The sequence below is a fragment of the Trachypithecus francoisi genome, unplaced genomic scaffold (genome assembly GCF_009764315.1).
Source record: "Trachypithecus francoisi isolate TF-2019V2 unplaced genomic scaffold, Tfra_2.0 Contig00392, whole genome shotgun sequence".
NCBI classification, from domain to species: domain Eukaryota; kingdom Metazoa; phylum Chordata; class Mammalia; order Primates; family Cercopithecidae; genus Trachypithecus; species Trachypithecus francoisi.
In genome coordinates this window covers 1-72,089 of record NW_022680613.1, presented here as the reverse complement: position 1 = coordinate 72,089, position 72,089 = coordinate 1, and the positions used below count along the sequence as shown (strand labels likewise).

Here is a 72,089-nt window from a genome sequence, read left to right as displayed (position 1 = left end):
CCAGTAGCTATTTCCCTCAGTCTTTTCTGGGATTTTTCTGTTGCTTGATTCAAAACCAACCTTATTTGAATCCTAGTCATTTCTAAAGCCCGAGATGTAATAAGAGCAAGAGAGAAGAAATGAAGCCAAGTTAGTCCAAGTCTATTATATTTGCTTTCACAAATGAACCAAAAACCACACAAGCTAAACAGTACATTTAAAATTCAACCTAAATTCAATGGTAGCAGTCAAAACCATATGCAAAAATAAACAAAGTTATGATTTAGAAACCCTTAGTCTGTTATTCTAGAAAAAATAATAAAATTCTTATTTTGGCATATTTTAGAAATTATAAATACATTAAATATGACAAAATATAATGCATTGATTATAATATCTTTGAAACATGAGTGGTTTTATTTTTATTCTTAAATAATTACTATACTTAGGAAAGACATTCAGTGAAAAATACTTATAGCCACCATGTATGAATTAAATCAGCCCTGGGGGAAAGAGTACTTTTATTAATAATAAATATTGAAGCTCTAAGGTTGTAAAATAATTTATTCTGGGGATACAGGCTAATGACACTAATCAAGCTCAAATATGTTTAAGAATTGTGATTTTCCCACTGCTGACAATATTGATGAAACAGTTTAATATTAGTCCAGAGTTGATCGTTGGAAATAAATAAAGACAAGTACTATTGAGGCAGGATAGGTGGTCAAGAAAGTCACCACGTTCTCAGGATGCAGCAACCATGGTGATTGCATAGTGACTGCATATCATCAACACAATAAACCAAAGTATTTGCATTGTATTCCAGCTGATTTAAGCAAAGCTACCTCCAGTAGGAAATGTTCCCTGTAGAGAGCATGCAAACTTTGATTTTACCTGTCAACATACTGACCATTTACTTATTATAGTAGTGTAAAACACACTCGTGGGTGGAGACTTAAGATGCTAATGAGGCATATGACATATGAACAAGCATGTACACTCACTGTGTATGTGCACCAAGAGGACAACCCAGAACATGCTTACTAGTAACACCTCTTCCCATCTCCTAATAATTACATAAGACTCCCATGGAGTCTCCCTACTTACAATTTTTACTGTCTCATTCTTTTTTTGTGTGTGAACATTAACGTAATTTATTTTTTTATTATACTTTAAGTTGTAGGGTACATGTACACAACATGCAGATTTGTTACATAGGTATACATGTTCCATGCTGGTGTGCTGCACCCATTAACGCATCATTTACATTAGGTATAACTCCTAATGCTATCCCTCCCCTGTCCCCACACCCCATGACAGGCCCCGATGTGTGATGTTCCCCACCCTGTGTCGAAGTGTTCTCATTGTTCAGTTCCCACCTGTGAGTCAGAACATGCAGTGTTCTGTTTTCTGTCCTTGCCATAGTTTGCTCAGAATGATGGCTTCCAGTTTCACCCATGTCCCTACAAAGGATAAGAACTCATCCATTTTTATGGCTGCATAGTATTCCATGGTGTATATGTGCCACATTTTCTTAATCCAGTCTGTCATTGATGGACATTTGGGTTGGTTCCAAGTCTTTGTTATTGTGAATAGTGCCGCAATAAACGTATGTGTGCATATGTCTTTATAGCAGCATGATTTATAATCCTATGGGTATATACCCAGTAATGGGATGACTAAGTCAAATGGTATTTCTAGTTCTAGATCCTTGAGGAATCACCACACTGTCTTCCACAATGGTTGAACTAGTTTACAGTCCCACCAACAGTGTAAAAGTGTTCCTATTTCTCCACATCCTCTCCAGTACCTATTGTTTCCTGACTTTTTAATGATCGCCATTCTAACTGGTGTGAGATGGTATCTCATTGTGGTTTTGATTTGCATTTCTCTGATGACCAGTGATGATGAGCATTTTTCCATGTGTCTGTTGGCTGCATAAATGTCTTTTGAGAAGTGTCTGTTCATATTCTTTGCCCACTTTTTGATGGGGTTGATTTTTTTCTTGTAAATTTGTTTAAGTTCTTTGTAGATTCTGGATATTAGCCCTTTGTCAGATGGGTCGATTGTAAAAATTTTCTCCCATTTTGTAGGTTGCCTGTTCACTCTGATGGTAGTTTCTTTTGCTGTGCAGAAGCTCTTTAGTTTAATTAGATCCCATTTGTCAATTTTGGCTTTTGTTGCCATTGCTTTTGGTGTTTTAGTCATAAAGTCTTTGCCCATGCCTATGTCCTGAATGGTATTGCCTAGGTTTTCTTCTAGGGTTTTTATGGTTTTAAGTCTAACATTTAAGTCTTTACTCCATCTTGAATTAATTTTTGTATAAGGTGTAAGGAAGGGCTCAAGTTTCAGCTTTCTACATATGGCTAGCCAGTTTTCCCAGCACCATTTATTAAATAGGGAATCCTTTCCCCATTGCTTGTTTTTATCAGGTTTGTCAAAGATCAGATGGTAGTAGCCCAAAATCTCCTTAAGCTGATAAGCAACTTCAGCAAAGTCTCAGGATACAAAATCAATGTGCAAAAATCACAAGAATTCCTATAGACTATAACAGACAGAGAGCCAAATCATGAGTGAACTCCCATTCACAACTGCTTCAAAGAGAATAAAATACCTAGGAATCCAACTTACAAGGGATGTGAAGGACCTCTTCAAGGAGAACTACAAACCACTGCTTAACGAAATAAAAGAGGACACAAACAAATGGAAAAACATTCTATGTTTTCACAATATGAAGAATCAATATCGTGAAAATGACTATACTGCCCAAAGTAATTTATAGATTCAGTGCCATCCCCATTCAGTCAAGCTACCAATGACTTTCTTCACAGAATTGGAAAAAACTACTTTAAAGTTCATATGGAACCAAAAAAGAGCCTGCATTGCCAAGACAATCCTAAGCCAAAAGAACAAAGCAGGAGGCATCATGCTACCTGAGTTCAAACTATACTATAAGGCTACAGTAACCAAAACAGCATGGTACTGGTACCAAAACAGAGATATAGACCAATGGAACATAACAGAGCCCTCAGAAATAATACCACCCATCTGCTGTCTCATTCTTGTAAACAGCCCGCCATTAATCCTTTTTCTCTCAGAATGTACTGGCTATTCTGCACCTAACTTTTAAAATAGTCTCCCTCCTTTGCAACAAATTACTCTATGCTGCATCTGCTTTGTTGTGTTTCTCTCGTTTAAATATTTTTAACTAAATAAATAAAAAAAAAAAACCTCCAAGGTCTTCAAAGACCATCATTATAATCACGCTTTGCTTTGTATTTCTTATTATTAACATTTTTTCTCTGATATGTTAGTATTCACATTTTAAACACAAACAACTTGTACTGAAGTCTACTACATAACACTGCAAAATTGAAACTTTAAATAATCAGAAAATGATTTGTCATAAAAGCATGTGTATTTCTCAAGTTTAAGCTTTATCACACTTTCTTTTCAAAATTTTAAAAACATTTCTGACACAAATTCATTTATCAAATGTAATATTTAATAATTTGGGTTCAATTCCAATATGATTTATATTCAAGTTTATTGTTTTATTACTCCTAACTAAATTTGGCTTTCCAAATGAAGGAAAAACTGAAGCATGTTTTCAAAGGTTCAAGGGACTTAAGCTTACAAGCATCAAATGCTCTGTAGCAAAATAAATAAAACCTCATCTTTTTATCAATAATATTTTCAATAGCTTTATGTCTGAGAACTTAAGCATCAAGGACAAGACTCTGGATGATGCGTAGTGCATATTTAAGTTGATAAAGTAGAAAATGATCATCAGAGTCTAATAAGTGATGAATACAGCAACATAATACTTCACAAAATCATTCTGGGTATGTTTGACAAACAAGAAGGTTGCATAGGATCTGCATTGCATTGCACTACTAATGTATTCTCTCTCTCTCTCTCTCTCACTTTAGTCTTTATTCTCAACTTTACAATCAACACACACACAGAATAAGAACAATTAACTCGTTTTCCTGAAAGGCAGTGTTTTCTCTTTTCTCACATGTGTTCCACATTGCTGTTGAAGAGCATCCTCTTTCATTAGAAGATTACCTGTGTGAATTTGAATAGATGGACACTAGAGAGGACCAGCTCAGCACACTCACCTAACTTTCCCTTTGCTTTTCATCCAATTGAAATGACTTTGAAGAGTGAAAATAAAGTGCTAATCAAGCAGATAGTTTTACATGGAAAAAAGTTTGTCAACTGTTTGAAAATGACATTCCATGGACTATAACTTTTAAAATGTAAAATTCATAACATAAATGCTGTACAACAAAATAGAATAGAAATGATGGAGTTGGCCACAGAAAACAAAGCTGCTTCATAGCAATATAGAAAAATAGATATCTACTGTCAGAGGAAGGTAACGAAGTATTTGAGAAACGTTTTCTAAGAATCTAAAATTATTTTTAGTTTTAGTTTCTATAAAAAACTGTTTTTAAGTAATTACAATTCCAAAAAATTTAAATGCATGCTTTGTCAGCTTAGTTTTTCTGAAGAATTTAAACAGAATAGAGTAAAACAATACATATTAGAAAATCGGCCAGGCGTGGTCGCTCCTGTAATCCCAGCACTTCGGGAGGCCAAAGTGGGTGGATCACCTGAGGTCAGGAGTTGGAGACCAGCCTGGCTAACATGGTGAAACCCTGTCTCTACTAAAAATACAAAAAAAAAAAAAAAAAATTTAGCTGGGCGTGGTGGCTCACACCTGTAATCACAGCTACCAGGGAGGCTGATGCAAGAGAATCACTTGAACCCAGGAAGCCAAGGTTGCAGAGAGCCAAGATCGTGCCATTGCACTCCAGCCTAGGTGACAGAGCGACACTCCATCTCAAATTAAAAAAAAAAAAAAAGAAAAGAAACTTTACTGGTAATAGATTAGTTTAATTTTCAGGTCAAAAGAGTAAATTTTACAAAATTCTATGCTGACCAATTTGATCAGAAGGCCCTTTCTCACGACTGGGAGAAATGACACAAAGAGGCAGCTTTCATGTTAGGTGGAAGAGAAAATAACTACCAGGGCTAATTATTATTTCACTAATCAATGTTGATTTTCCTTACCATTTTGTCTCAAATTATGTTACTAATGAAGTAATGGCCTTAATTCAAGTATTTTTTTAAACTTATTTTTCAATCCGTCATAATATTAACCAAAAAGAAGGCATCAAAATGAAGGTATTTAATAATTATAATTTATATTTTAAAATTAAACTATTCCTGGAAATAAAAAAGGGTAGGAAAAAAGATAAACACAAATGAAAGAGAAGGAAGTGGATTACTCACAATAGCTAAGATAAAAATCAAGTATCCATCAACAGGTGAATGGATAAAGAAAATGTGATATATTTATACAATGGAATGCTAGGAAGTTTTGTTATTTGCAACAACACTGATGAACCCGGGAAACATTGTGCTACATGAAATGAGTCAGCACAGAAAAAAAAATACCATATGATCTCATTTCTATGTAGAGTGTAAAAAAATTCATAAAGGCAGAAAGTAGAATGATGATTGCCTGGGGTTGGGGGTGGAGGAGATATTGGTCAAAAGTAATGGATCTTCTTTACAACTCTTACTTTAACAAATAAGTTATTCTCCTCTCAGTTTTGATTCACCAGGGAATTAAATCATATCCTGAAGAATCAAAACTGAAGAAATAGTATATTTGTTAAAGCAATGCAGGTTGTATACTAATATTTCAGAGGCTTAGCAAAATAATTTTTTCTGCTGCCATAACCACCCCCTACTTTTTTTTCTGGTTAAGGTGACTTCTTCATGATATTTTTGGGATATCTTCTTTCATTTTATATCTGCGTCCTCCTCTTTCCTCAGCCAATAAATGAAGGAGATACAGAAAAGACTCATTTGCTTCTTATCCACACAATCACTTTCACTCAGTATTAGTCAATGTGGGTAGAGCTGATAATTGCAGTTTCTTGGCAGAATGGACACTTCTCAGCAATAAACAACACACTGAAAAAAATTATTTTCACCAAAAGCTAATGCATGTTAAACAAAATATTAATATTTGTCAGTAATAAAACGCTTGTGGTGAAATAAATATTCATTATTGAGCTCAGGTAATATTTGACCCAAAACTAGCAAAGATACAGCAGAAAAAAGAATAGTATCTGAAATAAGAATATTGTGAATGAAGTTATTCTGTTACTAAAAGTAAAAATATAACTTCATACAAATAGTCTCATCTATAGTTCTATAACAAATGCTTATTAAAAATTGTATTTCATAGAAGAATTCAATTTATATTACCCTCCTTCACTATTTCAGTGCATTCACCACTTTACGTAAGTGAAAAACAGTCCAGCTGGTTCCAGAAAGCATGTGGTGCTATTGCTACTTTAACAATAATGATGATGAAGAGCATTTGTTTGGGTGGTACTCCTATGCCAAACACTGTTATTTGGCCCAAAGTATTGGTTTTTAATTTTTCTCTAAATTAACTAATAAAATTCTCACCAAAGACTTGATCTTATTCAAATATGCTTTATAAAATTTGGTTGACATTTAAGTGTCTCTGGCTTACCTGGAATATTAAATTTTCCATGAATCCAAATTGAGGACTAGAAATAAACAGTCTTTTACTAAAAGCCTTTTTGAGGATTCATGATTTTTTTTTAATATGGAAGAAATGCATTAACCATATTCCCAGCAATCACTCTGCAAACAGCATTCTCAGTTCCCAGTATTTACTCTGAGTTACTTAGGGATAATTGGTATCTCTGTAGACAGGCAGAAGAAAGTACTAACTGGAGGTGCAGCACATTGCACATAAATGCTTTTCACCTGCATATATTGGGGGTTGAATTTAATTGGGCTGTCAATTGCATGGCTAGATACTTACTGAATATAGTCATTCTTATTTTTTTTTTGGTCAGCTAAAGGTATCTGTTACCCATTAGTTTTACAGAATTATTGGCTTGACTGAAAAATAAATATTTTTACTCTATATTGAGATACTAAATTTTCAATCTTCCATCTTCAATGTTAAAGCAATCAGAGAAGAGAAATTTGTGTATGTAGAATGCATTTTTTTTTTTTTTGGCCTATCAAAATTCTTCTTGTATTGCATTGGAAACCCTAAGAAGCCACCTAAAAAATATTCCCTTCAAATCCTTTTGGCAGTATTTTAGATTTAGAAGGTCAAAAACTTAATGACTGAGCAAAACCAAAATATTTTCTTTGCTTTTTGTCAGTAATCTAGCCATTTAAAAAAACATGGCTATTATGCCAAGCCATTCAAAGATGTGAATTTGATTTTCATAACATCTTTTATTTGTTTACAATTATAAATTACAAACATGTTTTATGGTTTTTCTTATTTTTTAAAAAGAGTTATTTTTAGTCAACTTATTCCTTTTATTTACCATCAGTTTGCTCTGACAGAATAAATTACAAACTACTGCTTTGCTTAATCCTTTTAACCACCATGTCAGGCAAACAGGTTGGAGGGTATTAGCTCCCATTTTTAGACAAGAGTGGAAACACTGTACCCACATTTAGTGTAAGACAGCTGGGATATAAGCCTTGGGCTTCCATAGTCACAACTGCTTTTTCCATAAGTTTGTAATACATCATTTTAAAGTTATCTGATTTCACAATGTTTTACAGTATAAGAGTAACATCTATAGCATCTCTTCTTGGCAGGTTACCTCTGGAGAGAATCAAATTAATTACCTCATAAGTGGGCATATTTTAAGGCAGTTATACCTCTAACTTGATTTCCCAGCTATGCGTGAGGGTCCCAGGAGTCAAAATTGCAGCCAAACTGATCTGAAAGGAACAGGGAATAGAATGGTCAAGCATGTTTCCAAGTTTAACCTAGGCCTGGCACATCCTCACCAACTGCTCAGATGGCAAGTGGGGGGGTAACTAAGTGAAGACAGTAGCAGGAACTTCAGACCCACTTGGGGTGGACACTGATGAAAAACACAAGCACTATCAGACCCACTGTTTTCAGGGTTAAAATCCCCAGATGCCCAGTTGCTGGTCTGCTAGCTACTATGTCATTACCAGCAGGACAAGGGGTAATACTTCTGGAAACTAGAATATGCAAGGAACAAATTAAGTTGCCTGCCTGTCTGGGGCCTACAAAGCCAATAAGTGCTAACTTCATTTATGCCAAATGAAGAAAATTGTTAATTCCTTCCTGATTTGTGTTTTAAGGGAGAGTGCTGATCATCAGAAAAACGAGGTAATTCTATCCTGAAGCCCAGGGGGAGAAATGGTGGGCATTTCTGAGTTATAGATGGTGCAGGGGGCAACACTGTCTGCCAACATGAAGGGAAAAAGCTATCTTGGTAAACTTTGGTCTTCCACAGGACATGGAACAAGAGTAGCAAGATCAGGGTCTGCATGACATATATGGATTAAGACCAGGACTTCCTCACATAAGGTACACAAGGGCCAGATGCGGTTGCTCACGCCTGTAATCCCAGCACTTTGGGAGGCAGAGGTGGGTGGATCACTTGGGGTCAGGAGTTCGAGACTAGCCTGGCCAACATGGTGAAAACCCTGTCTCCATCTCTACTAAAAATACAAAAATTATCCAGTCATGATGGCACATGCCTGCAATCCCAGCTACTTGGGAGGCTAAGGCAGGAGAATCACTTGAACCAAGAAGGTGGAGGCTGCAGTGAGCTGAGATCATGCCACTGCACTTCTGGGAAATAACTTCCCCAGATGCTCCTCAATCACTGTGTTGTCTGTCAGAAGGATGGTCTTATTCTTGACCTTGGCTTGTCCACGTTTCAAAATGAGATCCTGGACAGACTTCAGATTTGGAAATCCCCAGGTCCCATTAAGGTCCCACTGTATAAGCTTCCACTATAAGCAGACTTTTAGTTTCTGGGTGGGGGTGACTTTTACAAACACACCTCTAAAAATTTTCTTTAGGCGAAGACTTGCAATGGTTCTCTGCACCAGTAAACTCACGCCATCAATCCTTTCGATGCATACAACAAAGGCCAAGGAATGTTTATCTGGTAATTCCAAGGCATGAGGTTTCACTTCTAGTCATCTGAGACACACCTGCTTTGATAAAAAATATCCCTAAATAAGAAACGATTGTTTCAAACCAATAGATGAATACATTAATATATCTAAATTAATTTTCTTAAATGTGGTATAGATACACAATGGAATACTATTTAGTCTTAAAAAGGGGTAAATCTTATTATTTAAAACAATATAGATAAATTTGGAGGACACTATGCTAGACGGAATAAACCTGACAAAGAAAGACAAATACTGCATGATCTCATTTATGTGTAGAATCTAACAAAGTTTAACTCAAAAAAGTAGAAAGTGGAATAGTGGTTATTAGAGGCTGGGAGTGGTGGGAAGAAAATAAGAAGTTGTTGACTAAAGGGTACAAGGTTTCAAATGGAGAAAATAAGTTTTGAGATTACACAGCAGCATGACTCTAGTAAACTGTACTGTATTATATATTTCAAAATAACCGGGAGTAAATTTCAAATGTCCCACCACAAAAAATGATTGCCAAGTGAGCTGACAAATGTTATTTAATATGGCTTATTTCATATTATATACCTATATTAAAACATCCCATTGTATCCCATAAATGTATACATCTTTAATTTGTCAATCTAAAATACTAGTAATTAAAAAAAGAGAAAAACTTTAAGAAATTAGACTAGAGAAAAAATGTTTTTTCCTCTTAAAATTCCAAGAAACATACACATATATATTTTTATTTCAACTGGCTTGCTCATTTCGTGATGTAGGTAAGTAAACTTTTAATATCATGAATAGTCTGAACCCAACACTCAGGAATCAAATGTTGATTTTTTATGTTCAAAACAATATAATACTTTAAAAGACCCTAAAGCGACTCTTTAAAATTCTCTAAATGTCTAAATAAATAATTTCCTTCACTTGTTAGAGAAGAAAAGTTATTTGAATTTATATTTTTAAACTACATTTAAATTTAACAAATGAACATAAGGAATTTATTAAATATATGAAAAAAGAGTTTGCCTCCTTCTCTAATTTTAAAATTGACAAACACCCAGCATTTAAACGCTTATTTATCTAGTGTTACTGGAGTGTGAATAGTACTCAATAAGAAATCTTTTCATATTTATATCCATGTCGTATACGAATATATGGGAATTTGCCAACTTTTATTTTACCACAGACTGAATAAGAATGAAAATGGGTTACAAACTACTAATGTGGCCACCTTGTTTTCAGGATTAGCATTTATCATGATCTAACAGAATCAACAAATAAGAGCTTATAAATTGTCCGTACACTTGCTATGTGCTGTGTCCTCTTCTGGCACCTTTATTTGCATTAATTGCTTCCATTTCACCAAAACCCTAGGATTTTGGCAGTATTATCCTCGGTGTACAGCTGAGGAGTCAAGCACAGAGAGGACATAAAACTATTCAGGTCATACAGCCCATAATTGGCTGACCTGGGATGCAATCAGGAACTACCTGATACTGAGTTTCAATCTTAACCACTATGCCAAACACACTCAATCCAATGCTTGTTTTCATTCCTGACTTCGCATTTCAGCTTTAAATTTTCTAATTTAGTAGAAATAAAGATAAATTTTAATATCATTTTTTAACCCTTAGCTAGTATGTAGAACTTGATTTTCAGTTTAAAGTAGTTATTATTAAGTCTAAAACAAATACTTTGGTAGATTAATTCTAACAATGACATCCCTCTTCTGACTTAAAAAGGCAATAATTTTATTTTTAAAATATATTGAATTTTTATATTAAAAGGTAAAATGAGCCTCATTATGCAGAATATTTGTGGTCTGCATACACATCATCATCCATTGAGTGATCTAGTTTCTGAAAGTTTCACAACCACTAATATAAAAATACCTTTGTTGAATAATTGTTTTCTCAGTGACTAAAATAAAATAGATTAGAATTACTAGTCAGTCACAATGTGGTTTCAAATGTTATTTACCGAACACGTGAAGTTTTTTTTTAAAAAACTCACTTTAACAAATTATTTTCATTGCTTTTTCACATCTATTAAAAAAACAAAATTTCTGTTACTTGAAATCTATAAATTTTATTCAGATATAATCATAGTGCTAATCTTAAAAGATCTCTATACTTAGGATTATGGAAAGCCTATTCTCTATTTATACTTAGAAAATAAACTACTGCTTCCAGATAAACCCAGTGAGGCAATTGTAACTCAAAATCATAAGCTATTAAAATATTAATACTATCATCCAGGCCGGGCGCAGTGGCTCAAGCCTGTAATCCTAGCACTTTGGGAGGCCGAGACGGGTGGATCACAAGGTCAGGGGATCGATACCATCCTGGCTAACATGGTGAAACCCCGTCTCCACTAAAAAATACAAAAAACTAGCTGGGCGAGGGTGGCGGGCACCTGTAGTCCCAGCTACTCGGGAGGCTGAGGCAGGAGAATGGCGTAAACCCGGGAGGCGGAGCTTGCAGTGAGCTGAGATCCGGCCACTGCACTCCAGCCTGGGCAACAGAGCGAGACTCCGTCTCAAAAATAATAATAAATAAATAAATAAATAATACTATCATCCAGATGAAATTTTATGTATCTGCATGTTCAAGTTGTTTAACTTAATAATTCAGAAACTACATTTTATAAACTATAAAAAATAAACTAAAAATAAAGAACTATTTTTTCTCAGTTTGTAAATACTATCATTATTTCTAGTTGACTTAACACTAGATTTCAGATGCTGTCACTGTAGAAACTAGAAATATCATGATTGACTCTGCTTTACTTTCTGCCATCCTATTTCACACAGAGCAGCACAAGAAAGGCCAGAAGTGCTACATTTTTGTTGTTGTTGTTGTTGAGATGGAGTCACTCTTGTCACCCAGGCTGGAGTGCAATGGTGCAATCTTGGCTCACTGCAACCTCTGCCTCCTGGGCTCAAGCGATTCTCCTGCCTTAAACTTTCGAGTAGGTAGGATTACAGGTGTGCACAACCATGCCAAGCTAATTTTGCATTTTTAGTAGAGATGGGGCTTCACCATGTTGGCCAGTCTGATCTCATTGACCTCAGGTGATCACCCACCTTAGCCTCCCAAAGTGCTAGGAATACACGCATGAGCCATTGTGCCTGGCCACAAATGCTACATTTCGATTCAAACACATTAGTACCCTTCTAGAGAGAATATATGTGTGAGCGTATTAACTTGAAATTCATGGCATCTTTTGTTGAAGTACATACTTCTATATAGCAAATAAAAACAGAAATCTATCATTGCAATTGAATCAGAAAAGTATTCTAAACCTTCTTAACCCATTGTTCCTTTTTTTACCAGAATGATTGTGATGGAATGAGCATTTGCAGCAATGTAGGTCTTGAATAACCTACACTGTCTGTTTCATCGTTACTGAGCTATGGCAGTAAGACCTTTATGCATTTTTTAAAAATATTTCCTTTTCCTAATTCAGCAATTTAGCAGGATTTTCACAGCCTCACATTTTCAAAAATGGTTCATTCTGAAAAAAAGGGATTAAACATACCATTTTACCCCGAGTAGAGTTACAAATTAACTCTATAGTCTACTGTACAGATAATAAATGATAAACATGTAGAGTCATTTGTTTTAGCTGCATACTTAGAAATAAAACACTTCTCAGGCTATAGGTCAAGAGTTTTCAGAGATAGCAGCTTATAGAATGCAAAGAGACCTGGTAAACAAACATTCATTCCTATGCCTTAAGGAGTAAATAATTCTTTCACCACTAATTACAACTGTTAACCCAGAATTGGAGAAATCTAACATGTCATTATACCACAAAGGATTTAATTATTTTTAAATTCAGAAGGTACATATGCAGATTTGTAACACTGGTATATTGCATGATGTTGAGGTTTGGGCACTTAATAATCCCATTTCCCAAGCAGCATACATCAGATCCGATAGTTTCTCAATACTTGTCTCCCTTCCTTTTTTCTTTTTAAAATTCCCAGGGTTTACTGTTTCCATGTGCACCCAATGTTTAGCTCCCAAATATAAGTGAGAACATGTGGTATTTGTTTTTCTGACTTGTGTTAATTAGCTTAGAATATGGCCTTCTGCTGTATACATGTTGCTGCACAAAAAAATTATTTATTATTTTCTGTGGCTGTATAGTATTGCATGGTGTATAAGTACCTCATTATTCTTATCCAATCTAAGATTCCTAAGTACCTCGTTTAATTATATGTCTTTGCTTTTGTAAATAGTGCTTCAATAAACAAATGATTGTTTAGTATCTTCTTGGCAAAATAAATTATTCTCCTTTGGCTATATACCCACTGATGAGGTTGATGGGTCAAAAGGTAATTTTATTTTTAGTTATTTGAGAAATCCCCAAACTGCTTTCCACAGGAGCTGAATTAATTTGCATTCTCACCAAGTGTATAAAAATTTCCTTTTCTTCAAAACTACAACATCTGTTTTTTCACTTTTTAATAACAGCAATTCTAACTGGTATAAAATGGTACCACACTGTCATTTTGATGTACGTCACTCTGATGATTATGAATACTGAGCAACTTTTTGCATGTTTATTGCCAGCTCTTAGGTCTTCCTTTGAGAAGTGCCTATTTCATCTGTCTCCTTTTTTGCTTATTAAATTTCTCATAAATTCTGTATATTAATCCTTTTTATATGCAGTTTACAAATATTTAATTCCATAATGCACGTTGTCTGTTTACTTGGCTAATGGTTTCTTTTGCTGTGTAGAAGCTCTTTAATTAGATGGAATTTTTTATTTTTGTGTTGCACACACTTTTAAAATGTTAGTCATAAATTTTCTTTAAGAGCCAGTACCCGGAATAATCTCTAGGTGTTCATCTAGGATTTCTATAGCTTGAAGTCTCACAGCTATTAATCTATCTTTAGTCATGTTTTTTATATGGTAAGAGGTGGGGGTCCAGTTTTCTTCTTCCGCACATGACTAACCAATTTTCTTGGTACCATTTATTGAACAGGGAGTTAATTCCCATTCATCTATTTCTGTTGACTTTGTCAAAAATAAGTTGGTTGTAGAAGTGTACCTTTATTTCAGGGCTCTCTCTTCTGTTCCAGGGGTCTATATGTATATTATTGCAACAGAACCATGTTATACTGGTAACTGTAGTTTGAAGTACAGTTTGAACTCTGGTAATGTGGGGCCTCCAGGTTCTTTTTGTGTAAAGTTGCCTTGGCTATTTGGGCATTTTTATTCTTCTATATAAATTTCAGAATAGTATTTTTTATATAAAAATGGCATTGATAGCATGATAGAAATAACACTTAATCTGCAGGTTGCTTTAGTCAGCCTAAACATTTGAATTATATTGACTATTCAATTCAATGAGCATGGTATGCTTTTCCGTTAATATTTGTGTTGTCTCTAATTTCTTTCAGCAGTATTTTGTGGTTCTCCTTGTAGAGATACTTTACTTCCTTGATTTAACATATTCCTAGGTATTATTTTTTGTGTCTATTGTAAACAGAACCATGTTTTCAATTTTGTTCTCAGCTTCAATGTTATTGGTGTGTGAAATGCTACTCATTTGTCTATATTGATTTTATATTCTGAGACTTTGCTGAAGTAATTTTTAGGCTTAGAAGTCTTTTGGTGAAATCTAGGTAGAAAATTATGTCATCAGTGAAGATAATTTGACTTTATTGTTATATAAATGCCTTTTGTTAGACTGCTCTGGCTAGGACTTCCAGAACTATGTTAACAGGAGTGTTTGCAGTAGATTTTCTGGTCTTACTTCTATTCATATGAAGAATGCATCCACATTGGCTTGTTCGGTATGATGTTGGTTGAGAATTTGTAATAGATGGTGCTTATTATTTTGAGGTATGTTTTGTCACTGCCCCATAAATATTGGATTTTCTTGAGTGCTTTTTCTGCATCTATTTAGTTCATAACTTTTTGCTATTATTTTTACAAGGTAAATTGCACTTATTGACTTGCATATAACGAAACATTTTTGAATACAGAATAAAACTCACATGATTGTGGCAAAATATTTACTCATGAATTCAGCTTGCTTGTATTTCATGGAGAATTTGTTTTAATGTTCACAGGAACATTGGCCTGTGTTTTTCTTTTGTTATTGTTGTGTCTTCACTAGATTCTAGTATCAAGATAATACCAATTTCACATAATGAGTTAGGGTGGAATCTCACCTTGATTTTCTTGGAATACATTCAGTATAGCACCAGCTCATCTTCGTATATGTGGTAGAATTTGGTTGTGAATTCTTCCGATCCAGGGCTTATTATATTATTATTATTATTATTATTATTATTCTGAGACAGAGTTTCACTCTGGTTGCCCAGGCTGGAGTGCAATGGCATGATCTCAGCTGACCACAACCTCCACCACCCAGGTTGAGCCAATTCTCCTGCCTCAGCCTCCCAAGTAGTTGGGATTACAGGCATGTACCACCACCCTGCCTACTTTTTGTATTTTTAGTAGAGACAGAGTTTCTCCATGTTTTTCAGGCTGGTCTTGAACTCCCGACCTCAGGTGATCCACCTGCCATGGCCTCCCAGAGTGTTGGGATTACAGGTATGGGCCACCACAGCCAACCATCCAGGGTTTTTTGTGATTGGTATGTTTTGTATTACTTATTCAATCTCATTATACATTTTACACATTTTTGCTCTGTTCAAGACTTCTGTTTCTTTTGGTTTAATCTTGGGAAGTTGTGGGTATTCAGAAAATTATTTATTTTCTACAAATTTTGTAATTTGCATGCACAGTATGTTCATAGTAGTCTTTAAAACTTTTTTATTTATGTAGATTAGTTATGATTTCACAACTCTAAAATTTAAATAGATGTAGAATAAAAGTTTGACATAATTTAACATCCCTTTATGATAAATCTCTGAAAAAATTAGATATAGAAAAAATCATCTCAAGTCAAAATATCTCGTGCATAGCAAAAAAAACACACCTAAGAACACACTAAACAGGAAAAGTTGTAAGCTTTCACTCAATGAGCTAGACCAAGGATGTCCACTTTCTTCAGTCCTACTAAACATGGTACACATGTCCAAGATAGAGAAATTAGAGAATAAAATCAAAGGAATTCAGACTGAATAAAAGAAGTTAAATTATCCTGTTCAAAGATGACACAATCTTATGTATAGAAAAGTTGAACACTTTACTAAAAACTATCAGAACTATTAAACAAATTCATTAAACTTGCAGAACACAAAAGCAACATCCTAAAGTCAGTAGGACTTCTATACCCTAACAACTATATCAAATGAAATTTAAAAACAATCTTATCCACAATAACTGTAGTAACTATACTTTGAAACAAACTCAACCAAAAAGGTGAAACACTTTACATTGTACTCTAAAAACATTAAATAACACAAAAATGGAAAATATTACTCATTCATGAATTGGCATGAATATTGTTAACTATCTCTATTACACATAATGATCTACAGATATAATGCAACCTCTATCAAAATACCAGTAACATACTTAAAAAGGTGACAGTTTCTTAGGGAAAAGGCAGTATCTTCAATAAATGGTGTTGAGGAAACTTTATATCCACATTCAAAGCAATAAAATGAGATCCTCATCTCAGAATTCAAAATAAATTAGTTACTTAAATGTAAGACTGGAAACTCTAAACTACTATAAACATACAGACTAAAAGGCTCACAACATTGGTCTGGGCAATGATTTTTTAAATTTAACCTCAAAATCCCAGAGAATAAAGAAAAAATGGAAGACAGATTATTTCAAATTAAAAACCTGCTGTACAGAATCTAATACAATCAACATTACAAGACAACTAAACAATGGGAGAAAGTATTTGCAAATTATTGAGTGACAAGGGGATAATATATAAAATATGCAAGAAACTCAAATGACTACACAACAAAAAACAAATAACTATGAGCAAAAATCTTAAAACATGTTTCAAGAAAAGACATGGCCAAGAGATATATTAAAATATGATCAGTGTCAATTATTGTCAGAGGAAGGCAACAAAAAATACCTATGAGCTATCAAATCACTCCTGTTACAAAACTTCTTACCAAATGAAAAAGAAAAGAGCGTTGGTAAACATGTAAAGAAAATGCCTGCACACTATTGGTTTGAACATAAATGAGGACAGCCATTAAAAAAAAGAGAGATTTCTGAAAAAACTTTAAAATCAATCTACCATATAATACAGTAATTGCACTTTTAGATATTCAAAATAAAATAAGAATACTTGCAATTCTATGTTGTTTGCAGCACCCTTCACAATAGTCCAAATATAGAATTAACTGTTCAACATCTAATACATAAATGAATACAATATGGTATATATACAAAATGGATTATTTATCTTTTAAGAAATTCTATTATTTTAAATGACATGGATTAACCTGGAAGAGATTAGTTGAATTAAGCCAGTCATAGAAAGACTAGTATCTCATGATTCCACTTACACATGGATTCTAAAAAACTTAATCTCATTGAAGTACAGAGTAAAATAGTGACCACCAGGTGCCAAGGTATTTAGAAGAAAAGGGGGGCTGGAAAAATGTCTATCCAAGAATACATAACTATAGTTGCATAGGAAGAATAAGAGATTGATTGTACAGCATGGTGGCTATAGTGCATAATAATGTATTTGTATTTTTGAAAAATGCTAAGACAATGCCATGTGGTCCCACGGCAAAAATGTTGATTCTGTGAGTTAATGCATTTATTACATACAACTAAGCATTTGACAATGTATATATACTTCAAAATATCGTATTTTAAAGAATACCCTTTTCCCCTATCAAGTTAAAATATTTTTAAAACTTTATAGAAGTTAACAATAGTTCAAATATGGTTTCTATTTGTCATAAACTTGCCTGAATAGTACTAACAATATATAGCTTTGTGCTGTTTTGTCACTTGTCAATTATAACCATAGAAACTCTGATAGTTAACATCATGTTCTGGACACAGCACAGTACCTGGGAGAAGCCAATGTATTTTAGGGCTTTTACTTTTAAGTTTGGGACACCTGGAGTTTCTGGTGATGATGGTAATGGAATTAAAGACAGTAAAAGTGCAGGCATTGCTGGTGGTCCTATGACTGGCCACTCTGTGAACACAGTAAACAAGTTTGCAAGCAAAATAACAGAAAATCTTTTAATTCAAAAACTGGCATAATCTTCACGTTTTCCAGAGAAAATAGCCAAGGAGTTGGCTGCAGTTAGGTGACTAAGTATAAAAATTGTATGCTAAACTTCACCCAATAAAAAACTTATACAAGTGAAAAATTCCTTCAAATTGTAATATCAATACCAAAAATTATTCAAATTTAAAATCTACAGAGGTAATTTTATTATTTTGCAAATTTTAACAATCACGCTTAAATACAGAAAATTCTGCATGGAAACATAAGTTGTGCTATATCACAAAACATTAAAAATTCCTTACCATTAACTGTTAGAAATTTAATTTCGAAGATATATTTTATATTTGGCACACTTTGTATAAGAATCTTTTAAAATTTTTTTACAAACAAAGAAAAACAATGTTAAATGATTTAATTCTCTCCCCTGTGGATAATGTATGCCTTTATCTGATGTCAAAGTTATACTGATAAGCAAACTCTCCAGTTAAAACCAACTTTTAGTACATTAAAAATACCAACTTTCGGGCTGTGAGCAGTGGCTCACGCCTGTAATCTCAGCACTTTGGAAGGCCGAGGGGCAGATAACCTGCAGTTGGGAGTTTGAGACCAGCCTGACCAACATGGAAAAACCCTATCTCTACTAAACATACAAAATTAGCCGAGTGTGTTGGTACATGCCTGTAATCCCAGCTACCCCGGAGGCTGAGGCAGGAGAATCACTTAAACCCAAGAGGCAGAGGTTGTGGTGACCCGAGATCACCATTGCACTCAGCCTGGACAACAAGAGTGAAACTCTATCTCAAAAAACAAAACAAAACAAAACAACTTTCTCATCAAAATCTACAATGTACCATGTGAAATGACATGGTATAAAAATAAAAGTAGAACACTGTAGCCATAACACAGAAAAAGAAGGTCTGTGATGCATACATAGTTGGAACACACATAAGACAAAAAAACTGAAGATAATCAGAAAATAAAAGCAGAAGTTATCTTCAAATCAATCGTCAGCTGTGCAGCCAGGAAAAAGGTTCTGTTCACATGAAGAATCAATGTTATTTCTTCACCACTGCTATTTTCCATCTCTGACTTGAACTTGCAAGCTAACTCCAGCAGAAATTATGGAGCATCTGTTACATAAGCACTGTCATTTTTGTTTGCTACATTAATATATCAAAACATCTTTGCCAGGTGTGGTGGCTCACACCTGTAATCCCAGCACTTTGGGAGGCCAAGACTGTCAGATCACCTGAGGCCAGGAGTTCAAGACAAGCCCGGCCAACATGATGAAACTAAAAGCAGAAAAATCAGGCAGGTGTCATGGCAGGCACATGTAATCCCAGCTACTGGGCAGGCTGAGACAGGGGAACTTGAACTCGAGAGGTGGAGGTTGCAGTGAGCCAAGATCATCCCACTGCACTCCAGCCTGGGGGACAGAGTGAGACATCGTCTCACAAAAAGAAAAAAAACAAAAAAACAAACAAACAAAAAGCAGACAGAAAAACAATAAAAGACAAACCCAAAATCCTCATGACTCAAGAAGCCTCCCAAGTAGTTATCTGAATAACTTATGTCATAAGCCAAGAAAATTTACTTATGTCAATTTTAAAATGTAAAAGGAACAAGTAAATAGAAAGCTTACAGAAGGTTCTCCAATTGAACACAATGCTCTAACTAAAAAAGTATAAATATACTAATTATGAAATTACGTCTAAAAATTATTTCATGTGCCCTACAAAATTTTATGAAAAGTAATTACTAACCAGCTCACAATTATTACATCTTATACTATAAAACAAAAAACAAATTATAAGAAACAGGAAAAGTAGTGTGTACAGTAATGAATTAAACAGATTTGTATTCAGCATTCTTGAGGTTTTTAGTTTAGTAAATTAGACACCTTATTGTTTTGTTATAATATCGCTTTTCTGAAAATACGTAAAACTCATACACACACAAACACACTCTACGATTCTATTACAATTAAGGCATATCATTAGACTAACGTGTATATTTAACTTTATGTGAATCAGCACTCAAAGTCTGTATGTGTTTGCAGGCAGAGTTCACATGTTCAAATAAAAATATATAATAAATTTTTAAAAATACTTATTCAGGACTTAGAAACATGGATATTATACATATTTTTCTATGATTTTTATTATGACCACTAAAATAAAAGATATGACATGAAGTAATTTGTGAGATGAATTATATCATTACTAATTTCCCCTCCCAAAAAACGAAGTTTTTTCATTGAAAATAGCATACTTTGAATGCAACCGTAACTCTCCTGTTTTCTTAAAGTTATTTACAAATAATTTACCTAACATCTTTAGTTTTGGGTAATTTTCTACACTCAACACTCTGATTTAGTGTAATGTCTGGAGGGTCAGTGCCTTAGTTGAAATTTCAACTGTGAAATATCTGATGTTGACATACACCTAATTTTGAAGTAAATGTCTTTTTCATATTTACTGCATCTGTAAAAATATATTTTACTATCAACTCTGGTGTTTTTTTAGCTGTCTTTTTTTAACAATTCTTCATTCAAAATCATTACATTTATTAAGTTTTTCTCCAATATAAATTCCCTTATGTTGAACAAGGTTTGAGAAACTGTTTCAGGGTTTTCCTCTAATACAAAATCTGCACAACAATGTCTATGACACAAGTAATCATACTACAACCCCCTATACATTTGTAATGTTTGTCTTCAGAATGAATACTCTTCTTCACTTTAACGGTTTATATTTTCTGAAAGATATTTTGCCAGTAATTACAATGCCTTTATTGAGTTCTTGGATGTTAAGATATGAGCAGATATCAATGGCTTTTCCACATTCTTTATAATTCTACAATTTTTTTCAAGTATAAATGCTTTCTTGTGTAATAAAATGTGAACACTAAAAGTTTTGTCACATTCTTCACACATGTAGTTTTCTACAGTATGAAGTATCTTACCTACAATCAAGACTGACAACCTTTTAAAGTCTTTTGACACATTCTTCATATTTCTGGGGTCTGGGAATATTATATTTCCAAAAGTTTGAGGTGGGCCAGGTACAGTGGCTCATGCCTGTAATCCCAGCACTTTGAGAAGCCAAGGCAGGTGGATTATGAGGTCAGGAGATAAAGACTATCCTGGCTAACATGGTGAAACCCCATCTCTAGTAAAAAATGCAAAAAATTAGCCGGGCATGGTGGTGGGTGCCTGTAGTCCCAGCTACTCATGAGGCTAAGGCAGGAGAATGGCATGAACTCGGGAGGCGGAGCTTGCAGTGAGCTGAGAACATGCTACTGCACTCCAGCCTGGGTGACAGAGTGAGACTCAATCAAAAAAAAAAAAAAAGTTTGAGGTGTTGTTAAAAGCATTGTCCCATCTTATGGGTTCATAGAGTTTTTCTCCAATATAAATTATTTTATGTCTGCTATGAACTGACAACTCGTAAAAGGCTTTGCCACATTCTTCATGCTAGTAGGGTTTCTCTCCAATATGAATTGTGTGTAATAAGTGTTGAGAACTTGTTAAAATCTTCATTACATTTTTCATATTTGTTGGAATTCTCTCCAGTATGAACTACCTTATGTTTAGTAAAGATTAATAATACACTAAAGGCTTTGCCACATTACCATTAGTAGAGTTTCCATTCATTATGCATTATCTCATGTTTTGTAAGGTTTAAGGACCAGTTAAAAACTTTTCCACATTCATCACGAGTGTAGGATTTCTCTTCAGTGTGAAGTCGCTTATGGTAAGAGTTGAGTACTGGTAAAAAGCTTTCCTACATGCTTCAGTATGAGTTATTTTATGTTTACCAAGGGCTGGCTGAGGATTCACAAAAGCCTTTGCCACATTCTTCACATTTGTATAGGGTTTCTCTTTAGCATTTATTCTTATGTTAAGTAAAGGCTAAGAATACACCAAAGCCTTTCCCTACTGTTCATATTTGTAGGGTTTCTCTGCAGTATGAATTGCCTTATGTGTAATAAGGATTGAGGAACAGTTAAAGGCTTTGCCACATTCTTCCCATGTGCAGGGTTGCTCTCCAGTATGAATTCTCTTATGTCTAGTAAGGTTTGAGAAATAGTTAATAGATTTTCCACATTCTTCACATTTGTAAGCCTTCTCTACAGTACGAAGATTCTTATGTATACTAAGGTTTGATAGCTGTTTGAAAGCTTTGCCACATTCTTCACATTTGAAGGGTGTATCTCCACTATGAGTTATGTTTAGTAAGGGTTGATGGGTGGTTAAAAGCTTTGCCATATTCTTCACATTTGAAGGGTTTTTATTCACTATGAATTCTCTTATGTGTAGTAAGGGATGAGGAGTCACAAAAGCTTTTGCCACATTCTTCACATTTCAAGGCTTTCTCTTCACTATGAATTATCTCATGTGTAGTAAAGGATGAGGATTCACAAAAGCCTTTGCCACATTCTTCACTTTTGAAGGGCTTCTCTCCACTATGAATTCTCCTATGTTTGGTAAGGGTTGATGACTGCTTAAAAGCATTCTCACATTCTTCACATTTGTAGGGTCTCTCTTCAGTATGAATTATCTTATGCTTAGGAAGGGTTGATAGCTGGTTAAAAGCTTTGCCACATTCTTCACATTTGAAGGGTTTCTCTCCAGTATGAATTCTCTTATGGTTATTAAGGTTTGACAACTGCTTAAAAGCTTTTCCACATTCTTCACATTTGTAGGGTTTATCTCCACTATGAATTCTCCTATGGTTATTAAGGTTTGACAACTGCTTAAAAGCTTTTCCACATTCTTCACATTTGTAGAGTTTATCTCCACTATGAATTCTCTTATGTTTACTAAGGGTTGACGGGTCGTTAAAAGCTTTCCCACATTCTCCACATTTGTAGGGTTTTTCCTCACAATGAATTATCTTATGTCTAGTAAGGGTTGATAGGTGGTTAAAAGCTTTGCCACATTCTTCACATTTGTAGGGTTTTTCCCCACTATGAATTCCCTTATGTGTAGCAAGGGATGAGGAGTTGCAAAAACCTTCGCCACATTCTTCACATTTGTAGGGTTTTTCTCCACTATGAACTCTCTTATGTGTCCTACGGGACGAGGAGTCACAAAAGCCTTTGCCACATTCTTCACATTTGAAGGGTTTCTCTCCGCTATGAATTCTCTTATGTGTCATAAGGGATGAGGAGTCACAAAAGCCTTTGCCACATTCTTCACATTTGAAGGATTTCTCTCCACTATGCATTCTCTTATGTTTGGTAAGGGTTGACGACTGCTTAAAAGCTTTCCCACATTCTTCACATTTGTAGGGTTTCTCTCCAGTATGAACTCTCTTACGTTTAGTAAGGGTTGACAGCTGGTGAAAAGCTTTGCCACATTCTTCACATTTGAAGGGTTTCTCTCCAGTATGAATTCTCTTATGGTTATTAAGGTTTGATAATTGCTGGAAAGCTTTTCCACAATCTTCACATTTGTAGGGTTTATCTCCACTATGAATTCTCTTATGTTTACTAAGAGTTGATGGGTGATTAAAAGCCTTGCTACATTCTTCACATTTGTACGGTTTTTCTCCACTATGGATTATCTTATGTTTCCTAAGGACTGATGAGCAATTAAAAGCTTTGCCACATTCTTCACATTTGTAGGGTTTTTCTCCACTATGGATTATCTTATGTTTCCTAAGGACTGAGGAGTGATTAAAAGCTTTTCCACATTCTTCACATTTGTAGGGATTCTCTCCATTATGAATTCTCTTATGTACAGTAAGTTTATAAAACTGGTTAAAAGTTTTGCAACATTCTTCACATTTGAAGGGCTTGGCTCCATTATGAATTCCCTTATGTGTGGTAAGGTTTGAAAACTGGTTAAAAGCTTTGTCACATTCTTCACGTTTGAAGGGTTTCTCTCCACTATGAATAATCTTATGTTTGGTAAGGGTTGATGACTGCTTAAAAGCTTTCCCACATGCTTCGCATTTGTAGGGTTTCTCTCCAGTATGAATTCTCTTATGTTTAGTGAGGGTTGATAGTTGCTTAAAAGCTTTGCCACATTCTTCACATTTGAAGGGTTTCTCTCCAGAATGAATTCCCTTATGGTTATTAAGGTTTGATAACTGCTTAAAAGCTTTTCCACATTCTTCACATTTGTAGGTTTATCTCCACTATGAATTCTCTTATGTTTACTAACGGTTGATGGGTGGTTAAAAGTTTTGCCACATTCTTCACATTTGTAGGGTTTTCCCCCACTATGAATTCCCTCATGTGTAGTAAGGGATGAGGACTTGCAAAAGCCTTTGCCACATTCTTCACACATGTAGGGTTTTCCTCCACTATGAATTCTCTTACATATAGTAAGGGATGAGGAGTCACAAAGGCCTTTGCCACATTCTTCACATTTGAAGGGTTTCTCTCCACTATGAATTCTCTTATGTTTGGTAAGGGTTGATGACTGCTTAAAAGCTTTCCCACATTCTTCACATTTGTAGGGTTTCTCTCCAGTATGAACTCTCTTATGTTTAGTAAGGGTTGATAACTGATTAAAAGCTTTGCCACATTCTTCACATTTGAAGGGTTTCTCTCCTGTATGAATTCTCTTATGGTTATTAAGGTTTGATAACTGCTTGAAAGCTTTTCCACATTCTTCACATTTGTAGGGTTTATCTTCACTATGAATTCTATTGTGTTTACTACGGGTTGATGGGTGGTTAAAAGCCTTGCCACATTCTTCACATTTGTAGGGTTTTTCTCCACTATGGATTATCTTATGTTTCCTAAGGATTGATGAGCGATTAAAAGCTTTGCCGCATTCTTCACATTTGTAGGGTTTTTCTCCACTATGGATTATCTTATGTTTCCTAAGGGTTGAGGAGTGATTAAAAGCTTTTCCACATTCTTCACATTTGTAGGGTTTCTCTCCAGTATGAATTCTCTTATGGTTATTAAGGTTTGATAACTGCTTAAAAGCTTTTCCACATTCTTCACATTGGCAGGAATTATCTCCACCATGAATTCTCTTATGTTTACTAAGGGTTGATGCGTGATTAAAAGCCTTGCCACATTCTTCACATTTGTATGGTTTCTCTCCAGTATGAATTATCTTATGTGTAGTAAGGTATGAGGACCGGTTAAAGGCTTTGCCACATTCTTCACATTTGTAGGAATTCACTCTAGTATGAATTATTTTATGTTGAATTAGATGTGAAAGCATGCAAAATGATTTGTCACATTTGCTACATTTAAAAGGTTTCTTTTTAGGATGTCTTGTCTTACATCTATTTGAATTTGAAAATTTGTAAATGACATTTACAGATTTATAACATAGAAATGTTTTGCTCTGGGTAGCTGTCAAACATTTGTTAAGTTTCTCATAAACTCTTTTGTGCATTTTACAATCATCCACACTTTTACAGTCTTTTCTTAGTGGTAAATTCTCATCTCTACATTTTCCGTATCTTCTCAGTATCACTTTTTGAAACGAATTTTTTATGTTCTGCTCTGGCCAAAGGTCTTGGGAAAAATAAGAACACATAACTGAAAAAAAATAAAAATAACAAATTACTCCACTTGCTACACTAAGATTTGTATACTCTATATATCTAAACTATAAAATTATACAAACTACATAAGCAAGATGGCATAGAAAAGTACCACAGACTCTAATTCCTTCATAGACATGTAAATTCAACAAAAACATGCTGAACAAAATATATTTGTGAAAGATTTATAAATAAGTTACTTCTGTGCAGTATCCCAGGTGAGCACAACGCAAAGAGTCACATAGAAGGAAAAGCCGGTAACATTTACCCAACAAAGCTCTTCCTGCTCCCCAAACATAATATAGTGCCTTTAGAAGTAAATTGCCAACACCTGTTTTTTTCCAAAAAAAAAACCCAAAAAAACCGACAGAATAATAGTGACCACATACATTTCTATTTCTGGCTTTTTACACACTGGTTTCTGTCTCCCATGGCATTAAGTACTAAAGGAAGTGGTGGCTAATATGGTTTGGTTCTGCGTCCCCATTTATACCTCATTTTGAATTGCAGCTCCCATAATTCTCTTGAGTTGTGGGAGAAATCTAGTGGGAGGTAATTGAATTATGGGGCCAGGTATTTCCTATGCAGTTCTTGTGATAGTTAACAAGTCTCACAAAATCTGATCGTTTTTATAAAAGAGAGTTCCTCTGCACATGCCCTCTCTCTGTCTGCTACCATGTAAGATGTCACTTTGATTTTCCTTTATTTTCTGCGACGATTGTAAAGTCTCCCCACTTACATGGAACACTGAGTCCACTAAAGTTTTTTTCTTTTTAAATTACCCAGTCTTCGGTATGTCTTTATTAGCAGCATGAGAACAGACAACTACAGTGGTATTCTTTAGAATGACAGTTTGAGTCTGCTAAGACCAAAGGTAAATGCTACAGCAGTAGACACACTGCAGTACCACAGAGAGAAAACACATGTATAAAATGACGACTGGCCATTAAGAAGAAACACTAATAAATTTCTTTAACTAAAAAATGAACACAAAATTTCAGACAAGACACATTCTAAGAACATGTTTGAGAGATTCCCAGAATCTCTAGCTAAAAAAATTGGTTTCAGGCTATGCCAGAAAATAAGCTACATCATAAAGACTGTGACAGATAGCTCTTTTTAAATGTCCAAATCTCAATCAAAGAATACAATACATACAAAATATTACAACATAGCCCCATATAAAAATTATAAAATGTTCAGAAAGCAACCATAAAAAATGAAGATGCATAAATTAATTTCAAATTAAATAATACTGAAATAGGAAAACAGACAACTACAAAAAATGGAATAACAAAAACATTAAAACATCAAAAAATTGTAGAGGCAAAAAATACAAAAAGAAATAATAACTAAAAATCCTAGAAGAGGCCAGGTGCAGTGGCTCACGCCTGTAATCTCAGCACTTTGGGAGGCTGAGGCAGGCAAATCATAAGGTCAGGAGTTCGAGACCAGCCTGACCAACACGGTGAAACCCCATCTCAACTAAAACTACAAAAATTGGCTAGACATGGTGGTGTGCGCCTGTAATCCCAGCTACACATGAGGCTGAGACAGGAGAATTGCTTGAACCCAGAAAGCAGAGGTTGCAGTGAGCCGAGATCATGCCACTGCACTCCAGCCTGGATGACAGAGCGAGATTCAGTCAAAAAAAAAAAAAAAATTCCGGAAGAAAAAAATGATGTAAAAATGTAGAAACTCAACAAACAAACTAGGATTGCATAAAGACATTTATAACCAACATATATATGAAGTCAATTTCAAAAGTCACAGACAAAAAGAAAACCTTGGGGGATACAAGAGGAAAGTGATGTGTCATTTACAAGCATAGTCTCATGAGATAAACAGTGAATTTGCCAACAAAAAATTTGCAGGCCAGAAGGGAACTATGTGCTATAGTCTAAGTCCTGAAAAAAATATCTGTCAAGGGAAAATTATACCAACAACAAAACTGTCCTACCAAATAAAAAGAAAAAAACCTTCCAAAATAACCAAATTCTGAGAAAGTATATTGGCACTGCATGTGACCTACATATCAAAGATGATAAAAAGAGTTCCTTTCACTGAAAATAACATGATGCAAGAAAATAGCACCTAATTATATGAAAACACATCATTATGGGAAAGATATGCACATACACAAAAATAGAATTTCATAACATTATCATAGAGGTGCAAAAAACATTTTAAATTATTGTTTAAAAATTTAAAGATAAAAGCATAGAAATTTTTATAAACAAATGTTAATGAATGTACAACATAAAGATATAATTAGCAACATAAATAAGAGAGAGCAAATGTAATGAGGAGGAATATTTCTTTGCAACTGAAGTTAATTTTTTACAAGATTAAAAAGTATACTGTTGTATCTTTCAGAGGTTTTATGTAAACCCCAAGGTATCACAAAGAAAATATCTGTATAGATGCACAAAAGAAAATAAGAAAGTAAAAGCATATTAATACAGAAATTTAAAAGACACAAAGACCAGAAAGAGAGGAAATGAGGAACAAAGATACAAGAATCAAATAAAAGAATCAAATAGCATTAGTCTTTCTATTTAATCATATATATACACACACACACATATATATAACTTTTCAATCAAGAGACATACTTTCAATAGAGATCTATACAACATATTTTAAAAAGGAAGACCCAACTTGCCTTTCTACAAGTCATTTCAGATTTAATGACAAAAAAAAAACCTGAGAGCAGCAAAATAGAAGTAGATGTTCCATAAACATATTAACAAAATGGTAGAACAGCTCAAAATAATATACAAGCTATATCTTAAGTCAAAAACTCTCATATTTTATAAAATTTACTTGAAGTCCAAACTCCAAAGCTACAAAGAAAGATATTAAGTAATAATAGATTCATTCACTGGGAACCTATGACAAATTTTTATGTACATTTGTGTGTGTGTATATCTCACATTAAAGTTCGAAGTATATAAAGCAAATATTGACAAAAACTAAAGAATCACAGAGCATATATTAGTAGGATACTTCAATACCCCATATTCTATAATAAAAATGAAACAAGACACATTAGTAAAGAAACAGAGGACTTGAAGGCAGTATAAAACAATTATTCCTAACAGAGGTATAGAGAACACTCAACGATATCAGGATACATTCATCTCAATATCTCATCCAACATTGTCCTTGATAGACCACTTCATAGATCAAAAAAGAAGTCTTAACAAAATTTTTAAAACTGAATTTTAAAAAATTACTATCATCAAAATAGAATGAGAGTATAAAACCATAAAAAAGCTGAAAATTTCATAAATATATATAAATTAAACAACAAGCTCTTTAACATGCTGTTGTTGAAAGGCTGAAATAATTAATATTATGAAGATGTCCACACTGCTCAATGTAGTCGACAAATTTAATGCAATGCTTTTGGAATTTCACATGGCATTCTTGAAGTAATGCAAATTTCTGTCACCAAAATCATTCAGTAGGTATAATTTGAAAATATTAGAATTTCACTCAGTTTTCAAAAACCAGAAAACATTCTAACTATAAAGATAAATGTTACTGACATTATGCAAAAAGAAATGAGCCAGCCTCAAAGAGACAGAGACTGTATAAAATACATAACGTAGCCACACTCTCAGAAACAGAAAACAGAATGGTGTTTGAAAATTGCCAAGAAATGAGAAAAATTCATGTTGTGTAATGTGTATTGAGATTTGGCTTTGCCAGACAAAAACATTCTAGCAATATGTAGCATAATAACGTCAATGTAATTAACATGACCAAAATGAATATTTAATAATACTGCATTATAAATTTTGTTACGTGTTTCTGTCAAGTAAAAATGAACAATACCTAGAATAGATTCTGGTATCTGATAGTTTTAAGATTATCTTCAAATCTAACATTTTCTCCAGGTTGGGAGCAGCAGCTCACACCTATAATCCCAGCACATTGGGAGGTCGAGGCGGCAGATGACGAGGTCAGGAGATCAAGACCATCTTGCCCAACATGGTGAAACCCCATCTCTACTAAAACACAAAGAATTAGCTGGGTGTGGTGGAGCACACCTGTAGTTCCAGCTACTCTGGAGGCTGAGACAGTGAAATCACTTGAACCCAGGAGGCAGAGGTTACCATGAACCAAGATTGCACCACTGAACTCCAGCCTGGCAACAGAGCAAGAGTCCATCTCAAAATAAATAAATAAATAAATAATAAAAAATAAAAAAGATTTGCTCCCACACAAAAATAATAGATTCACAGATAGGTGCTGAAATTAGAAAAAGTTTTATGACTACTCACTTAGGGTTAAATAATCATCCACAATAAACCTACACAACAAATACAGTAGTCATAAAAAAGTACAGGGATAATATCTATCCAGGCAAAAAAAGAGATAATTATATTGACAATAGACATATGGCTGATACGTATTTGATTTTTTCTCCATACTGTCTTAAATTATAAAGAGCTAAATATTGTCATACACAATTATAAACTAATCAAACCACAATTAACTGGCGTGAGGTGTCATACCCTAAAATATACAATACAAAAACTGTCAAACAAAATTATAAATGGAATGTAAAACTGATTGGACACCATCAAGTAGATCAATATATTCACAAAATGAATCTTAGAAGACTACATGGAAAAAGTAATATAGAGGTTGCTTGGAGATAAAAATGTCAAACAACTTCCCAAATTTTGATGCAATAAAAAAAATTCTTAGCACTAATTCTTGATTCTAAATTACTTTACTTTAAAAAGAAGATACAAATAAATATTTTCCAAAATAAAAGGTGAGAGTGTTCATCATTACTACCATAGTCCTACAAAACATGCTACATGGTGGACAGGCACAGTAGCTCATGCCTGTAATTCTACAGCTTTAGGTGACCACAGCAGTGAGATCACTTGAGACCAGGAGTTCAAGATCAGACTTAGCAACACAGTGAAACTGCATATAAGAAAAAGAAATGCTAAAATGAGTCAATTTGCTGAAAAATAAAATGATACTAAACAGTATTATAAAACCACATACAAATTTAAAGCTCTCTACTAAGTGTAAATATAAAGACATATACAATTCTTTACTATCATAATGATAGTGCATAAAACTCTTAAGGTTGTATAGAATATGATAAACAAAAATTAAATCTGCATAAATGTTACTAGGTACACAATATGAAATAGTTTTAATATCAATAACACTGGAAAATACATACAGAAGTATAGTTTTTGTATTCAATTGAAGCTGTTATGAGATTAAAATATATTATTTTAACTTTAAGATGCGTTATATAATCTCCATATTTTAAGATTACAAAATATTCATTAAAAATATGCAAAACTCTTGGGGCCCGTGCCGGGGGTAGTGGAAAATGAACAGACACAGACACAAAAGACAAAGACAAACAGAGAACATGGCGGCCGCGCCTAAAGCCTCCGCCTCACTTTATTTATACCCCATAAATCCCACGTCAGCAAAAATGACATAATACAAAACAAACTTTCTGCACCCAGATATAACCTACTGCTTAGTTCTTTGTTTCTAAGTTCTTTCTTATTTTGTCTGCCTTCTTGGCGCCTACTAGAGTTCATTAAAAGTTCAACTAGAGATAGTATCCTTGACTACTGGAGTTCATTGAAAGTGCAACTAGCTAGAGATACTGTCCTTGAGCCCTATCTATTCTCAGCATATTATTTTCAACGGCCCCTGCACAAAACAAAATTAAAAAATCAAAACCACTGCAAAATAAAAACAAAAATTAAGGCAGCAAAACAGGAAATGAGAAAACATATCTACAAAAAAATACATAAAACAGTGATAATAAAACTGGTAACAGTGGCTCCATTTTTTAAGCAATTATTTAAAATATAAATTAAACCACTTAATAAAAAGAAATGTAATCTCAGGATTTTGGAAGTAGGACATGGACTGAATATTTGATCCCAGCAGTCCAAGACTAACCTGAGCAACAAGATAAAAACCCTGTCTCTACAAAAAATACCAAAAAAAAAAAAAAAAAAAACTGGCTGCCTGTGATGGCATATACTTGTAACCCAGCTACTTCAGAGACTGAAATGAGAGGATCATAAAAGTTTCAGAGATTGAGGCTGCAGTGAGCCATGATCACACTACTGTAAACCATACTGGTTGACAGAGTGATACCCTATCTCAAAAATAAATGAACAAATAAATTAATTAAATTATAAAAAGAAATAGGAACAAAATGCCTGAGTGTTTAAAAAAATGCATACAATATGGTGCCTACAAGAGACTTATTTTAGCATTGAGTCAAACAGGCTGAAAGTAACAGTGGAAAAAATTTATATTTCATGCTAATAGTAAGTACAATTTGTTTAGGTGGTTATAATTATATTAGACATTATATGCTTTAAGTCAAGTACTAGCATGAGACAAAGACTTATATAATGGCAAAATGGGTCAAGTTACCAGGAATCTATAACTATTACATTTATCTATCTATATGTAACATCAGGGCTTTACAATATATTAAGCAAATGTTAAGTGAAGAAAAAACTACATAGGAACATAATAATTGTAGACATCAAAATCACATTTTCAATAATTAGAACATTCAGATGAAAATTCAGTAAGAAAACAGAAAACTCAGACAACATTATAGACGGTATTAATTACTTTGCATATAGAGGAATACCTGAAAGTGGATGATTTATAAAGAAAAAAGAGTTTACTTGGCTGCCAAGTAAGCAGACTGTACAAGAAGTGTGTGCCAGCATCAGCTTCTGGTGAGGATCTCAGGAAGCTTACAATAATGCTGGCAGGCAAAGAATAACTGGATATATCACATGATAAGAGACTGAGCAAGTGTGAGTGAAATAGCCATGTTTTTTTAAGGAAACAGCTCTCACTTGAATCAATGAAGTGTGAACTTATTGATTACCAAAAGGATGGTGCCAAGCCATTCATGAGGAATTTACCCCTATGACCATGACCCAAATACCTCTCACCAGGTTCCACATCCAACACTGAGGATTATAATGCAGCATGAAGTCTGGAGAACATGGACATTCATACCCTATCATAGACCAAGTAGGCTTAACAGACATGTACAAAACTTTCCAGTCAAAAGCAAGAGAAAACACAATATTCTTATTTGCATCTGGTATATTCTGTTAGGACACATAACGAGTCTTATTACATTTAAGAATACTGGTTAAGTGCAGTGGCTCGTGCCTATAATCCAACACTTTGGGAGACCAACATGAAAGGCTCACTTGGGGCCAGAAGTTTGAGACCAGCCTGGGTAAACTAGTGAGACCTTGTCACTACACATAATCAAAAAATGAGCTAGGCATGGTAGTGCATGTCTGTAGTCCCAGCTACTTGGGAGACTGAGGTGGGAAGGATCACTTGAGCCCAGAAGGTTGAGGCTGCAGTGAGTCAAAATCATGCCATTGCACTCTGACCTGGGCAACAGAGTAAGATGTGTCTCAAAACAACAACAACAACAAATAAACTTAAGAAGACTGTATTAGTCTGTTTTTACACTGCTGATAAAGACCTACCACGAACAGGGAAGGAAAAAAAGGTTTAATTGGACTTACAGTTCCACATGGCTGGAAAAGCTTCAGAATCATGGCAGGAGATGAAAGGTACTTCTTACGTGGTGGCGGCAAGAGAAAATGAGGAAGATGCAAAAGCGGAAACTCTTGATAAAACCATCAGATCTTGTGAGACTTAATCACTACCACGAGAACAGTACAAGGGAAACTGCCCCAATGATTAAAATTATCTCCCACCAGGTACTACCCACAACATGTGGAAATTATGGGAGTACAATTCAAGATGAGATTTGGATGAGGACAGAGAGTCAAACCATATCAAAGACCAAAATAATACACATGTGTTTTCTGACTATGAATGAAACTAGAAATAGCAAAAGTAAAACTGGCAAATCAAAAAACATATGAAATTAAAACACACTCTTCAACATATTCTTGCTCAATAGTCAAAAACTTAAATATGTTAAAGATGTTAATGCAACCTACAGTGATATACAAATTCAGTATAATCCCTATAAATATCCCAATAGCAGCTTTTTACAAGACTTTTGGTTGAAATTTTAAAATTTGATTATGAACTATAGCCAAATAAATACCCATGAAAAAGAATAAAGAGACATTATACTTTCTGAGTTCAAAACATATTAAAAGCTACAATAACAAAAGCAATGTGGCCGGGCGCGGTGGCTCAAGCCTGTAATCCCAGCACTTTGGGAGGCCGAGACGGGTGGATCACGAGGTCAGGAGATCGAGACCATCCGGGCTAACACGGTGAAACCCCATCTCTACTAAAAAATACAAAAAACTAGCCAGGCGAGGTGGCGGGCACCTGTAGTCCCAGCTACTTGGAGGCTGAGGCAGGAGAATGGCATAAACCCAGGAGGCGGAGCTTGCAGTGAGCTGAGAACGGCCACTGCACTCCAGCCTGGGTGACAGAGCGAGACTCCGTCTCAAAAAAAAAAAAAAAAAAAAAAAAAAAAAAAAAATGTGGTACTGACACAAAGACAGATAAACAGATGAACAGAATAGAGGGCCCAGAAATAAACCCTTCTGTATATGATCAAATAATCTTCCACCGTGTTGCCATGATACACCATGAAGATAAATAATATTTTATCAAGTTTGATTAATAATTTGATTTTATAGTCAAAATATGTTGAAAACAGGAAATCTACACTAATAAAGTTGGATCATTTTCTTGAGCCATATAAAAACAATAGTTTAAATAAAATACTTACACATAATAAAATAATAAATCTCTTAGAAACAAAATAAGGGAAAGACATGACATTGCTCTTGGCACCATTTTCTTAGATACGACATTAAATGCTTGGGCAACAAAGAACAGAAACATTTAACTACACTACACTTCAATATTTCTGTACATCAAAGAAAACATTCAATAGAGTGACGATGCCTTTTAGGAAAAGGGTGAAAATATTAACAAATCACATGTGATAGGAATTAATATTCAGAATATATAAACAACTCAACATTTAAAAATAGAGTTGAATAATTAGATTTAGAAATAGACACATAACTGAACTAAACTTTAGAAAGAAGCATTTGAAAGGACATACAAAAGTACTGATTTGTAGAGAAATGCATAAAAATTATAATGAAAACCAAAATCACCTCACACCAATTAGAATGGCCCTTACAAATCTTTTAAAAGAAGTAAATCCATTGATGATGCAATGTAAACGAAACCCATTTTGATTGTTGGTGGAAAACAAAAATACAGCCATCACTGTAAAATGTTATGTTTCTCAAATAATTAAACATGGAAGTATCATCAAATACAGCAATCTCAATTATGAATCTATATCCAAAGTATGCAACTCAGGACCTGGAAAATATATTTGAACATCTATGCTTATTGTACTAGTATTCACAAAGCCAAAAGGCTGACGCAACTCAAAAGGTCTTTCACTTACAAACAAAAAAGTAACACACACATAGAGTGGAATATTATTTAGCCTAAAAAAAATCTTGTCACATTTTAAGATAAACCTTGAGAATATTATATTACCTAAAATAAGCCAGTAACAAAACAATGAATACTATATGATACCCCTTATATGAGATATGTTAAGCAGTCACATTCATAAAAACAAAGTGGAAGAATGTTTCTCAGGGGCTGAAGAAAGGGTAAAGTGGGCAGTTGTTACTTAGTGGGTACTGAGTTTTAGTTTTACAAATGTATAATTTCTTTTTTGCATAACAATGTGAATATACTTAACATGCCTGAAGTGTATAGCTTTTTTTCTTAAGACAGGATAAGGCTGGGCACAGTGGCTCATGCCTGGAATACCAGCACTTTGGGAGGCTGAGGTGGGTGGATCATCTGAGGTCTGGCGTTCAAGACCAGCATGGCAACATGGTGAAACCCGGTCACTACTAAAAATACAAAATTAGCCAGGCATGGTGCCACATGCCTGTAATCCCAGCTACTTGGGAGGCTGAGGCAGGAGAATCACTTGATCCCAGGAGGCGGAGGCTGTGGTGAGCCGAGATCATGCCATTGCACTCCAGCCTAGGCAGCAAGAGTGAAACTGTGGCTCAAAAAAAGAAAAAGAAAAAAAAACCACATAGGGTATTACTCTGGCATCCAAGATGTAGTGTAGTGGCACAAATATGGCTCACTGTAGCCAAAACTCCCAGGTTCTGGTAATCCAGCCCCATCACTCTCCCAAGTTGCTGGGACCACAGGGGCACACCATCATGCGTGGTTATTTTTAAAATTTTTTTGTAGAGAGGGAGTCTTTATATGTTCACCAGGCTGGTCTCAATCTTTTGGGCTCAAGCACTTAGACCAAATACTTTGAAAGTATTAAAGCTATGATGCCTTTTAGTTCATGGCTATCACTGTAGTGGAATGGTTAGCATAGGGAAGTGTAGTTTTATAAAGCTCATAGCAGGCCATTGCCTCTGGAAGGAAAACATAAACCTAAGGTCAGAGACGTCTGACACTCTAAGACTGGATCCCAAAGGGGACACCACAGGGGTTCCTCCGGACCTCAACCTCTCTGAAAGGAACACCCCTGGCAGAAATTCTGAGGTCTAGTATGGAACCCTTCCTAGAATTTTGTCTCACATTTGCCATACCGTTTGGCCCCCAACATTGTATGGAATCTGGAGTTTACCACTGAATGGGAAAGTGGAAGGGCAATGCATATATACAGGCTTTTGTGATGTGGTTCTAAGCAGATGGCCTGGTTAACATGTGATGCTCTCCTTTGGTGCTGTTTAGTCCCAGTGTTCTTTGGAGTCTGCAGAGGTTGGGCCTTTAAAAATTAAACTGCCATGGAAACTGCTTTACCCAAAATTTTGGTTCACAGCCTTTATTGGATTATCTACTGGGGCAAACAAAATAAAACCAGTGAGCTTGTATTGCTATGTCATGGCTAGGGTTCCAAGCTATTAGATCTTCATTTGTGTGTATATATGTCTAGATGTGTTTCTTTGGACACTTACTGATACATGTTGTGTCTACCAAATTAGCTTGCAAGTAAGAGCACTCAAGTAGTAAGTGTAAGCAATTTTCAAATACATGTGACTTAAGTATAACTTAAGCTGGCTTTAAAATTATTGGTAAAAATAGAAATGTCTTCAAAATGTAGATACATATTCTAAATTATGCAAGCCAGAAACTAGGTTGGCTAAACGCTTTAAGGTCATGGACTGCTTCTTTGGATTTTTAAAGTTGTTCGACTTTCATGCTTTACAGGTTTTTAAGGGCTGGGGATATATGCCATGCCCCTAGCTATGCTGGAAACAGACCTGATCTGCACCTAAGTACGTAACTAAAATAACTTACCAAATATTTCACCAAAATTAATCATTGCTAACAGTTGCCATTATAACACGTAATTGAGAATACTGAAAACAGATTTACATGCAAGGTGCATAAGAGAAGTGAAATATGTCTTTAGTGAAATAATATAAGGCGTGAAAATGCAAATTTTTGCCTAGTTTAGAGGGTTAAAGATTGTTTTAAATAAGATACAACTAAAGGTTCAAACAAGTTATGGAGAGTTTTTAAAAATTGTAAAGAGAATCTGTATGTGAAGATATTGACTAAATTCAAAAGAGTATTATTTGGTTTTTCCATAAATTGAACATTGGAATAAAAGCACAACAAGGGTGTCTTCAGGCACTGACCCACCCTTTAACACAAATTTGTAAAGGGTTATAAAAGATTTTTAAGAATTGTACCTCATAGTCAAACTTGTTAAGATTGGATAAAATTATCTATAAGGTTTAATTTAAAAAGCTGAGGTTGACAATAATAGACTAATGCAAGCGTGAAATTTGGCTTTCTCTCTCTTGAAAAAGATTTTTCTTTGACTTTTGAATAAACTCTCTAAAAAAGAAGGGAAAGACAAGAAACGGACTGTTTGAAAAACTAGATGTTCCCTCTCGACGAGTGAAGGTTTTTACTTTACAAAAAACAAACAAACAAAATACAACACTTTGAGTCATTTAAACAGATGATTAATGGTAACCTGAACTTCTATTAAGCGTTTTGAGCCCTTACAGCTTCAAAGTTGTCTTTTCTAACCCCTAGCTTTTTGATGCTACAGAGGGCCCCTGGGACATCCAAGAGAGAGGTAATTACAGGATTATTTGACATGTTTACTTACATAGGATTGATCAGGTGGTGTTTGATTTTCAGATTATATTTTAGTGAAAAATGTTAATGTGTGTTCCAAAAATTGTATGGGATTCCTAGAGTTCTGATGTCTGAGTTTGTGTTATCAATCATAATTAAAGTTATGTGTTAGGTTATCATAAATCACAAAGGTGACTATATTTCTTTTGTCAATCATGTCTTTCACTGTGACTATCCTAGGACATTCTAACATTCATAGATATTTGCTGTTTTAAATAACCAAAATTAAAAAAAAACAAAAAAAAAAACATAGATATTTGCTGTTTTGATCCGCCTCAAAGAATGGATTATAACCCTTGAGTGCAGGTTTCTGCTAACTTTGGAGATTGCGAACAGGAGTTGACTGGGTGAACTGAATAGAAGACTAATCTTTCTTGACTTTTTGCTTGGAACATTGCTGATCCTTATGTTTTGTTTTTCAAAATCAAGGAAGCTTTTGAGTTATTTGTACCTTTTGACAATTGTGGAAGTGAACCAACCAATGATCTCTGACTATAGCTCAGAAAAAAACAAGAGACGGGCTGTCAAACTTTAAATGGTATACAAATAGAGCCTCAGTAGATAAATCTCTTTTACTGGAAACCCTTGGATAGGCCTCTGAGAGAGAACTATTGTTTTCCCAAAACAACATCCCATGTCAGTATGAAGCAGTTAATGGTCATCATCCCTAACGCCCCTATTCTAATGGCAGTTAGATGTACCTCTTCAGAGGGGGGATTGATGGAAGTAGCTGCTGCCATTATGCTGGCTTCAGCAGAGAGGCGCAGCTGAGGTTGCACACTCCATGGAGCTGGTGAGATGTCACCTCTCCTGAGTTAGGGCAGGAACTCCGTGGGTGCTGCTGAAGACTCAGGCTTTCTGCTCTACAAAGCAGGCAGGAGCCCTGCCCTTCTGGGTGGGGCTGCAGCCACCCAAACTATGGCTGTAGATCTGATCCTCCTTGTGCTCGTGGGGGTGGTGGTGGTGGTGGTGGTGGTGGTGGTGGGGGAACAGGGTCAGGCAGGAAAAGCCAAGATCTGCCCTCCTGGGTGCAGCTGCAGCCGCCTGACCCATGGCTGCAGACCTGGGCCTCCTGCTCCACAAGGACAAGCAAGAGCTCTGCCCTTTTCAAGTTGGTGGGGTCGGAGCTCCCTGGGAACAGCTGCAGCTGCCCTCCCAGGTAGAAGACTGGGCATCACTGCTGCCTACATCACTGGGGTCCTGGGAAGACCCTCCCCCATTTCTGCTGGCTTGGAGGTGTCTGCTCCTGCTGCCTCTCTTCTCTCCCAGCACCCATGCACTGGGAGCTCAGAGCAGGGTTGGAGCCAAGCCCTGGAGCCATATAATAATGGCAGTGGGAGGAAGACAGATTCCTTGGCAGAAGAGGAGTCCCTTGTAGAGCCCAACCTTCAGGGGCCCGCAGACCAGAGTGGGGACTTCTGGTGCCTCCTCCAGGCCTGACCAGGGCCACCCAAGGACAAACTGGAATGTACTCTCTCCTCTCTGAGGTCCAGAAAAGCCCCGGGCTCAGCCAGAGAGGGCAGAGGACACAGAAACAACGGGATGACCAGCCACAGAGAGGAGCTACCTTCTCTGCCTGGCAGCTTCAGAGACCTGCAGAGACCTCAGAATGACCTGCCTGCAGAGAGAAGCCACCCTCTCCAGGTCCTCCTCTCTGCTGAGAGCTGAACACTCGATGGGATGACCTGCTTACAGAAAGGAGCTACCAACTGTGCATCTCCTCTGAGCTGTTCTAACATTAAATAAAGATCCTCTTTATTTTCTTCACCCTTCACTTGTCTGCATACCTTATGCTTCCTGGACGCAGGACAAGAACTCAGGCAAAGGTGCCACTGGCTACAAAGGTTTCCAGGAAGAAAACTGACACCTCAAAGATTCTGTAATACTAATTATCTCATTTATTTCAGGCACAACATGTAAATTCTAACATATTGTCTAAAATGTCTAAATCTAATATTGCAGAGAAATTTGAAATGTATAGAGATAGTGACATCAGTAAGATGGAAAAAGAAAAGGTGCTCTATTTTCTTATTCCCCCACAGCAAGAAAATTTGTCAGCCACCCCGGACAAAAATGTCTATATAATAGAGCCAGACATCATGGCTCACATCTGTAATGACAGCTACATGGTATATTGAGGTTGGAGAATTGTTGCAGGAAAGGATTTGAAGACCAGTCTGGGTTATGTGGCAAGACCCCATCTCAAAAACAAGTGCCTTTAATAGAGCTTTAAGATTCACGAAGGAAGTTGTGAAACTCTCCTAAAGCCCAAGATTGAGGAGTGTTCTTTTCAGAAGGCAGGCCCTCATTAAAGTGGCAAACTACAGGACCTCTGTTCCTGGCTAATGACCAGGAAATAGTTCACCCAACTTGGTCTCACTGAGAATTGTGAACGTACTCTGTAACCATCCCAAACTCCTCCCAGCCACAGTCTGGGAGAGGTTCTGCCCTTCCAGAGGCCTAGAGGAAGACACAAATTAATAGCCATGCAGGCAGGACTGCAGACCTTGGCCTTTACTACGGTCTGTGAAGCAGTTCCATGACTCAGTTTCAGCTTCCTGGACCACAGTTCATGGCCAGTTAAGCCTACATAGAAACCCACACAGTGACCTAGGAAAATCCTCTTTGGTATTCAGTGAAAGCCATACTCATCCACATCCTGATATAAGGCCCACCATATGCAGACCCAACTGCAGAAACCCCACTTAGTATCTGTTCTAAAGATCAAAGTCCTGAAGGATATTAAGTCTATCTAAAAGTAAAATGGAAATTATAACTACCCAAGCTCCTTGTAACAAGCCAACTAAAGGTGGACCCTAGTGTAGACTCGTAAGTCTTTTGACAAACCAAACTATAATCCTTCTCCACTACAAACCCACAGAGCATCCCATCACCCTGGGGTCCCAACAACAAAAAAAATAATCTTTACCTTCTGAAACCAGTTTATAAAAACTTGCAGAGGTGTTTGCTCCTTCAAATTCACAGACACTCATGCAAAACTATATTGTGCCCATTGTCAATGCTTCTATTTTAACATAGCACTGAAAGTATGTGGCAGAATAAGTAGTCAAAAAGTTTTCAAAAGCCACTGAAGATTGAAGACAAATAAGTAAAAAGTTGCTGTTTCTAGATCATATCATCTTATACATAATAAACTATAAACAGTACATTAAAACTGGTCTAAACTAATAAATATACTCAGTAGACTAGAAAAATAAAATTAAATTACAAGTATAAGTTATGGCTCCATACACTTAAAACAAACTCTTTGATATAATAGAAAAATAATCTATTTGGAAGAGCATTAAAATAATAAATTTCTGATAACAAATTCAACCAGATGTAAAAAATCTTCACAAGGAAAGATATAAGATATCAATGAAAGAAATTAAAGACACAAATAAATTTGGAATTTTTTATTTCTATGGATTCAAAGAATAATTTTTTTTTTTTTTTTGAGACGGAGTCTCACTCTGTCGCCCAGGCTGGAATGCAGTGGCGTGATCTCCACTCACTGCAAGTTCCTTTTTTGTATTTTTAGTAGAGATGGGGTTTCACTGTGTTAGCCAGAATGGTCTTGATCTCTTGACCTCGTGATCCACCCACCTTAGCCTCCCAAAGTGCTGGGATTACAGGTGTGAGCCACCACGCCCAGCCAAGGATATTTGTAAAGTGCCATATTATCCAAAGTAATCTATAAATTCAATAAACTTATCAAAATTTCACTGATATTTTTCTCACATTAATGAAAAATACAATTCTAAAATGTACATGAAACTACAATAAACTTTGAATAACCAAAGCAACCTTAAGGAAAAAGAACAGAGCAGAAGGACGTCATACTTTATAATTTCAAACTATACTTCAAGAGTATAATAATAAAAACTGGATGGACTGTGTAGAAAAATGATCAACAAATAAATAGAACATAAACCACTACTCACCTGTTTCGGATATAATGCTAAAAGAGAATTTAAAATAATAGTTTAACATAGAGGTTTTTCAAAATTATGCAGATATTTGTATGTCCCCCAAAACAACAGAAAAGTGGCCAGATTTTGCAGTCTTTTATACTTCATGAAGAGGACTTTGGCTCTCAATGTAAACTTGAAGGAAGATCACCAAAGAGAAAGTCAAATCTTTAGAAAATTTAAAAACATAAGACAGAAGATGTCCTTGTGTGACAGTAAAATTAAAAAATCCTCAGGCATCCCAGAAACTCTTTCCTTTGGAACACAGCATCCCAAATCACATTTTAAGGACTTTCTCTTTGACTTTTGGACCTCTCTTCTGTTGCATTCATACTCACATACCTAGGGGTTTGGCTACAGTCTCACGTCTCTTCATATTCCAAGGCTCTTTTCCTTGCTCCAGATAGGTGATCAGGTCTGGCTTAGAGAAAGCAATACCTGTTTCATTAAAAAGAAATAACATGAATATTGCTCATATTCTTCAATTCTCAAGCTAGTAATCTGCTCAGTAAAGAGGATGTAATAGAATAGTCTAGTAAATTAATAGTAATTTATAAAATAGTAAATAGCAATTTATAACAGAAATTTCTAAATCTTTAGAAAATATTTTAAATTTGTACGTTCTTAATTTCACTACCCAGTACTACTGAATCAAAAATTGGTGGTGGAAGGCCGGGAACAGTGGCTCACACCTATAATCCCAGCACTATGGGACGCCAAGGCAGGCAGATCACCTGAGATCAGGAGTTAGAGACCAGCCTGGGAAAAACAGTGAAATCCCATTTCTACTAAAAATACAAAAGAAGTAGCTGGGTGTTGTGGTGTGCGCCTGTAATCCCAGCTACTCGGGAGGCTAAAGCAGGAGAATTGCTTGAACCCAGGAGGTGGAGTCTGGAGTGAGCCAAGCTTGCACCACTGCAGTCCAGCATGGGGACAGTGCAAGATTCCATCTCAAAAAAACAAAAAACAAAGAAACATAAAAACAGGTGGATTTTAAGGTAGAGGAAACAATATTTTATGCCACCAACCTTCAGGCATTACCAATAATCTAGAGTGAAAAACACAGATCAGCTGAGGAATGTAGAAAATTCAAATCAAGATGAAACATCTTGAAGATATTTCTCTCTACACAGACAAATCCCCAGAATTTATTTCAAAACAGGAATCTGAAACTCATTCATACAAAGCAAAAACTACCAAAAAAAATCTACACAAAAAATAAATAAATAAAATAAAACCTTTAGAATATATTATGAAATGTGTATTGAAGTTATTCTCACCGAGAAAGACCAGGTTTCTGTAGTTCTCTAACATCACATCTCTATATAAATTCTGTTGTGCAGTGTCCAGGCATTGCCACTCTTTCAGAGAAAATTCTATGGCCACATCCATAAATGTCAATGGTCCCTGAAAACACACACGAACACATTTACCAAGTGGCCATGGGCAGAATTTTTAATTTGACTCAAGATGAAATGAGAGAGTGAAGAGAAGTGCTTGTAACTTATAAGAGTGAATGCAATGCATAAAGTAATTCTCAACACAGAAATATTTTCTAGTATATTCTCTAACTCTGTGTAAAGAGAGTGGCGTAATCCACAACATCAGTGTATATATAATAGTTTTCTGGATTATAACATATAACATTCAGGGCATAAACACAAACATACATTTTTGAGTGCTGTATTTACATCACACAAAATGAGCTGTGTATATTTTTCAGATGGAAAAGACATGTTGAGTTAGAAGGCACCTCTCAAATTTCAATGTATATAATGAACTGGAGATCTTGTCTTGCAGATTATTTTTTTCAGAAGATTTGGAATAAAGTCTGAGTTTCTGAATTTCTAACAAGTTCACCAGTAATGTAACTGTTTTTGGCCTAATAAGAATATTTTGTCAAACATCCAGTAAATGAAAGAACCTGTGTTTTTCCCAGTTTTGCTGGCCCACAAACACAAGTATAGAGATACCTGCAAATTGGCCATGTAATCCTAATTAGAAGCCTAGGCTGATAACCACTTAGCTAAGAATTACCTCACATGTTTGAATGACCTTATAAATCTCTTGATAATTTTGGCCCCACTCTAGGTAATGCGATTCTGAAGGTTTGCAAACGGTCCGTAAATGTGTGTTTTAAACAAGCCCACTGTCAATGCTGATGGTGCTCCCCGTGGGCTCATCATTAGATTAGTTAGAGAAAGCGGGCACAGCACAGAACCCCTTACACTCAGCACTCTTGTCACAACACAAATAATTTTGGTACAAATGAAGACAACCAATCTCCATCCTACAATATCATATTCTTTGTTGGCTCTTTAAAGTTTACAGAGAAAATAGGAGGCAGCAATGTCTGAATAAGTCTGCATTTGGAAAACAACATGTACACATGTACTAATGCAATGTTTATTAAGCAAGTACTATGTGATCAAGAGTATGTTACAGAGAACTGTGTTGGGAATAATGTATTATGTGATTTAATCCTCATAACACCCCAGGGTTTAGTACTAAGTGTCTAATAATTCCCATTATTAAGATAAAAGGCCCACCATTTTTATTTACTTTTCTGTTTCTCAGTCATTGGTTGTTAAAAAATGTATAGAGTAAAAGCTAAATATAGACAGATGAGAGGGACACAGAAAGGAAGAGGTTAATGTAGTTCAGTGAAATTTTTATTGTATTTATATTTATTTTCTTGTGACTTGTGGAGCAATTACTGGATCTGAAGGCATAGAAAACAAGTTGCTAAATGGAATGTCTCTGCAAGCACTGGTTTTAATAGAAACTTTAAAAATTAAGACCTTAAAATGCATACTTGATTTTTTCCATTTATCTCCTTCTGGGTTTCAGGAAATTGTGCATAACAGCTCTAGAAAGGTAGCAGGATTCATCACCCAAAACTCCGATTGATTTTTCCTAATCAGTTCTGTGAGGCAAGACTCCATGGTGGGGCCAGACCTAAATGAAGCCCCCAAACAAGGTGACTCTGAATAGAATTGGGTCAGGGAGAGAACCCTATGTAGAATTCTGCTCTCTATGTCTCCAGGGGTATTTCCAGTTCTATTTTTCCTAAGTTTACCCGAGAGAAACTTAAATGCCAGACTTTGTGTAATTTTAATCTTTTTTCGCCACTGCCCTGTTAATTTTATAACATAAACTGATGAGTAATTTAAACAAATCTCTTAAGGTTTCTTAGGGTAATTTTATTAGAAGATAAATATGTATTCTTAGCAAGGTAATACAAAGAGTAATAACAACTCTTCTGTCCCTAAGTATCTCTTAAGATGATGATATCAGAAGTCACAAAACATAAAGTGGCCCAAGTAAAGCCTAAGGTTTTTTACACACATCTATTCATTGTACCAACCATATGATGCTTAATTCAACAATGTATCTAGCTGCTAGTCTAGACTGAAAGTTCCTGGATGGTAAGAACCATGACTGCTTCAACTAGTTTTTGAATGGCCATAAAAACTTTAAAATACTACTTTATCTGTTTGAGTCTCCAGACCTCGTTTTTCACCTAAGTGCCAGGAAACTGGAGAAACTCTCATCTGGCTACCAACCAAAGACCTATTTTGTATGAAGGGAGGAACAAACACAGGCTGACTCATTTCTCTTACACTGAGAGTTAGCAGAATTAACCACTCTTGTCTGACTGACACAGTTCTGCTCTGGACATCCTCAAATTTCTCAGCAACACCCAGCTGATTGTGAGAGGGTTTCCAGTGAGCCTGGGCTGACGGCCCAATGGTAAGCCAGGCAGGAGAAACTCAGGCTGATTCTAAATAGAAAATAGAACTGCCCTGGTGGAGCTCCAGAACCTGGATCACTTGTCCTGCCTAGCTAGCTCTTGGATAAGAGGAAGGAGAATACTGTACTCCAGAATCACATTTTACAGGTAGGTGTAGTTGGGATCATGCTGTGGATATTTTGAGGTCTTGATCTCTCACTCCTAAGATGCTTGTTTACACTTACAGATTTTGCCTTCAGATTGTTTACACCTGGAGCCTCTCACATAACTATAGCAGGTCACTGGATAAGATCTGAAAAGCTGAAAGAGCCACACTCTTAAAAAGAAACTTTAAGATGTCAGTGTGACATCTCACAATGCAGAAAACGCCTCTTGTTGGTTTTCTGTACATTTTCAATACAAAGTCTAACCCTGTCTTGTAATCCCAGGCAGGGGCCAGAACTTAGGTGTAGATTCTAGGTGGGATCAACCTGGCTCTACATTCTTGGGTGTTATAGCAAGTGGAGTACAATCAACGGAGAAAGCCCCTCATACGGGCGGCTCTAGCATTCTAAGTGATATGTCTACCTAAAAGGAAAAAGCTGAAGAAACAGGAATATAAGTTGACAAGTTTATTTGGGCCAAACATGAGGACTGTAACCTGGCAGGAAAGATTCAAGTTGCCTGGAATCTACACTTTAATTAGCAGTAGTTACCAGTGGATTTGTAAAGGTAAAAAAAAAAAAAAGACAGAGAGTGGGTTGATACAAAAATTCATGTTTATTTACAGAAATAACATTAATTATCGGTTGGATATACATTGTGAAGGTTTAGAGTATGGGTTATAGTGTTAGTGTCCAGTGTGACATTAATAGTTTAATTTACTCTACTAATGGCAACAGCGAACAGTTTTAAGAAATGAATACAGTTTAAAGGGGGAAAAAAGACATAATTGTGCTCTTATTTTAATGTCTGAGTTTAACAACTGAGAGAATTTGTATTCCTCAAATAGAAGGTTTTCTCCCCAATATAAGACCTAGATTCAGAAAATGGAGCTGCAGGTTTAGGTCCTGGATTGTTGGAATAGCAACAGATGTTACCTGCACCTTTGTGGGCATAAAGAGGAAATTTGTGGGCATTTTAGCAAGAGAAGGAAGGGGAAAGCGGAGAACCTCATGTCTACATGTCATTACTCTGATTGGGCTTTTGAGCCCCGTGGTCTGTGAGTTAGTTTCGCATCTGAAAACACAAGAGTCACTGAAAGAGGTAAAATGATAGATTACAACCCTGTGAAGTTTGTAAAAATCTGATCTAGCCTCTCTAGAAGTGACTGTACAAAACTATAAATAGCAAATAGGCAGAGACACAATTCTGCCTGCATATTTAGGGGACAGCATGCACTCTGCAGCACAATTATGAGTATACTGGAAGCCTGAGGGGGAAAGTCCTTGCTAGAGTAAAGCTTAGTTGGCATCTAATATATTTATATCATATCTAGTAATTCCAGACAGTGTTTGGGAACTATAATTAAGAGAAAAATTCTCACCTCACTTTTGCTTTTGAAGTGTAAATACTTCAGCCTGCAAATACTGAATAATTACCTTGCATAATCAGTTTCCCACCACACAAACTTAGCATCTTTTAGTCTTTATCATTCTACAATGCTAAATTTAATCCTATCTTAGTGCTCAACTTTTGTGTGCTCTTACAATGAGCTTTAATCTAAACAAATCTGTGTCCACTTTAAAAGACTAAGAACATGAAACATGGCCAGGCACGGTGGTTCACGCCTGTAATCCCAGCACTTTGGGAGGCCAAGGCGGGCAGATCACAAGGTCAGGAGATCGAGACCATCCTGACCAACACGGTGAAACCCCATCTCTACTAAAAATACAAAAATTAGCCAGGCGTGGTGGTGTGCGCCTATAGTCCCAGCTGCTAGGGAGTCTGAGGCAGGAGAATGGCGTGAACCTGGGAGACGGAGCTTGCAGTGGTGACAGAGTGAGACTCTATTTCAAAAGGAAGGAAGGCAGGCAGGCAGGCAGGCAGGCAGGCAGGAAGGAAGGTAAGAAGGGAAACAAACGGTTGCCAAAGCAAAAATAAAAAGCAAAGAATCTGAGGTCCTAAATGAATACTATCCTGAGTCAGTAAGAATGAAAAAAAGGTTGATTTAGCTGTTACAATTATTTACACATATTTTTTAAAAAGCACAGAAAAAAACCTACATATAATCTAAATGCTTTAAGGGAGATGAACAAAATATCCTCCCTGATTTTCAGGTAGGAGAATAAAGCCACTTATTTCTCATTTATGTTTTGTCCGAAAGCAGCCAGGTCTCTGGACATGTTTTTGAACTCTTGGATATCTGAATTTTAGTAGACACTGGATTCAGGCATCTAAGGAGTAACCCTGGGCACAGGGTGCACTTGGAAGAATGTTTATGGGGTAAAAAGCTAAAGAGGAAACGTGTTATAAAAAGTCCATGGTTGCACATGAATAAAGCAAGTTCTCAGAGTCCTATAAAGAGACTTACATTCTGACACAGTAACAGTGGTAGACTACAACACCCCACAGACAATATTAGACAGAGTATTGAGACAGAAAATTCACAGATATTAGAACCTAAACTCAACACTTGACCAAATAGACATCTATAAAACTCTCCACCTAAAAACAAGATTATATACACTCTTCTCATTACCATGTGGCACATACTCTAAAATTGACCACACAATCAGAAATAAAACAATCCTTAGCAAATTCAAAAATCCCAAAATCATACTAATCACACACACAGACTACAGCTTGATAAAAATATAATTCAATTTTAAAAACCCACTTAGGTTGGGCATGGTGGCTCACACCTATAATCCCAGAACTTTGGGAGGCTGAGGCAGGCAGATTACCTGAGGTCAGGAGTACAAGACCAGACTGGTCAACATGGCGAAACCCCGTCTCTACTAAAAATATAAAAAATAGCTGGGTGTGGTGGCACGCACCTGTAATCCCAGGTACTCAGGAGGGTGAGGCAGGAGAACTGCTTGAACTCGGGAGGCAGAGGTTGCAGTGAGCCAAGATCGTGCCACTGCACTCCAACCTGGGCAACAGAGCGAGACTCCATTTCAAAAAACAAAAACAAAAAGAACAAACAAAAAACCCACTTGATACCATACAATTACATGGATATTAAATAGCCTGCACTTAAATGACTTTGGGGTAAATAACAACATTAAGGCAGGAATTAAGAAGTTCTTTAAAACAAATGAGAACAAGGATACAACATAACAGAATCTCTGCAACACAACTAAGACAGTGTTAATGGGAAAATTTAAACCATTAAATGTTCACATCAAAAAGGTAGAAAGACCTCAATTAACAACTTTATATCATCAGTAAAGAATGAGAGAAACAAGAGCAAATCAACTCATCAGCTAGCAGAAGACAAGAAGTAACCAAAATCAGATGTTAAAAGAAGGAGATTTAGACAGTAAAAACTACACAAAAGATTAAACTAAAGAGCTTTTGCACAGCTAAAGAAACTACCATCAGAGTGAACAGGCAACCTACAGAATGGGAAAAAATTTTTGCAACCTACTCATCTGACAAAGGGCTAATATCCAGAATCTACAAAGAACTCAAACAAATATACAAGAAAAAAACAAACAACCCCATCAAAAAGTGGGGAAAGGATATGAACAGACATTTCTCAAAAGAAGACATCCATACAGCCAACAGACACATGAAAAGATGCTCATCATCACTCGCCATCAGAGAAATGCAAATCAAAACCACAATGAGATACCATCTCACACCAGTTAGAATGGCAATCATTAAAAAATCAGGAAACAACAGGTGTTGGAGAGGATGTGGAGAAATAGGAACACTTTTACACTGTTGGTGGGATTGTAAACTAGTTCAACCATTATGGAAAACAGTATGGCGATTCCTCAAGGATCTAGAACTAGATGTACCATATGACCCAGCCATCCCACTACTGGGTATATACCCAAAGGATTATAAATTACTCTACTACAAAGACACATGCACACGTATGTTTATTGCGGCACTATTCACAATAGCAAAGACTTGGAATCAACCCAAATGTCCATCTGTGACAGACTGGATTAAGAAAATGTGGCACATATACACCATGGAATACTATGCAGCCATCAAAAAGGATGAGTTTGCGTCCTTTGTAGGGACATCGATGCAGCTGGAAACCATCATTCTTAGCAAACTATCACAAGAAGAGAAAACCAAACACCGCATGTTCTCACTCATAGGTGGGAACTGAACAATGAGATCACTTGGACTCGGGAAGGGGAACATCACACACTGGGGCCTATCATGGGGAGGGGGGAGGAGGGAGGGATTGCATTGGGGAGTTATACATGATATAAACGTCATGCACATGTACCCTAGAACTTAAAGTATAATAAAAAAAAAAAAGAAAAAAAAAAAAGAGGCCGGGCGCGGTGGCTCAAGCCTGTAATCCCAGCACTTTGGGAGGCCGAGACGGGCGGATCACGAGGTCAGGAGATCGAGACCATCCTGGCTAACACTGTGAAACCCCGTCTCTACTAAAAATAAAATACAAAAAACTAGCCGGGCGAGGTGGCGGCGCCTGTAGTCCCAGCTACTCGGGAGGCTGAGGCAGGAGAATGGCGGGAACCCGGGAGGTGGAGCTTGCAGTGAGCTGAGATCCGGCCACTGCACTCCAGTCCGGGTGACAGAGCGAGACTCCGTCTCAAAAAAAAAAAAAAAAAAAAAAAAGAAATCTAGGAGTTAAATCTTTGAAAATTTTTCTAAGTTAAATAAACCACTAGCTAGATTAATGAAGAAAGACGATCCAAACTTGAAATGACAAAGGGATATTATTACTGATCCCACAAAACTACAAGTAACTATTGAAGTTATACTATGAACACCTCTATGCACACAAACTAGAAAATCTAGAAAAACGGATAAATTTCTGGGCAAATACATCCTCCCAAGAGTGAACAAAAAAGAAACTGAGTCCCTGAATAGACCAGTAACAAGCTCCAAAACTGAATTTGTAACAAATAGCCTACCAACCAAAAAAAGCCCAAGACCAGACAGATTCACAGCTGAATTCTACAGATGTACAAAGAAAATCTGGTACCATTTCTACTATAACTATTCCAAAAAAATTGAGGAAGGACTTCTCACCAAGTAATTACATAAGAACAGCATCATTCTGATACCAAAACCTGGCAGAGATAAAACAAAAAATAGAAAACTTGAGGCCAGTGTCTTTGATAAACATTGATGAAAAAAATCCTCAACAAAATACCAGCAAACCAAATCCAGCAACACATCAAAAAGTTAATCCACTATGTTCAACTAGGTTTTATCCATGGGATGCAAGATTGGTTCAACATACACAAATTAATACATGTTATTAATCACATAAATAGAACTAGGGACAAAAATCACAAGATTATCTCAATAGATGCAGAAAGAGCTTTCAACAAAATTGAACATCTTTCCTGTTAAAAGCCCTCAACAAACTATGCATTGAAGGTACATACTTCAAAATAATGAGTTATCTATGACAAATCCACAGCCTACATACTGAATGGAAACAAGCTGGAAGCATTTCTCCTTGAAAACTGGAGGAAGACAAAAGTGCCTTCTCTCACCACTCTTACTCAACATAGAATTAGAAGTTCTAGCCAGAGCAATCAGGCAAAAGAAAAAATACAAGGCATTCAAACAGAAAGAGAGGAAGTCAAACTATCCCTGAACTATCCCTGTTTGCAGATGACATAATTCTATATCTAGAAAATCCTACAGTATCAGCAGAAAAGCTCTTTAAACTGACAGGCAACTTTAGCAGAGTTTCAAAACACAAAATAAATGTACTAAAGTCAGTAGCATTCCTGTACATCAACAACAGCCAAACAAAAAGCCAAATCAAAAACAATCCCATTCACAATAACTAGGAATACAGCTAACCAGGGAGGGTGAAAGATCTCTATGACAAGAATTACAAAACATTGACTAAAGAAGTCAGAGATGACACAAACAAATGGAAAACTATTTTATACTCATAAATAGAAAATATCAACATCATTAAAATGGCCATACTGCCCAACGAAATTTACAGATTTAATGCTATTTCTATTAAACCACTGTTAACATTTTTAACAGAACTAAAGAAATAAAAAAAAAAGTACTTTAAATTTCATACGGAACCAAAAAAAAATAGCCAAGGTAATCCTAAGCAAAAAGAACAAATCTGAATGCATTACATTACTGACCTCAACGATACTACAGGGCTACAGTAACCGAAGCAACCTGGTACTGCTACAAAAAAAACAGACTTATAGACCAATGCAACACAATAGAGGTCTAGAAATAATGCAACACACCTACAACCATCTGATCTTTAATAAAGCTGACAAAAGGAATTTGGGAAGAAATCCCTATTTAATAAATGGTGCTGAAATAACTAGCTAGCACTATGTAGAAGATTGCAACTGGACTCCATCCTTATACCATATACAAAAAAAGACTTAAAATGAATTAAAGACTTAAATGTAAATCTTAAAGTTGTTAAAAAAAAAAAGAAAGAAAGAAAGAAAAACAAAACACTGACAGATAATCTGGGAAATACCATTCTAAACATAGAAACTGGCAAAGATTTCATGATGAAGATACCAAAGCAACTGCAACAAAAGCAAAATTTGACAAATGGGACCTAATTAAACTAAAGAGCTTCTTCACAGAAAAGGAAACTATCAGCAGAGTGAACAGACAACCTACAGAATAAAAAAAAAATTGTAATCTACACTTCTGACAAAGGTCTAATATCTAGAATCTATAAAAAACTTAAACAAGTTTACAAGAAAAAAAGCAAACAACCTTATTAAAAAGTAGGCAAAAAACATCCACGGATGCTTTTCAAAAGAAGATTTTCCATGTTGCCAACACGCATATTTTTTAAAATGTTCATCACTCATTATTAGACAAATGCAAAGAAAAATCACAATGAGGCCGGGCGCGGTGGCTCAAGCCTGTAATCCCAGCACTTTGGGAGGCCGAGACAGGCAGATCATGAGGTCAAGAGATAGAGACCATCCTCGCTAACACGGTGAAACCCCATCTCTACTAAAAAAAAAAAGAAAAAAGAAAAAGAAAAACCACAATGAGATACCATTTCACACCAGTCAGAATGGCTATTATTAAAAAGTCAAAAAATAACAGATGCTGGCAAGGTTGTAAAAAACAGGGAATGCCTATACACTGCTGGTGGGAATGTAAATTGGTTCAACCATTGTGAAAACCAGTGTAGTAATTCCTCACAGAACTAAAAACAAAACTATCATTTGACCCAGCAATTTCATAATTGCTGGGTATGTACCCAAAGAAATATATTCTGTCAAAAAGACACATGCACATGCAGGTTCATGGCGACTATATTCAAAATAGCAAAGGCATGGAATCAACCTAAATGCCAATCAATGGTAGACTGAATAAAAAAAATGTGGTACAGACAGGCATGGTGGCTCCTACCTGTGATCCCAGCACTTTGGGAGGCCAAGGAAGGTGGATAGCCTGAGTTCAGGAGTTCAAAACCTAGCCTGAACGACAAGGCAAAACCCCATCTCTACAAAAACTGCAAAACCAAAAATTAGCTGCGACTGGTGGTGTGCCTCTGTACTTATAGCTACTTGGGAGGCTGAGGTAGAAAGACTGCTTGAGCCCAGAAGCTGAGGCTGCAGTGAGCCAAGATTATGCCACTGCACTCCAGCCTGGACAACGGAGTGAGACTCTTTCTCTAAAAAAGTTAAATAACATAAAACAAGATTTAATAAAAACAAAATATGTACATAAACATTACGGATACCATGTGGCCATAAAAAATAGCAAGATCATGTCCTTAGCAGCAACACAATGGAGCTAGAGACCATTAGCCTTAGAAAACTAATGCAGAAACAGAAAGCCAAATGAATGTTATTATTTAAAAGTAAGATTTAAACAATAAGAACACATGGACACAAGCAAACAACAGACACTGAGGTCTAGTTGAGGGTGGAGGGTGGGAGGACAAAGAGGATCAGAAAAAAACACTTGTTTGGCTCTATAGTAACTCAGTAACAAAATAATCAACACACCAAACCCCATGACACAATTTTACCTACATAATAAAATTGCATATGTACCCTTGAACCAAAAATAAAAGTTAAAAGGAAAAAAATCCATGAGCAGGGGAGAGTACAATGTAGGTGGAAGAAATGGTTTGTGCTACAGATATGGCCCAGGTAGAGCTGTACTCTGGTTTATTTCTGTGTCTATGCAGGCAGACGAGATTATAAACAGATGGTCCAGAACCCTAGGTTGGTGGAGAAAACAGCTTACTGCTGCAGATTCAGTGTCTGGGGGTGGGGATATGCCAGGAGACTTGTAGATACTTCAGTAGGTTTTTGGCAAGAAACACTAGGATAAAAAAAACGCTGTGGTGAAATTCCTAAGGGTTGTGTTTAGTCCTGGGAGGGGTGTAGACACATCATGTCCAGTGGGTGTGTCTGTGAGTGGGTGGAAATCCTGTGGTGGCAGCTGTGGGAAAAGGGGGTCCGCTATCAAAACTCCTTTCCTCTAAGTTTTCAATCCTCTCTCACCCTGAGAGGAGAAATGGAATCACAGGATAACGGGCAATGTGACAGCCTATGTGCAGAAGAGCAGAGCCTGGCATTCCCAGACAACCAGAGTTCCATTCCAAGTCAGGCCAGGCCTCTGTGATCTCTTTCTTCTGGCATTAATTCTGTAATCTTTGCTGAACACCAAGCAATTCTCCAACACCAAATCATTGTCTAATATTTTAATTCTGACACCACCCAGAGTCAGCGCAGATTCTGATTCGGGGCTCAGTCCCACAACACTGTCCTTACTACAGATGCCAGTCACAAATCCCATGGGCCCATCTATGCTTCTAAGCTACTATTTAAAAATTGGAGACTTTCGTAATCTCCCTCAAGTTCAATAATTTGGTAGAGCTACTCACAGAACTCAGCAAAACACTGTAGTGATGTTTACCAGTTTATTAAGAGATACAACCCAGGACAAGTCAAATGGAAGACATGTATAGAACAAATAAAAAGGTGGGGGGAAATGAAGCACACAGATAATCCAGGTGAACAGCTGTGATTAATAAAATTCCCCATCCTTTGTGTTCTCCAGGAACTGTTCTTGGAAACACCCTTCCCATTCATGACTTAGATGGTGCTCTCTTTTCTTACCTTTCACATAGCCAGACATGGGCTCTCCACATTTTCTTCTTTTTCTCATAAAAAAAAATCAGCTGAATTTGTCTTCAGTGGTCAAAATAAAATACTTCTTAACCAAACTTTAATTAAGTTTATCTCCTTTTCACAGGCTCCTGAACTTTGAGCTACCCTCAGTCTGAGTCAACATACAAATGTATTTTATGTTCCTCCTAAGAACATGCTGACTTCAGGGTAAAACATTCTCTGACCTAAAATCTGACTATTCACCCTCCATTTGCCATTCCATTCGCACCTTGTTTCTAACTGGCTTTGCTACTCCCTACGACAGAAAGCCCCTATCTGCCTAAATTTTGCAATCTTTATAGATCTTAGAGCCGGTACTTCCTCCTGTTGCAATACTCCTTTGGAATTCAATTTTTATTTTTTACTTAAATCTAACTGCTTTATTTTACAAAATCTAGAACTGCCTCAAAACAGTAACAGCTTCATCTTCAGTAAGACTTTTCCAGTCCCCTTCAATCTGCCTGTGGACCCCCAGCTTTCCAGGGCTCTGAAGCTTCTCTCAGTATAAAGGCTTCTTCCATGGCTGTGGTGAGCAGGCTGAGACACCTGCAGACAAGGGAGGCTCCCCAGAAAGAAGTAATTGGTCCTTTAGTAACCTCTTTCTGCAGGCTCAATATTAGCCTTAGCTCAGAGTAACTGGGCTCAAGCTTTAATCTTCATCTCAGAGTTATTCACCTGGTTTTTGAAACTGTAAAATCCAGCAAAATTACTCAAACACAGTATTCATATAAGGAAAGGAAATTTTAAGGTGTCTACATTTCATACCTCAATAAGAAAACCAAAAGTACCTATTCCTTTCAAACAATAAATGTATTATCGAATTATTTCAATTAAAAATCATGTAGTAAACAATTAGTCACATGGCAACACTTCTAGGAGGTACCAAGTTTCATCTAATAAAATTTGGCATGAAACTCAGAAATCAAGATAAAGGGATACAGAAAAGAGATAGTGACTGTCACAAACGTACCCTGCAAGAAGAGGAACTAATGTTTTCATGAATCTCTGTAACTCACCAGTTATCTACCACATTTTCTTGTGGAAATGTATTCATTTTCTAGAGCCAAAATGGAAGATTTTTCCTGTTTTTTTCCTTCATAGCTAGCATCTAAAAGCTAAGCCTTAAAATTCCGTTTGACATCACCAAGCCATAAAAAACACACCTGAGAAAATTTCAAAACTCAACAATGGGAAAGAAAAAGGTAAATGAGAATTTTTAACAAATGGAATATATGATTAGATATTAATTTTTTTCTGAAACCCACCTCTTTTATGCCATTTACAAATATATATATATATATATATATATATATATATATATATTTTTTTTTTCCCACCTTTCAAGCCCTACTAATAAAATGCAACTTACAATTAAAAACTGAGATGGTCCCGGAGCAAGGTGGCCTAATAGGAACAGCTCCAGCCTCCAGCTCCCAGCGTGAGTGACACAGAAGATGGGTGATTTCTGCATTTTCAACTGAGGTACCGGGTTCATCTCACTGGGGGACTGCCGGACAATCGGTGCTGGTCAGCTGGTGCGACCTGACCAGCCAGAGCTGAAGCAGGGCGAGGCATCACCTCACCTGGAAAGTGCAAAGGGGAGGGGAATCCCTTTTCCTAGCCAAGGGAAACTGAGGCACACAACACCTGGAAAATCAGGTAACTCCCACCCTAATACTGCACTTTACCAAGGGCCTTAGCAAACAACTCACCAGGAGATTATATCCCACACCTGGTCGGGAGGGTCCCAGGCTCAAGGAGCCTCCCTCATTGCTAGCACAGCAGTCTGAGATCTAACTGCAAGGCAGCAGCCAGGCTGGGGGAGGGGCGCCCACCATTGCTGAGGCTTAAGTAGGTAAACAAAGACTCCAGGAAGCTGGAACTGGGTGGATCCCACGGCAGCTCAAGAAGGCCTGCCTGTCTCTGTAGACTCCACCTCTGGGGACAGGGCAAAGCTAAACAAAAAGCAGCTGAAACCTCTGCAGATGTAAATGACCCTGTCTGATAGCTTTGAAGAGAGCAGTGGATCTCCCAGCAAGGAGGCTGAGATCTGAGAACAGACGGACTGCCTGCTCAAGTGGGTCCCAGACCCCTGAGTCTGGGACCTAACTGAGAGACATTCCCCACTAGGTGCAGACCGACACCTCACACCTCACACGGTGGGGGACACCCCGAGACGAAGCTTCCAGAGCAAGAATCAGACAGCAACACTCAATGTTCAGCAATATTCTATCTTCTGCAGCCTCCGCTGCTGATACCCAGGCAAACAGGGTCTGAAGTGGACCTCAAGCAATCTCCAACAGACCTACAGCTGAGGGTCCTAACTGTTAGAAGGAAAACTAACAAACAGAAAGGATACCCACACCAAAACCCCACCAGTATGTCACCATGATCAAAGACCAAAGGCAGATATAACCACAAAGTTGGGGAAAAAGCAGGGCAAAAATCTAGAAATTCAAAAAATCAGAGCGCATCCCCCTCCAAAGGAATGCAGCTCATCGCCAGCAACGGATCAAAGCTGGATGGAGAATGACTTTGACGAGTTGAGAGAAGAAGGCTTCAGTCGATCAAACTTCTCAGAGCTAAAGGAGGAACTACATACCCAACACAAAGAAACTAAAAACCTTGAAAAAATAATGGAAGCATGGATAACTAGAATAATCAATGCAGAGAAGGCCATAAACCAACTGATAGGGATAAAAACCATGACACGAGAAATACGTGACAAATGCACAAGCTTCAGTAACCGACTCGATCAACCGGAAGAAAGTATCGATGATTTAAGATCAAATGAATGAAATGAAGCAAGAAGACAAGTCTAGAGAAAAAAGAGGAAAAAGAAATGCACAAAGCCTCCAAGAAATATGTGATTACGTGAAAAGACCAAATCTACATCTGATTGGTGTGCCTGAAAGTGATGGGGAAAATGGAACCAAGTTGGAAAACACTCTTCAGGATATCATCCAGGAGAACTTCCCAAACCTAGTAAGGCAGGCCAACATTCAAATTCAGGAATAACAGAGAATGCCACAAAGATACTCCTCGAGAAGAGCAACTCCAAGACAAATAATTGTCAGATTCACCAAAGTTGAAATGAAGGAAAAAATCTTAAGGGCAGCCAGAGAGAAAGGTCGGTTACCCACAAAGGGAAGCCCATCAGACGAACAGCAGATCTCTTGGCAGAAACTCTCCAAGCCAGAAGAGGGTGGGGGCCAATATTCAACATTCTCAAAGAAAAGAATTTTAAACCCAGAATTTTATATCCAGCCAAACTAAGTTTCATCAGTGAAGGAGAAATAAAATCCTTTACAGGCAAGCAAATGCTTAGAGATTTTGTCATCACCAGGCCTGCCCTACAAGAGACCCTGAAGGAAGCACTAAACATGGAAAGGAACAACTGGTACTAGTCATTGCAAAAACATGCCAAAATGTAAAGACCATCAATGCTAGGAAGAAACTGCATCAACTAACAAGCAAAATAACCAGCTAATATCACAATGACAGGATCAAGTTCACACATAACAATATTAACCTTAAATGTAAATGGACTAAATGGTCCAATTAAAAGACACAGACTGGCAAATTGGATAAAGAGTCAAATCAAACCAAATCAAAACCACAATGAGATACCATCTCACACCAGTTAGAATGGCAATCATTAAGAAGTCAGGAAACAACAGGTGCTGGAGAGGATGTGGGGAAATAGGAACACTTTTACACTGTTGGTGGGACTGTAAACTAGTTCAACCATTGTGAAAAACGGTATGGCGATTCCTCAAGGATATAGAACTAGATGTACCATATGACCCAGCCATCCCACTACTGGGTATATACCCAAAGGATTATAAATCATGCTGCTATAAAGACACATGCACACATATGTTTATTGTGGCACTATTCACAATAGCAAAGACTTGGAATCAACCCAAATGTCCATCAGTGACAGACTGGATTAAGAAAATGTGGCACATACATACCGTGGAATACTATGCAGCCATAAAAAAGGATGAGTTCGTGTCCTTTGTAGGGACGTGGATGCAGCTGGAAACCATCATTCACAGCAAACTATCGCAAGAACAGTAAACCAAGCACCACATGTTCTCACTCATAGGTGGGAACTGAACAATGAGATCACTTGGACACGGGAAGGGGAACATCACACACCAGGGCCTATTATGGGGAGGGGAGAGGGAGGAGGGATGGCATTGGGAGTTATACCTGATGTAAAAGATGGCTGCCGACAAGTTGATGGGTGCAGCACACCAACATGGCACATGTATACATATGTAACAAACCTGCACGTTGTGCACATGTACCCTAGAACTTAAAGTATAATTTAAAAAATAATAAAATGTTTAAAAACTATATATTGGATTTAAAAAATTAAAAACTGAGGTTCAAATAAGTGAACAAATCTTTCACAGGTGATAAGCCTAGAGAGTGGCAGTGCTGATTAAAAACCACATGTGCCTTATTCATGCTTCCTTGAGAGGCTACACGCCATACCTCAGGTTTTCCTATGAAAGAAAATAACCCAGGAGCCAATATTCACTAGACATTCTAGCAGACATAACCATGGTGGGTATCTTGGTTTATCCCCAAACAATACTGAAACCCAAGACCAGGAAAAATTCAAGGGTGGCTGAAAACAAATAATCCCAAAAGTTTCCAAAGCGAAACCTTGATCCAAAAACATTCTGATAAGACCTCTGTACATAGAGAAGATAAAAGAGAGTTACAATACAGTGTCAGGGGATTATTCTTCACTTTCTTCTCAGGGGAAATATTTTTCAAACACATCTTTGTAAAAGCCCCATCCAATGCTTTGTCAAAAAATGTGTAATTCATGGCCATAAGCAGTAGCTCCCGCCTGTAATCACAGCACTTTGGGAGGCCAAGGCGGGCAGATCACTTGAGGTCATGAGTTCGAGAACAGCCTGGCTAACAAGGTGAAACCACGGTTCTACTAAAACTACAAAAATTAGCCAGGTGTGGTGGCACGCGCCTGTAATCCCAGCTACTCAAAAGGCTGAGGCACGAGAATCGCTTGAACGCGGGAGGCAAAGGCTGCAGTGAGCAGAGATGGCACCACTGCACTCCAGCCTGGGTGACAAAGTGAGACTCCATCTTAATTTTTAAAAAATTATTAATTAAAACACGGTATCTAAAATGCACAGTAAAGGACAAATAGCTGATAATGTTAATTAGGGAGGGGAAACTGGCATTTGGGAATGTCAAAAAGAACTGAAAATTTAGTATTTTACTGCAAGCCAGAGTTAGGAAGAAGGAATGCAGGGTGGTGGGAGTGTTGACTTGAGAGGTGGCTTGGGATGCATTTGAAAAACGAAGGGAAAATCATTCCCCTGTGGAGTGTGAAAATAACTAAGTGGCAGGCGATGAAACTGATGTGACTCTAGTCTTTGGATTTTGATTTAAAAAAAAAAATTTAACTCCAGTGCGTCTTTTTTTTTTTTTTTTTTGTTTTGGTTTTTTTTGTAAATTACTACACTATGGGAAACAAAATTCATACCTAACCAACTATAAACTGCCAAGTAACCTCTGATTGCATAACCAGGAAATCTGTACGCTCAGACTGGAAATTACGGACGCGGTGGCTCACGCCTGTAATCCCAGCACTTTGGGAGCCTGAGGCGGGCGGATCACGAGGTCAGGAGACCGAGACCATCCTGGCTAACACGGTGAAAACCCCTCTCTACTAAAAACACAAAAAATCAGCCGGGCGCGGTGGTGGATGCCTATAGTCCCAGCTACGCTGGAGGTTGAGGCAGGAGAATGGCGTGAACCCGGGAGCAGAGCTTGCAGTGAACCGAGATCGCGCCACTGCACTCCAGCATGGGCGACAGAGCGAGACTCCATCTCAAAGAAACAACCAACCTAACTGTACGTAACCGATTAATGAATGTGGGTTTTTTTCATCATGCACCTTATAAAAGTCTTCTCTTAAACCCTCTTCCATAGATCACAAACTACAAACCATAGCTGGGTGCTCTACAATTTTTGAACTACTATTTCAATAAATTATTTAACGTTTGCGGTAACTACCATAAATTTTTCATAAGAGAAAAGAGGGACGAAAAGCTCTTCCGATTCATGAACCCCGCACCCCGAGTCAGGATTCTCCCCTGACTACCCGCCCGTGGTCCCCGCACAATCGGGTAGAGACGCGGCGCGGTGAGTGCAGCACAGCCCAGAGAGGGCTCCAGGCCGGGCACAGTCACACAGAAGGGAAGAGACAGGACGCCCGGGGTCCCGCCTGTCCGCCCAGCCGCCATCTTACGGCTGAAGGGGACTGAGGGCCGAGCTGCACCAAGGCGCCTCAGATTTTGGAGCTGACAGATGGGAGGCCTCAGTCCCGCTACAGCCACTTCCGACCGCTTTCAATCAGCCCCTTCCCCCTCTCTGGAGATGTCGGACCCGGCACTCTCACCATTTCTGGGTTTCCTAGTGGGTCCTGGCGTCTTAGCTGTGGATCTCCCAAAACTTGCAGGTCACCGGGCCACAAAGACTGGGCCTCCAGAAGCGGAGGACACAGAGCAGTGAAGACGAGACCAGGAGCTCTGGCTGCAGGAAGAGACAAAAGACCCGCCAGATCCCGGAAGCCGTCCTGTACTTTCCAGGAGCGTGTCTTACTGGACGGTTCCTAGTTTAGAGTCTCTGACTGGATAACGCTTAAAGCCCGCCCCTTCAGTCCCTGAGTGACAGAAGATTTGACCAGACACTGTGCTGAATGAAGAAAGAGTGACAGCCTGGGCTGCAACCTTTTCGGGCAGGGCTTCCTCCCTGAGCTGAGCTAGGACCAATCGGGAGTGTATTTGCATTTAACCTTGTGTACAAGGTGAGGTGCATTTATAATTAACATATTATATGGCTATTCGCAAATGAAAAGAATATAATAACGATTATTTTAAAATTTCAGATTTTATGAACTTTCTGGCTTCTGGTCCTTTGAACAGGCAGCCTGAGATTTTAAAAATGAAGCAATCCTCTGAAATAAAATGTGAGCCAAATGTAAATTTCAAAATTTCAAGTAGCCAAACTTTTTTATTTTCATTTTAATTAATTAATGTATTTATTTTGAGACTGAGTCTCGCTCTGTCACCCAGATTAAGTGCAGTGGCGGCGATCTCCGCTCACTACAACCTCCGGAACTCCCGGATTCAAGCGATTCTCCTGCTTTAGCCTCCCAAGTAGCTGGGATTACAGGCGCCTGCTAGCATGCCCGGCTAATTTTTTTTGTATTTTTAGTAAAGACAGAGTTTCACCATGTTGATCAGGCTAGTCTCCAACTCCTGACCTCAGGTGATCTGCTCGCTTTGACATCCCAAAGTGCTGGGGTTACAGGCGTGAGCCACCACACCCGGCCATCCATGTCAGTTTTCTAATAGTAAAAAATAACCATCGAGAAAGGAATTTTTTTTTTTTTTTTTTTTTTTTTTTTTTGAGACAGAGCCTCGCTCTGTCGCCCAGGCTGGAGTGCAGTGGCCGGATCTCAGCTCACTGCAAGCTCCGCCTCCCGGGTTTACGCCATTCTCCTGCCTCAGCCTCCTCAGTAGCTGGGAATACAGGCGCTGCCACCACGTCCGGCTAGTTTTTTTGTATTTTTTAGTAGAGACGCGGTTTCACCGTGTTAGCCAGGATGGTCTACGATCTCCTGACCTCGTGATCCGCCCGTCTCGGCCTCCCAAAGTGCTGGGATTACAGGCTTGAGCCACGGCGCCTGGCCGCAGGAATTATTTTTTAATTCATATTCTTATTAGTCAAAAATCATGTCCCCAGAATAATGATAATTTTGGAGTATTCTTATGGTAGCACCTTACTAAACAATATAGAACTGTTTTCCTCAATACCTATAAATAATTGTCAGTAATTAAAAGAAAAACAAGATGGCCTCATCACTAGAATGAATAGAGAACATTTCTTTAAAATACAATTAAAATGTTATAAAAGGGCAGTGATTTGTTTCTTAAATTCTTTTACATGCCATTTTACACAATTGTAGTGTGTTTCTTTTGAATATTATTTTGATATTACAACAATAGGAACATACTGCAACTCTTCCCTTGACATGTTGGAGGAATGTTTACAGTTATCTCAATCTTGAGCTAGGGCATATTTTAATGCTTAAAGATATTATTTTATCTGCTTGAAAATAAAAAACCTGAATTGTAAAAATTAAGAAATAGACCTTAAAATTTTTCACTATCCTTTTTTCTTCCAGCACCTTTTCTTCATGTTTCAAGAAAGATGACTTTACATAGTAACTTAGAAATAATACCTAATGATTAACAAAATGATGGATGTCATGAATCACCTTTTTCTTGAGAAATAATACATCAACATATTCCTACCCATAGATTTTACTGAAAAATGTAAAATATTAACATCATATATTTATCACAGTGTTGGATAAAAAAACTGTTGACAAAATGTTGTCCTCAGAACCAACAGAAAACATTTAAATGTTATGTTCCTTTTTTGGAAACAAAGTCATTCAAATGTAATTCACACTTTCTAAAATGTAGTAGTTTTTGAGTTCTCATTTACTCTTTTATTTTTATTTTTCTTTTTTGAGATGGAGTCTTGCTCTGTCGCCCAGGCTGGAGAGCACTGGCACCATCTCAGCTCACCACCACCTCCGCCTCCCGGGTTCAAGCGATTCTCCTGTCTCAGCCTCATAAGTAGCTAGGACTACAGGCGCGTGCCACCATACCTGGCTAATTTTTGTATTTTTAGTAGAGACAAGGTTTCACTATGTTGGCTAGGCTGGTTTTGAACTCCTGACCTCGTGATCCACTCAGCCTCCCAAAGTGCTGGGATTACAGGCTTAGTCACCACACCCGACCCTCATTTACTCTTTTAATTATAAATGTAAGAATAATCTGTTTGAGCACTAGCAATACTATACCCCAAGGTTAACAGTAAAATCTCCCAAACTAAAATATTTTACTCACAAAAATTTTGGTTAAACTTTAAGATTATAAAAAATGAGGCCTGGCACAGTGGCTCACACCTGTAATCCCAGCACTTTGGGAGGCTGAGGTGGGAGGATCACCTGAGGGCAGGAGTTTGAGACCAGCCTGACCAACATGGAGAAACCCCACCTCTACTAAAAATACAAAATTTGCCAGGCTTGGTAGCACATGCCTGTAATCCCAGCTACTCTAGAGGCTGAGGCAGGAGAATCGCTTGAACCCAGGAGGCAGAGGTTGCAGTGAGCAGAATTTGCTCCATTGCATTCCAGCCTGGGCAACAACAGCGAAAGTCCATCTCAAAAATAAAATAAAATAATAAAAATAAATAATTAAATTTAAAAAACTGAAATGCTTCATAAGACCATGTTTGTCCTTTCTATACTTAAGTAATTATGTCTTAATTCCTATTTATGCAGCACTTTTTTTTTTTGAGACAGAGTTTCACTCTTGTTGCCCAAGCTGTAGTGCAGTAGCGAGATCTCACTTCACCATAACCTCCGCCTCACAGGTTCAAGCAATTCTCCTGCCTCAGCCTCCCAAGTAGCTGGGATTACAGGCACCCACCACCACATCTGGCTAATTTTTGGTATTTAGTAGAGACGGGGTTTCACCATGTTAGGCTGGTCTCAAACTTCTGACCTCAGGTGATCCACCGGCCTCGACCTCCCAAAGTGCTGGGATTACAGGCCTGTGCCACCCACCACACCTGGCCTTATGCAGCACTTTTAAAATGAAACCTTCTTGTGGTTTCGTTTTTAGGCAGACTTTATATTGAATACTGTTTGGATTTTTTTTGGAAGCCTCTTTGAAGGATGAATTTGTGATTGCATTAAAAAGTTAGTTGGTTTCCAATTGCACAATCAGTTTGCTTTATTTTCATTTTGGGGGTGTTTTCCCTAGAGCAGCCATAGTGTACTGTGGGAAATGGAGCTGGGCAGTGTCCTTCCCTGGCTATATTAATTTACCCTTCAGCTGTGTGCAGTGCTGAGAAAACCTTGGGCCTTGTTGATTACACAGTATCTCTGGGAGCATTATTGACCCTTTGCTGCTGACTGCCTGTGACTCTTGAGTTTTAACACGGTCTCCATGACATTCATAATAAAACATACTTTCCTATTGCCACTCAGCCCTGGGAGCCAACTAATTCAGCCTTAGAACACCACAATGTTTCTGGAAAACGTTTATTGCATATGCAGTAAAATGTTACAGCAATTTTAGAATTCTGTCCGGTGTGGTTTTTTTTTTTTTTTTTTTTTTTGAGACGGAGTCTTACAGGCTTGAGCCACCGCGCACGGCCCCGGTGTGGTTTTAATAGCTACCTCTATAGCAAGATTCTACACACAGTTAAAGTTTTATTGTCTTTAAAAAAGGCTGTGCTAGCTTTGCATATATTGTCAACAAGAAATTTAACATGATTAATGTGAAATCTTGTACTTTTAAAATATTGGGCTACTGAAAAAAGTATTTTGTGTTAACCTTAGACTTGACATGTTGCTATAACATGTATTTTCAAAATTAAATTGTAAAACATTTCCCAAGGATTATGCTGTGATTTGCTACTATGCTAGGTATTTGTTACAGTGAATGGGGAGGATTTAGGGGGATTAAAGTTTCTGATTGTATTTTATTAGTGTGTTTCTAATTTGCCATTGTCAAATTGTCTTTCAAGATACATTTCAACTTCTCTATATCAAGTTACATGAAATCAAGAAAACCTTTCAGGCCGGGCACGGTGGCTCAAGCCTGTAATCCCAGCACTTTGGGAGGCCGAGACGGGCGGATCACGAGGTCAGGAGATCCAGACCATCCTGGCTAACCCGGTGAAATCCCGTCTCTACTAAAAAATACAAAAAACTAGCCGGGCGAGGTGGCGGGCGCCTGTATTCCCAGCCACTCCGGAGGCTGAGGCAGGAGAATGGCGTAAACCCGGGAGGCGGAGCTTGCAGTGAGCCGAGATCGCGCCACTGCACTCCAGCCCGGGCGACAGAGCAAGACTCCGTCTCAAAAAAAAAAAAAAGAAAGAAAAGAAAACCTTTCATTAGTTACTTTGAAAGATTTATTTCATTGAAGCTTTAATTAATGAAAAAAATGGGTTTCTTTGAGTATGTATCTTTTTGTTTTATATTGGAGGCGTCATATATTTTATTAATATTATATTATTTTAATTTTTATTATTTCCCGTATACTTCCTAATCCACAATTAGCATTAATAGGGTACAGTAATTTGTACCCTAAGTGTTGATGGAAATTATAGCACTTCAAAAGGAGCTCAGAGATCCTATGAAGCAGTCTTTATTCTGTTGGTAGGCTGAATAAAATGTACATGTTTCTTAAAGATAGTTTAAACATTTTAATGTATTTTAACTACTATAACTGTAGGAAAGGCCATATAGCTCAAAAAGGGCATGTAATGCTTGTGTTGGACAGTTTTATAGAAAAGATAGGTCACAAGACAGCTTAATATGGTTGTTGCTTTTTAGTAAAGTTGTGTAGTGTTTTCATTAGAACAAAGGTTTCTTTAGCAAACCTTACTTTCAATAAATTCAGACTTTCAGGATTATAATAGAGCTAATTTCTGCTTATTAGTATATGTTCAACTTCATGAAAACAGCTACTATGCCACTGATAGCAATATGTTCAAATGATTAGTAGCTCACCTCTTTAAAATATTTAAAATTTGACAATTTATATCAATGAATTATGCAATTTAAAAAAAGAAAAAAGGATCTTGCTTTTAAACTGTCATGTTATCAAACTATGAACACTTCAAAAGCATTTTGAAATGCTCATTCCTCTGTTCTGGTTTATGGATTTAGTTTTCACGTTTTATCAAACTTTAGTAGGTAGATTTTATGTTTGAGGGATATATAGTTTTCTAAATGTATGCTTTTAAAAATATCAAACCATTATAAAATGAGAATTTTTTAATTAAACATTTTGCAAGGATGGCTTCAGAGGGTGGGGTGGTATATAGTGCAGCCCTAGTGGGCTGCCTCTGTTTGACAGCTCTGTATAGAATCCCAAGCAACAAAGTTGCTTCTAATTTGAATCTAGTTGTTTATCAACTCATTTACTTTCAATTCATGTCCACTTGATGTGAGTAGAATCTGATGACAGAAAAAAAAATCAAAGGAAAGGCATTCTGCTTCTCATCCTTCCAAATTAGTGTTGTTCTTTTAAATTAAAAGATTTAATCTCCTTTCGTCATTTTTTATGCCAAACTCAAGATATTTTAAGACACAGGATGACAGTAGATGCCACTAAACCTCTCTAAGTCTCAAGCAGAGGCCTTTCTAAAATCAAGGTACATAGGCTTAGGCAGCGGTTCAGTAACCTTTGGGAAAACAAAGGTTACAAGACCACCTGTCTACAATTTTTTAAAAATTAGTTAGATGTAGTGGTACACGCCTTTATTCCTAGCTACTAGAGAGGCTGATGCGGGAGGATCATTTGCGCCCAGGAGGTCAAGGCTGTAGTAAGTAATGGTAGCAACACTGTATTTCAGCCTAGGCAACAGAGCAAGACCCTGTCTCAAAAAAAAAAAGTTGGGTGTGTGTGTGACAAACAACTGTCTATAGGTAAATGAGAAATCAGCAAAAAAGACTCAAAAAGAGCAATAGGAGGAGAAAAGCAAGAAGATGGTGGTGTCCTAGACACAGGTGAAGTTAGACTATACCTTTCTCTGCAACTCGCTGGAAAGACTCCATGACCGTCAACACATGATTAGCTGGAATAACCAGATTGCACAATAGGAGAAAAAAACGCAAGTTGCTGGAATCATATTTACAGATATCCTCAAATATGTTACATGTCCAGGTAACAGGCCCTTGTAGGTGCTCCAAGTAAATATCCTTCTTCAATTTGTAAACCACAGAGATCTCTGAACCAAATCTTCTCTACTTAGAACTTTAGTTCTCTAGTGAAAGAACAGACAACTGAATACTTTGTAATGTTTTTAATATGACAATTTTTAAACAATTTATTTTTGACAAAAATTGGAAGGACAACCATCACCTCACAGCCTTGAGTAGAATAGGAAGGCTTGGAAAAGTACACGAAGAGGGCAGCAACATGAGGTCCCATCTTGTAGCAGCTTCTGAGGAAGATCTCAGTCCTCCGGCAAGTTCAAGTCCACGGGTGAAATGGCCAGGATGCCCTTCTGGAAGGGAAATGTGGCAGAGCCCTGTGAGGAGGAGAGGCATCCCGGCCATACAGCAAAATCTGCATTAGTCCAAGGAGATCAGAGACGGGTTGGCAAGGAACCAGAGAGCAGAGGGCAACAGGCACCCAGAGGAGAGTACAGAGACCCAGACAGAGGGGCACAGGAATGAGGGGGGACAGAGTCCTAGAAGGAGGAAGAAAGACAAAGACCGAGGAGGCTCAGGGCACAAGATGGGGGTTAGAGACCCAGACAGAGTGAAGAGTGAGGGCAGAGTCAGAGAAAGGGAAGAGGGTCCTGGGATATGAATGATTCAGGACTGTGGTTTCATGTACAAATTCTGGTTTCAACACTCTGCACAATGGAGACTTTCCACCCGCACAAGACAAGGATAATAACAGACCCCCATGAGCTTGTAGTGGGGGCTAAATGGGATCATTCCATTGAAATCTCTGGTGGAGGACGTGACCCCCAAGAAAGCTCACCTGTTATCAGTTCTATAACTGGATATTGAAGTAGGCCACCAGGGCGTGCACATAGTCATTCTGCTTCACCTGCAGACAGAAGCGAGAGGTGAATGTCCGGTCTCCCACCTTGACAGTGTAGATGTCCACCTCCTGCAGGACAGGAGAGGGAAAGCTCTGGATGTATCTCCACCCCACTTCATTTTCTCCTCCCGACCCTCCCCAGCTCCTGGAGGGCCCATGACCTTGCTGTCCCCCTCCTGCTGGTCCTCACTCACTGGTGCCTGGCCTCGGCTCCTCATTCATTTCTCATCCTGCCTGTCTGGCTCCCAACAAACCGCCCTAGATTCAAACCTGTATTCCTTGTTCCCTTCTTTCTCACACCCAAACCTGGGAGCTCCACTCTAACTCTGTCCAGTGCCCACTCCCGCCCCACCCCCCCACCTGGCCAAATTTCACTCAAATGCAGGGGCCCTGCTTTGTCCTCTTCCTGACCCCTTCTTGACAAGTCTGCCAATGTGATGACCTCAAATGTTGACCCAAAAGCTGACCTAAAACCCTGCGCCAGCTTCCCACCTGCTTTCAGGAGGGTGGCTTGGGTGGGGTGCCTGCCCTTCCAGCCTCCTCTCCTCTGCCACTCAACAACTTCCTCTCCACCTCAACGACTTCCTCTGCCCCCCCATACCAAACCCCATCCCCCAGCTCCAGCTCAATAAAGACTCGCTATCACCATACTTAAAAAAAAAAAAAAAAAAAAAACAGGTCTCTGAAGAAAAAAGAGAAAAAAAACAAACACCATTGCCCAAACTGTAGTGCAGTGGTGAGATCACAGCTCACTGGAGACTTGAACTCCCAGGCTCAAGCGATCCTCCCACCTCAGCCTCCCAAGTAGCTTGGACCACAGGCACATCTCTGAGTCCAGCCTGTCCCCATGCTCTTTTGCAGTGTTCCGTCTTCATGTGCACCGGCTCATCACCCTGGAGTCCTGCCTTCCAGTGCACAGGCTGCAGGCCTTGAGCTGCTGGCTTAGGGGTGTCCTCCAGAGGATGTCCCCCTGGGGCAGGGCCAGCCTGCCTTGCTCACCACCGTTTCTGGAGCCTGGGCGCCAAGCACAAAGCATGGCTGTCACAAGGCAGAGCTCATGAAGATACTTAAAGGACAAAGTGGCTTTTCTGTGCCTCTAGCACCACCTCTAGCTGACAGGTCAGGCTCTGAGACCTCAGGCCAACACTCTGCCTTCCAAAGTCCTGCACCAGGTCCGGGGGATGTTCTGTCTTTGGTTTCAACCCTCCCTGCCTGCCTCCCAAGGGCAGGAGATCTTGTATGGCTTTGACATGTCTTGCATCAAGGACCTCCTAGTGGACATGCTGGACCCTAAGTAACATAAAAGTGAGAGAGTGGGCATGGCCAGTTGCTCCGGCCACTAATCTTTTGCCCAAGCAATCTGCTTGTATAAATTGACCTCACAAATATATTAGTTTGTGTATGAAATGACATTATGTGCAGGGGATGAAAATCTCAGAGCAGGCTGGGTGCAGTGGCTCATGCGTTTAATCCCGGCACTTTGGAAGACCAAGGTGGGAGGATGGCTGCTTGAGCCCAGAAGTTCAAGACCAGCCTGGGCCGCATGGCAAAACCTTGCCTCTACAAAAAAAAAAAAAAAAAAAAAAAAAAAGCCAGGTATGGTGGTACATGCCTGTAGTCCCAGCTACTCGGGAGGCTGAGAGAGATTGCAGTGAGCCATCATTGCACCATTCACTGCACTCCAGCCTGGGCAACAGAACCAGACCCTGTCTTAAAAAAAAAGGAAAAGAAAGAAAATCTCAAGAGCAGCTTAAACGCCCATCAACAGAAGACTGGTTTAAAAAGCTGGGGGACGTACTATGATGGTGTTAGTGGAAAGAGTGCAATACCTCAACATCCTGGAAAGTGTCAAACTACACAATACGCAGAGGAAAGAAGGCAAGGGAAGAGCCTGGTACGAAATGCTACTGGCATGAAAATTATGCACATAAATGTAAACGCATTTACTCATATATGTGCTTGTAGGTGCAGACTTTTCTGGAAGTTAGTGTTGGTCAAACTAGAGGAGGGCATCTGGGAATCAGAGGGGAGACTTCTCATTGTGGGCCCTCAGCCGCCAACCATGGGACTCTGTTACTCATTCAAGAAAGTAGAGAGTGGTTCTTACCCTAACTTTAAGACTGAGGTGCTAAGCTTAGGGCTTTGACACTCAGATTCTCAGGCTGCTGGCAGCCCAAAAGACCATGGGAGAGGAGCTGCTGAATCTGTGGCCCATCTGTAGACCCCACAACTCTTTGGGGAGGCCCTGGGGAAGCAGGGCATTTCCCCACTCCACTCCCACAAACCCATCCTCTTTCTGAGCTCACTGTGGTCTAACTTGTTGGCTTTGACGATCATCACTGAATAATCAGAGATACCGGAATACTCGATCTGAGGGCCCAGGAAGAAGGGAGGATGAGACTCCCCCCAGTTCCATCCTCAGCCCCCATCCTCCTCCATCCAATCCCTGAGCCCCGATGGGCCCCCTCTCTGTCCCCAGGCTCGGGCCCCCTTGGCCACCCTGGAGACTCACCCTGATGACTCTTCAGCCTCGGCAGCGAACCTGCAGAGGATGTCCCTGCCTGAGCCCACATCCAGCACCACCTTGTCCTTGAAGAGGTGCTGGTTGTGAAACACGGAGTTGCTATGTGAGGGTGCGAACCTCGTCCTTCAGCATCTGGTGGGGGAAGAGCAGCACAAAGACGTCGTGAGGGGCCCTACATCCTCAGCTGGAGAACAGGGTGTCCTGACAGCTGGAACGGCCAGGGACAGCTCTAGGCCCTCTCACTTCCTTCCGTGCACCTCAGTTTCCCTATTTGTAAAAGCAGACTAGATGGACTAAACTCTCATCTAAGCCAGATGCTACCATTGCTACCTAAGAACCAGCGAACCCTGGCTTTTAAAAGTCCTCAGGTCGGGGGCGGTGACTCACGCCTGTAATCCCAGCACTTCAGGAGGCCAAGGCGAGAAGATAGTTTGAGCCCAGGAGCTTAAGACCAGCGTGGGCAACCAAGCAAGACTCTACGTCTATAATAAATAAGAAAATTAGCCGGGTTTGGTGGTGCGCGCCTGTGATCCCGGCCATTCCAGAGGGAAAGGTGGGAAGATCACCTGAGCCTGGCAGGTCAAGGCTGCAGGGACTGGTGACTGCACCACTGCACTCCAGCCTGGGTGACAGAAGGAGACCCTGTCTCTAAAAATAAAAAATGGTAATTTGTGTATATTTTGCCACGATTTTATGAAAGTGGCCTCAGGGGAAGAAGAAAATTCCTTAGTACGCCACCCCAGCTGCATTCTGGGATCTCCGTGTTTTCGTCACAAAGGTCCAGAAGCTGTCAGGCCGGGAGAGGCCGGGGCGCAGTTGCACTACCGGTCTCTAGAGGGCGGCAGATACCAGCGGGCCCTGCCTGACCCCAGGCTAAGGCCCCAGGCACTCATGCGCGCTCCCACCCTAGCCTTCTGGGAGGGGCCCCTGCAGAGCTTGAGATTAACCTCGGTCTCCAAGGCA

General features: G+C 37.9%; 1 protein-coding gene and 1 long non-coding RNA gene across 4 annotated transcripts; both read right to left on the bottom strand.

Annotated features, from left to right (window-relative positions):
• Nucleotides 1-23,061: 23,061 nt before the first annotated feature.
• Nucleotides 23,062-61,495, bottom strand: LOC117083813 (zinc finger protein 724-like). Of its 2 annotated transcripts, XM_033211873.1 has the most exons (5): nucleotides 61,351-61,495; nucleotides 43,136-43,262; nucleotides 42,198-42,293; nucleotides 25,167-25,660; nucleotides 23,062-24,410 (listed from the first exon to the last, which is right to left on the bottom strand). In XM_033211873.1, exons 1-5 carry the CDS (start codon nucleotides 61,351-61,353, stop codon nucleotides 23,796-23,798), a joined length of 1,335 nt encoding a protein of 444 aa, XP_033067764.1. In that variant the 5' UTR covers nucleotides 61,354-61,495; the 3' UTR covers nucleotides 23,062-23,795. The 2 variants fall into 2 exon arrangements, with proteins under 2 accessions (XP_033067764.1, XP_033067775.1); XM_033211884.1 differs by lacking the exons at nucleotides 23,062-24,410; nucleotides 25,167-25,660 and having other exon boundaries at nucleotides 41,532-42,293.
• Nucleotides 61,496-67,944: 6,449 nt separating this feature from the next.
• LOC117083809 lies at nucleotides 67,945-71,258 on the bottom strand. 2 transcript variants are annotated; one of them, XR_004437224.1, is made up of 3 exons: nucleotides 71,115-71,258; nucleotides 68,540-68,671; nucleotides 67,945-68,054 (listed from the first exon to the last, which is right to left on the bottom strand). It is a non-coding gene; the product is annotated as an uncharacterized LOC117083809 (long non-coding RNA). The 2 variants fall into 2 exon arrangements; XR_004437223.1 differs by having other exon boundaries at nucleotides 68,540-68,608.
• Nucleotides 71,259-72,089: the final 831 nt, after the last annotated feature.

Bases quoted from the DNA above. Each gene is read 5' to 3' on its own strand.
- LOC117083813 (XM_033211873.1), bottom strand. The intron at 25,661-42,197 runs GTATGTGAGTAT...ATTTTTTTTCAG, and splicing joins GACTGTAGCCAAACCCCTAG to TTATGTGTTCTTATTTTTCC. The intron at 24,411-25,166 runs GCATCAACCCTT...GGCTTTTGCAAG, and splicing joins GTGGCAAGGCTTTTAATCAC to TCCTCATCCCTTACTACACA.